Here is a 72,089-nt window from a genome sequence, read left to right as displayed (position 1 = left end):
TTATTATATCCCTTACCAATCAGCCACCCGTCTCCACCAGATCCACGTGCAAGACGTATTCCCACTGTGCTGGCATGCATAAAGGAGTTGTGTGATTCCCCTGGCCAACGGGCCATGGCATTCAGAATGTGGCTGTTTGCATCTGATATTACCTGCACATTAATGGAGTGATATAACTTACGGTTGAGAAATGGATATGGAACTGGAGAGGGTGCTCTGATGCGTATGTGGGTGCAGTCTACTGCACCAATGACAGTTGGGAATCCGGGCGATGTTAAAAAAAAGCTTGGGAAATACCTGACCTGTCACCTATCTCTCTGAAAGGTTCCTGTGGCTAAATCCCAGAGTGTGCTCAGAACTTGTAGGTGTGGAGGATTTGACCGGCGTGGGTTATGTCTGAGTTGAGGCTCCAGTCCAGAGTATTGCATAAATCTAAAAGGACCGCTCTTGGCAATCTGAAACGGCTACGCAGCCACTCATCTGCTCTGCAAATAGATCTAGAGTAGACTATCTCTAAACATGCATTCTATGCGTACGGCATGGGCGGCCAGAGCATCTAACTGTTCTAACAGCAATATATAATCCCTTTCAGAAGCAGAATGCACGCAATAAGTTCCGGGTTTTTAAAGTCGTATTTGGGGGCAATTGACCAATGGTAGGCTTTATTTTCTTTTTCTTATCTGGGTAAGAGTTTCTTATCTGGGTAAGAGGGCTCTCGGCCACTCGAAAAATTTTGTCTTGCCTAAGAGAAAAGCTAAAATAAGAAAACATTGCTGAATCCCAGGTAAGAAAAAAAATGCTAGTTAAGAACAAAATAAGACGAAATCTGTTCTTATATCGCTTCGTGAATGAGGCCCATTGTCTAGTGCAGATTTGTTATTGACACGGAGGCCTTTTTAGTATTGGATCACTTTCATTCCTAAGACATTATAATGTTATAATACTGTAACTGAGTGGATTTGAACCTGAGACCATAGGATTCACAGGCGGCCGAACTACCCAGCTGAGCTGGTCTGACCCGTTAGGACCAACTCATCCATAGTTTACAGTCGTCCCCTCGAGAGGTGCGTCCTCGCACGTTCTTTCGTCCACGTGTGCACTTTCCCAGGGGTTAAGGCACTGAGATCCCACCCCCATTGCTATGTAAACCTGGATACAGATTCACAGGGCAGTGAGATCCCACCGCTGTCACCAATGTAATGAGTGGATTTGAACCTGGGACCACTAACCGTTATAATATGGTACAACTCTGTAGGAAATGAGCTCTATTATAAAAGTCCACTTGAAGGAATGTGTTTGTGCTTGGTTAATTAAGCTGTGCTATTATGTGCAAATGTCTTATCTCGTACATCTCTTCCCTGTTGCCCTTTAAAACAACATGTTTCTTGCAATTATGGAGGCATAAATATTGATAGTTTCTCTTGCGGTACTTCACTGTGTTATGACCATGCAATCACTGGAGAGCAATATGTACACATTAATGAGGTGGGCGGTTAGGCTCTTGCCTAAGTTAGAACATATTTCTGTGACATTTCTTACAACTGATAACTGCAGCACTTCAAGGTACCTTTGATAATGAGACACATGCAATGTGATAATAATCAAGCAATCACGTTTCAATAACTGCTCTGTGGCTTTCACTGTGACTGTTCACTGAACCTGTGGAAACAGCAATGTGGGGAAAAACAGTGGTGGAAAGTATTTTTACTCAAGTACTGTACTTAAGTACAATTTCGAGCTACTTGTACTTTGTGTGAGTATTTTTATTTTAGGGAACTTTATACTTTTACTCCACTACATTTATCTCAACCCATCAGTTACGTGTTACTTTGAAGAAAAATATTAAAATGTATGAAAATTATATACTTTCACAGAGGACATAATCAGAGCAGCATAACGAAAGGTTATCCTATAACCTAGTTATATGAAAGAAATTACCTACCTGGGTTCCATCCTAGAGGCAAATCTTTCCGGTGACAAAATGGCATCCAATGTAATAAAAAAAGTCAACCAACAAACTCGATTCTTGTACCGGATCTCCTCACTGGTAAACAAGAATACCCTGAAGACTCTGGCAGGAGCACTCATTCAAGGGTACTACGACTATGCTTGCACCTCATGGTACCAAAGCACCTCAAAGGCACTAAAAACAAAATTACAAACATCTCAAAACAAACTGGTCAGACTACTGCTTGACCTTACTCCTAGAACCCACCTCACCCCTGCCCACTTTGACAACCTAGGATGGCTTAGAGTAGACGACAGAGTACAGCAACTTGCAATGGGCCTGGTCTACAAGATACACTACACGACCAAGGTACCCATGTACATGTCAAAATGGTCAGTGAATACCACGATCACAACACCAGAGGGAGCTCCACAAATCATGTTAAACCCAGATTCGGCTCAAACAAGGGACTAAACACGTTTCGCAAATATGCCACATCAATGTGGAACACCCTACCCAAAGCTGTAAAGGAATGTGAATCACTACCCACTTCCAAAAACACTCAAAAAACTGTTATGGTTTGACACCGACCCCAAACGCACAACACAAGAGAGTAGGAATTCAGAGTTGCCAAAAACAAGGGCTTGTTTATTGAGACTAATTAATGAGCACAGAATAGGCAAGTCAAACAAGACAGGTACACAAGCTAGGGGGAAAATGTTCTGCTGCTCTGCAGCTTGTCCCGTGGTGGTAGTAGGGGGTAGCAGATGCTGACGTCTGAGCCGCTCTGCAGACTTCTCTCGGCAGAATCTCCGAAGTGTTGCGGGACCGAGAGAGAGAGAGAGGGAGCGAGTCAACAAGGGTGCAGGTGGAACGAGCAGGAGAACAGGAGAGGTGACTTGTACCCAAATACAAAAGTTATCCAAGTGAACTAATCTTCGTGTAAATACACACAGTGAGCAAAGTTCCACAACACAATCCCAAGTGAATATCTTCGTGTAAATACACACAGTGAGCACTGTTCCAAAACACAATCCCAAGAGAAAATCTTCGGTGCAAAAATAGACACTGAGAGTGAAGTCCAAAAAACAATCCAATGTGAATAATATCTTCGGTGTGAACAACACACAGTGGGAGATGTAAAGTCCCAAAAATATTATCCCAGTGAGAACAACAAAAAGGCGATCGCTGGGTGAGTGACTGTCTGATAGAAAAGGTGGTAATCTTCAGTGTTATAGAAACACACGAAAACGGAATTTGATCAAGACAGTCAGTAAAAAACTCACCCAGACGAAGTGCGTAATGAGTGCTGGAACAGCAGCGGAGCGAGTGCGTCGCCACAGGGAAAAGGTGTCCAAGAGGAAGGCTTCTTGGAATATCCTGGAGGTAAAGCACAGAGAGCAAACAGCAGCAGCAGCAGGAACGGAGAATGCAAACAGAGAAATATCAAAACGATCCAACAAACTTGAGTGGGGAAACGGGGTATAAATAATACGGGATTGATTGATTGACAAGCAGTGACAGCTGGGGAATGTGATTGAAAAGCGTGTGGACGGGAGAGAACCAATCAACGACGTCTCTGGGAAGAAGCGTGTGAATAGGGGAATGAAATTAACAGAAAACTTAAAGGGACAGAGCGAGTGGGAGAGCAGCGGACCAATCATCACAGTACTTCAAGAAGCCCGTGGTGGGGAAAGAGCCAAACCTTACAGTACCCCCCCCTCCACGGGAGCCACCCGGCGACCCACACGGCCCCGGCCTGCCCGGACGGGACCCAAGGAAGCCGGCGATCAGGGGCACTGGAGAGGGGGACAAAGACAGAGGCCCGGAGAGGGGGACCGGAGACGTGGACAGAGGACCGGCGAGGGAGGCCGGAGACGGGGACTGGGACCCGACAGTGGAGGCCGGGCACAGGGACAGAGAACCGGCGAGGAGGGCCGGAGACGGGGACTGGGGCCCGACAGCGGAGGCCGGGCACGGGGACAGAGGACCGGCGAGGGAGGCCGGAGACGGGGACTGGGACCCGGTGAGGGGGCTGGACGGCACCTGAAGACACCGGGCACGACAGGAGGAGCTCCACCCCTTGATGGCACCGGAGGACCAGGCGATGTGGGGCTCGTGCAGCGCGAGCCAGGGCCTGCCCAGGACCACAGGGACAAGAGGAGAGCTGGTCATGAAAAACTGGAGCCTCTCAACGTGGTCACAAGCAACGGTGAGAAGGACTGGACAGGTGCGTTGAGTGACGTCAGCCAGGCTGCGATGATCCATTGCGAAGACCTCCAAGGGCCTCTCGAGGTCCTCAAGTGGAATGTTGGCCCGGGTGGCAAACCCAACGTCCATGAAACTCCCCTCAGCACCAGAGTCCATGAGTGCACCCACCGTCGCCCGCTGGTCCGCCCAGGCTAGGGTGACGTCCGCCAGACGGTTGGGTGGTGCACGGGTGGGGGAACAGGAAAGACGGCTCACCAGGATCTCCCGGGGTCTTGGCGAGCCTGGTCCTCTTGGCCGGGCACGGCAATTGGAGACACGGTGTCCACCCCGGCCACAGTAGAGGCAACGGCCGGAGAAGAGCCTGGACTCCCGTTCGGCCGGGCTAAGGCGGTTGCGTCCCAGCTGCATGGGTTCCTCCTCGGTCACGGCTCGGGAGGGAACAAACCCACCAGTCACGGAGGGGGCAGGGCGGTCAGCACTGTAGAGGCGGCCGCCGGGAAAGGGAGCCCCTGAGCGGCGGTCGATGGCACAGTCGTAAGGCCGGCGAGGCAGAAAGACCTGAGCCCTGGACTCCCTGAAAACCCCCTCGGGGTCGTGGTACTCGGGGGGTACGTCTGGGGTACAGAAAACCTCCTCGAGGTCGTGGTCCTCGGGGGGTACGTCTGGGGTACAGAAAACCTCCTCGAGGTCGTGGTCCTCGGGGGGTACGTCTGGGGTACTGAAATCCTCCTCGAGGTCGTGGTCCTCGGGGGGTGCGTCTGGGGGTCCCCGTCGGGTTCTCTCACGTCTTCTCTCCTGGAGGCGTCCGTCGATGCGGATGGCGAGGCTGAACAGGTCCTCGAGGGAATCAGGTTCCTCCCGGGTCGCGAGCTGGTCCCTGACTGCGTCACTGAGCCCACTCATGAAGGTTAGGCGAAGTGCTGGGTCGTTCCATCCACTCTCCACCGCCGCCAGTCGAAACTCCAGGACGTAGTCAGTTACCCTGCCGCTCCCCTGTCGGAAGGTCCCCAACCGGGCTCCAGGGTCCAGACCTCGGGCTGGATGGTGGAACACTCTGCGGAGCTCCGCCACGAAGTCTGGATAGGAAAAAACAAAATCTGCCTCCATTGCCCAGGAGGAAGTGACCCACTGGGCAGCATGGCCTGAAAGCAAGTTCGTCATATAGGCCACTTGGGACCCTCTAGCAGTAAAACGGCTTGGTTGATGACGGAAAACCAACTCACATTGCATGATGAATGTGGCACACTCCTCGGGATTGCCGTCGAACAGCCGTGGGACGGAGAGACGGGGTTCCCGAGGTGCGGGATCTGCTGGGACTGCGGGGAATGCTCCTGAAGGAAGTGAGGGAATAAAAGCGTTAACGGTGTCGCTCAGCGTGTGAAGCTGAACGAGAATACCCGACTGTTGTCCTGCCAGAGCGGCCAGGGACCCTTGAATAAGCAGGACCTGCTCTCAGAGTCCCTGTACAGCAGCTGCAGCCGCATCCAGCTGTAGGCTGTGTTCCTTGGCTGACTCTAACTGGACTGCCGCTGCTGTGCTGACTCTCTTGCGGGCGCAGACCGCGCAGGCCAGTACGAACCCCTTGACGTCGTTCCTCATGGTGGGCCACCAGAATCGACGAGCCAGGAAGGAGAACGTGCGATGAACGCCCGGGTGGCAGGCGAACCGGCTGGTATGGCCCCACTGGAGGACCCGGGACCGGACTGAGTTGGGGACAAAGAGATGATTAACCGGTACATTGCCTGGAGCGCGATGGAAGCGTAGGGCACGCCTTACCACCCCCTCGATGCCCAAGGTGACTACTCTCTCTGTGTCGGCTGGGGTCGTCATATTGGTTGGATCGTAATGTTATGGTTTGACACCGACCCCAAACGCACGACACAAGAGAGTAGGAATTCAGAGTTGCCAAAAACAAGGGCTTGTTTATTGAGACTAATTAATGAGCACAGAATAGGCAAGTCAAACAAGACAGGTACACAAGCTAGGGGGAAAATGTTCTGCTGCTCTGCAGCTTGTCCCATGGTGGTAGTAGGGGGTAGCAGATGCTGACGTCTGAGCCGCTCTGCAGACTTCTCTCGGCAGAATCTCCGAAGTGTTGCGGGACCGAGAGAGAGAGAGAGGGAGCGAGTCAACAAGGGTGCAGGTGGAACGAGCAGGAGAACAGGAGAGGTGACTTGTACCCAAATACAAAAGTTATCCAAGTGAACTAATCTTCGTGTAAATACACACAGTGAGCAAAGTTCCACAACACAATCCCAAGTGAATATCTTCGTGTAAATACACACAGTGAGCACTGTTCCAAAACACAATCCCAAGAGAAAATCTTCGTGCAAAAATAGACACTGAGAGTGAAGTCCAAAAAACAATCCAATGTGAATAATATCTTCGGTGTGAACAACACACAGTGGGAGATGTAAAGTCCCAAAAATATTATCCCAGTGAGAACAACAAAAAGGCGATCGCTGGGTGAGTGACTGTCTGATAAAAAAGGTGGTAATCTTCAGTGTTATAGAAACACACGAAAACGGAATTTGATCAAGACAGTCAGTAAAAAACTCACCCAGACGAAGTGCGTAATGAGTGCTGGAACAGCAGCGGAGCGAGCGCGTCGCCACGGGGAAAAGGTGTCCAAGAGGAAGGCTTCTTGGAATATCCTGGAGGTAAAGCACAGAGAGCAAACAGCAGCAGCAGCAGGAACGGAGAATGCAAACAGAGAAATATCAAAACGATCCAACAAACTTGAGTGGGGAAACGGGGTATAAATAATACGGGATTGATTGATTGACAAGCAGTGACAGCTGGGGAATGTGATTGAAAAGCGTGTGGACGGGAGAGAACCAATCAACGACGTCTCTGGGAAGAAGCGTGTGAATAGGGGAATGAAATGATTAACAGAAAACTTAAAGGGACAGAGCGAGTGGGAGAGCAGCGGACCAATCATCACAGTACTTCAAGAAGCCCGTGGTGGGGAAAGAGCCAAACCTTACAAAAACACCTACGGGAGACTGCAATTCGAAACTGGCCCCTGTAAATGTCCTAACACAACCACCTCCAATGTACAGTAAATTACCAAGTATGGTCTTGTCAATATTCCAATGTACAGTTCTGCTTGTACAGTTGTACAGTGCCCCCCCCCACCCCTCCTCCTTTTAGCTATTTAAAAAAAAAATCTGTAAATGTTTATTATTTATAGTCAATGGGTCCTATTGTTCAGCCTCACATATTGGATAACAATGTGTTTATAGGTCCCACATTCTGGCCTCTGAAGTTGCTAATGTCAATTTAATTTGGGCCTCACGCACTTGCTCGTCACATTGGGTCTGGAAGAAAGCGAGACAGAGGTGGATTTTTATGTACACGTGATCTCTTTTGAATCACTGCCAAACCCAAAAGACATTTACTGATTAAGTACACGTTCCTAATAATAATAATAATAATAATGGATTGGATTTATATAGCGCTCTTCGTGACACCCCAGTGACCCGAGTGCGCTTACAGAGTCCATTATTCGTTCATACACAGTCATACCGGTGGTGGTAAGCTACAATTACAGCCAGAGCTGCCCTGAGGCAGACTCACGGAAGCGTGGCAAATAATCATTGCCTACGGCCCCTCCGACCACCACCAACATTCATTCACATGCATACACATTCATATGAGGCAAGTAGGTTAAGTGTCTTGCCCAAGGACACAACGGCAGTGGGATGGACATGGGCTTGAGCGGGATTCGAACCACCAACCCTTCAATCATTGGATGACCCGCTCTACCCCTGAGCCACGCCGCCCCACAATGTTCCTCTTGTTAACATGGCTCTGATCAGAGATTGAATACCATTATTCATCTAGAGTCTCTAGACAAAGCTACTATAGTTATCCTCGTGTAGCCTTGTGTTTAAGCAATTCTAGCTCTTATGGTAAATTGACTTGGAATGATTCATTTCAATGAGCAATGTGTCTGTGTAAAGCAAGTAGTATTCAATAACATTGTGTGTAGGAAAGCCCTGCTAATAAGACTACTTTGTTCTGTACTGACCCTTTAAGAGCTCCTTCCCTTTAATGTGAGCGAGCTGGTCTCAGTGTTATTGTCTGACGACTACTTCGTTCTGTACCGGTCCTCTAAGAGTTCCTCCCCTTTAACGTGAGCGAGCCGGTCTCAGTGTTATTGTCTGACGACTACTTTGTTCTGTACCGGTCCTCTAGAGTTCTTCCCCTTTAACGTGAGCGAGCTGGTCTCAGTGTTACCGTCTAACGACGTGCTGTAGTAGTTTACCCTGTCCCCTTGGGATAACGTGTGCGTCAATGAACGTGAGTACTTTACCTGCGTTTAGTTCGTTCATTCAGTTTACTCTGTACTTAGTGCGTCCCCGCTGATCCATTCCTGTTGACGTCATTCCCCCCGTTATTGAAACACAGCGCCGTTAGCCTAGCTACACGTTAGCCAACCTACGTTTCCCCTCCTATGATATGCTGCTGCGTTGCGTGGCTAGCTTAGACGCACGTTAGCTAGCCTAAGCTATAACTATAACTCACTCATTACCCCTAGTGAACTGAATGTATCTTACACCTGGTTTACAGTCCACTTACCTATACTGTTTACATGCACTGAAGGAGTAATTCCCTGCATAGGTTATGTAGGTTATGTATATTAACTCTGGTTAAGTGAATGCTCTAGTTACTATTTGCACTATACTACTAATGGATATTCTTGTTTATGTACATCACTACTGTGTTATTAATGTATACTGTATTGTATTCCTCTGTAGACAACCACACCTGGAAATCTATCAAATAACAACCAGTAACTGCAGCACGCCTCTGTGTAATTCTTTAACGGGTGTTACAACCCCATAGTGTCCGCCAGTTCCATCAAACGCACCCTGTGGAGGCCCTAGCCCTCCGTTTCATTGTGTAAGACCTTTTGGAGAAGAGTGTAGTTTCAGCTGCTGATGAGGACTTTTGGGAGACAGTTGGTGATAGATGAGAAAACCAGATAAGACTTTAGATCGCTTTACAGGACGTCGTAAAAAACCCCACCAGGACAACTGTTCTTCTGTGTAAACAGTACCAACATTCCGGGGGTGCAAGCGTCGCATCTGAGTGCGTCTCTATAAGAAAGAATATCCTTGACAACTTAAGAAAGGGTATATTGGAAGGTCATTAGGTTGGGAGGAGCAGATAACCATAGGTGTTTCTCTCTTCAAAATAGATGACATATCTGGTGTAGACAACTGGGCATGGTGTAGAAATGTACAATCAAAGGAGACAACTGAGAAAGATAATCTGTGGTAACCAGGTATGCTTTAAATAGAGAGCTCAGTACTTTACAAAGGCTATTCTTAAGATATAGACTGAAAATAGGTTATCTACATCAATGCTTAGTATCAAACTGTAGTGTTAAATCACAACTATATCACATTAATCTGACTTATTAGATAAAAAGGGATATTTGAATGTCATTAGAATTTCTATGAAGATAATAGAACATGTTCTTCTACTTCTCTGTTAAAATGTTTATATATATATATAGTATGGAAATCTCAGTATGAATAAGGTCCAGTATGGTAAATACAGGAGAATCACAAGAGAATACAAGAGAATACAAGAGAATCATTAAAGACTCCAGTCACCCGAACAACTGCCTCTTTGAACTGCTGCGGTCAGGCAAGCGATACCGGAGTCTCAAGGCGAGCACAGAAAGACTCAGAAGAAGCTTCTATCCCCAGGCCATCAGGCTGCTTAACGAACAATGAACACTACACAACAACAACCATCAAACGCACATAGCACACACATCCACATGCACACACTCACTTTAAACAAACACACTGTAGCACCCACTCCCCACACTTTATAGCACACACTCACTTTAAACAAACACACTGTAGCACCCACTCCCCACACTTTATATTTATTGATGAAGGATTGCACTACAACTCGTACACCTTACTGTAAATTGTACCTAAATTGTACCTCATCCCATTTCTGCTTTGCACTATATAATATTGTACATTAGTACACTGCATAGTATTGTATATTATATGGTAACTCAGTTACGTCTATTATGCATCGAACATTGTACATATGTCTATACTGAACACTGTGACCTAATTTTCTACTTCTAATTTACATGCTATACTATGTTATTTGATACTATCTTGTCTAGCACAGTCTCTGGAGCGTAACAGTAAGAAGAATTTTGTATGAAAGTATTCTGTACTTCTGTATGACAACTATTTGTGAGGTTTCTGTCCTTGCTCTCTCACTCGTTCTGTTCCTTTAACCACCCTCGCTTTGTTTTCATTCATTTTCTGTCAGTTGGTTCTATTCCCTCGTTCACACGTTTCTCCCCGTTGACGTCATCAGAGACGTCGCTGATTGGTTCTCTCACTTCCCCACGCTTTTCAATCACATTCCCCAGCTGTCACTGCTTTTCAATCAATCGATCCCTCATTATTTATACCCCGTTTTTCCCCACCCTAAGTTGTTGGATCGTCTTGATTTGTCTCTGGTTGTTTTTCCCCCGTTGCTGCTGCTGCTGCCTTTTTCTCTGTGCTGTTCTCCAGGAATTCCTAGAAGCCTTCGCTTGGATACCTGCTCCCGTGGCGCGCGCTCGCCTCCACTGTTGTTCCAGTTCCATTTACGCATCTCGTCTGGGTGAGTTATCTATTTGACTGTCTTGACCTATTCCGTTTTTTGTGTGTAACTTTTACACTGAAGACTACCACCTTTTTGTCAAACAGTCACTCACCCAGCCATTATCTATTTTTGCTTATTCCTTTATGGAATAATATTTTTGGGATCTTCCATCTCCCTCTGTGTGTTTGCTCACACCGAAGATATTATTTCACAATTGGACTGTGTTTGGATTTTGCTCACTGTGTGTTTACATGAAGATATTCACTGGGACTGTGTTAGGATTTAGCTCACTGTGTTGTTAACACGAAGAGTTTCACTTGGGCTGTTTTTGGAATTGTGCTCTCTGTGTTGTTAACACGAAGAGATTCACTTGGGCTGTGTTTGGAACTGTGCTCACTGTGTTGTTAACACGAAGAATTGTACACCCTGTTCTCCTGCTCGTTTTAAGACTGCTCTGTCACTGACTCGTTCCCTCTCTCCCTCTCTCGGTCTCGCAACAACATCTGAGAATCCACCGAGAGAATTCTGCAGAGCGGTTCAGAAGTCAACACCTGCTTCCCAAGACTACCCTCACGGGAGAAGCTGCAGAGCAGCAGAACTTTGCCCCTTGATCATTGTACCTGTCTTGTTTGACCTGCTTTCCCTGTTTCTCTTATTCTTAGTACCAAATAAACAAGCCCTCGTATTTGGCAACTCTGAATCCTACTCTCTTGTGTCGTTGCGTTTGGGGTCGGTGTCAAACCATAACATTACGATCCAACCAATATGACGACCCCAGCCGACACAGAGAGGGTCAGAACCGCACTTGCTATTCAAGTCGAGTTGACCAGGGATCACGGTCTCCAATTAGAGCGGGCTGCGGCTGCGGTGCAAGACCTCAGGGACCAGGTCCTGCCTATGCAGGGTTCAATGGCCGCTATGGCGGGACAACAGTCCGAGATTCTCGCTCAGCTTAACTTGCTGGGCGACGCCGTTAATACTTTTCATCTCTCACACCCTTCAGGAACATTCCCCGCAGCCCCAGCAGATCTCGCACCTCGGGAACCCCATCTCTCCGTCCCACGGCTGTTCGACGGTAATCCCGAGGAGTGTGCCACATTCATCATGCAATGTGAGTTGGTTTTCCGTCATCAACCAAGCCGTTTTTCTGCTCATGGGTCCCGAGTGGCTTATATAACCAACCTACTTTCAGGCCATGCTGCCCAGTGGGTCACTTCCTCCTGGGCAATGGAAGCAGATTTTTTGTTCTCCTACCCAGACTTCGTGGCGGAGCTCCGCAGAGTGTTCCACCATCCAGCCCGAGGTCTGGACCCTGGAGCCCGGTTGGGGACCTTCCGACAAGGGAGCAGCAGGGTGACGGACTATGTCATGGAGTTTCGACTGGCGGCGGTGGAGAGTGGATGGAACGAACCTGCTCTTCGCCTAACCTTCATAAGGGGGCTCAGTGACGCAGTCCGGGACCAGCTCGCTACCAGGGAGGTGCCCGACTCCCTCGAGGAGCTGTTTAGCCTTGTCATCCGTATTGACGGACGCCTCCTGGAGAGAAGGCGCGAGAGGACCCGACTGTCACCTCCTGAAGCACCCCGGACTCCTGGACGCCCCGTCCCCAACACTACTGATGGTAACAGGCTTCCCCGTCCGGTGCGCGAGGAGGAACCCATGCAGCTGGGACGCTCTCATCTGAGCCAGGCGGAGCGTCAGGTAAGGCTCAGGTCCGGTCTCTGCCTCTACTGCGGAGGTGCGGGACACCGTATCGCCGACTGCCCTACCCGGCCAAAAGATCGGGCTCACCAAGACCCCGGGAGATCCTGGTGAGCCGTTTTTCCCATTCCCAGCGCCGCGCACCACCTGACCATCTGATGAGCGTCACCCTGGCCTGGGGGGACCAACGTGCCACGGTGGAGGCCCTCATCGACTCTGGGGCAGACGAGAACTTCCTCTTGAGGCCCTTGTGAGGCCCTTGGAGATCTTTTCGTTGGACCAACACCGCCTGGCCGACATCTCTCAACGCACCGGCCCAGTCGTGCTGACCATCGCTGGGAACCACGTCGAGAGAATCCAGTTCCTCATTACCCAATCCCCCCTTGTCCCGGTGGTCCTGGGTAGGCCCTGGCTCGCGCTGCACGAGCCCCACATCGCCTGGTCCTCCGGTACCATCAGGGGCTGGAGCTCCTCCTGTCACGCCCGCTGTCTGCAGGCGGCGTCCTGTCCCCCGCCCCGGAGACCGGCTGGTGAGTTGCCCCCGGATCCCTCGTCCATTCCTCCCGAGTACCACGACCTCATGGAGGTATTCAGTAAGACCAGGGCTCAGGCCCTTCCACCTCACCGCCCCTATGACTGCGCCATCGACCTCCACCAAGGGGCTCCCCTTCCCGGCAGCCGCCTCTACAGTCTGACTGTCCCGGAGAAGAAGGCGATGGATCTCTACATCTCTGAGTCATTGGAAGCAGGACTCATTCGGCCTTCCTCCTCCCCGGTGGCGGCCGGGTTCTTCTTTGTTGGTAAGAAGGATGGGGACCTGCAACCCTGCATCGACTATCGTCAGCTCAACGAGATCACCATCAAGAACAAATACCCCCTACCTCTCATGAGCTCCACCTTCGAGCCACTGACCCAGGCCTCGTTCTTCACCAAACTGGATCTCCGAAGTGCCTACCATCTTGTCCGTATCCGTGAGGGCGATGAATGGAAGACCGCCTTCAAGACCCCCAGGGGCCACTATGAGTACCTTGTGATGCCGTTCGGCCTCACCAACGCCCCGGCGGTATTCCAGGCACTCATGAACGATGTCCTCCGTGACATGCTGGAGGTGTTCGTGGTGGTGTACCTGGACGACATTCTTATCTTTTCCAGGACCCTCGAGGAACACATCCTGCATGTCCGCCGGGTGCTGGAGCGCCTCCTCCACAATCGGCTCTTCGTCAAGGCGGAGAAGTGCCGTTTCCACTCCAACTCCGTCGACTACCTGGGCTTCATCGTTGAGAAGGGCTTGACCCGAGCGGATCCTCGCAAGGTCCAGGCTGTGGAGGATTGGCCGGAACCCACCACTCGGAAGGAGTTACAGAGTTTCCTCGGGTTCGCCAACTTCTACCGAAGGTTCATCCGGAACTACAGTCAAGTGGCGGAGCCTCTTACCAAGCTGACCTCCCCCGCTCTGCCGTTCGACTGGTCCCCAGCAGCATGCGCTGCGTTCCGCTCCCTCAAGAGAAGGTTCACTTCCGCCCCTATCCTGCTCCACCCTGACCCCAAGAGACAGTTCATCGTGGAGGTGGACGCCTCGGATTCTGGCCTGGGCGCTGTCCTATCCCAACGTTCTCCTTCCGACCAGAAGGTACATCCTTGCGCCTTCTACTCGCGTCGCTTCCTCCCCGCCGAGAGGAACTACGACACCGGCAATCGGGAGCTACTGGCGGTCGTGGCTGCGCTGGAGGAGTGGCGTCATTGGCTAGAGGGTGCCGAGGAGCCTTTTACCATCTGGACGGACCACAAGAACCTAACGTTCATCCGCGCTTCCAGGCGCCTCAACGGTCGGCAGGCGAGATGGGCCAGTTTCCTCAGTCGGTTCGACTTCTCGCTGACCTTCCGCCCCGGTTCCCGCAACACGAAGGCCGACTCCCTGTCCCGGATGCACTCCAAGGGGGCTCCACCCTCTGAGGACCCATCTCCCATCGTCCCGGAGGCCCGAGTGGTTGGAGCCATCACCTTGGGCATCGAGGGTGTGGTGAGGCGTGCCCTACGCTTCCAACGTGCTCCAAGCAACGTCCCTAGGAGCCGTCTCTTCGTCCCCGACTCTGTCCGGTCCCAGGTACTGCTTTGGGGCCATACCAGCCGGTTCGCCTGCCACCCAGGCGTCCATCGCACGTTCTCCTTCCTGGCTCGTCGTTTCTGGTGGCCCACCATGCGGAACGACGTCAAGGAGTTCGTATTGGCCTGCGCGGTCTGTGCCCGCAGCAAGGCCTCTCACCAGGCACCCTCCGGGCTCTTGCAGCCACTTCCCGTTCCAAGCCGTCCGTGGTCACATGTGGCGCTCGACTTTGTCACTGGTCTACCCTCCTCCCAGGGGAACACCTGCCTTCTGACCGTGGTGGATCGATTCAGCAAGGGGGTCCACCTCGTGGCCCTCTCCAAGCTTCCCTCAGCAGCCGAGACGGCGGACCTCCTGACGCACCACGTGTTCCGCCTTCACGGCTTTCCCCAGGACATCGTCTCTGACCGGGGGCCCCAGTTCACCTCCCAGGTATGGCGGGCTTTCTGCAAAGGATTGGGGGCAACGGTCAGTCTCTCCTCTGGCTATCATCCCCAGACAAACGGGCAGACGGAGAGGATGAACCAGAGCGTGGAGTCTGCTCTTCGGTGTGTGGCAGCCGAGAGGCCGGCATCCTGGAGCCGTTTCCTTCCCTGGGTTGAATACTCCATCAACTCAATGGTCAGTTCCGCCACCGGCCTCTCCCCTTTTGAGGTCTCCCTGGGCTACCAGCCCCCTCTTTTTCCCGCACAGGAGACGGAAGTGGCAGTTCCCTCCGTGCAGGTCCACCTCGACCGCGCCGACTTACCGCCCTGGGCAGAGGGTGTGGCTCTCCGCGAAGGACCTCCCGCTACGGTCCTCGGCCAAGAAGCTCAACCCCCGCTTCGTCGGGCCTTTCGAGGTCCTGAAGGTACTCAGTCCGGCGGCCCTGCGCCTGAAGCTTCCTGCATCCATGCACATCCACCCCGTGTTCCATGTCTCCCGGGTTAAGCCCGTCTCCCTCAGTCCCCTTATGCCTCCAGCTCCTGATCCGCCGCCTCCTGTGCTAGTGGATGGTCACCCCCAGTGGCAGGTCCGCCGGTTGATGGGCGTTCGTCGGCGAGGCCGGGGGTTCCAATACCTGGTGGACTGGGAGGGTTACGGCCCTGAGGAGCGTAGCTGGGTCTCCCGGCAGCTCATCGTGGATCCCGGCTTGATCACCGACTTCCATCGAGCCCATCCTGACGAGCCGGGTCGGCCTGGTCGCCGGGTGGCTCCCGTGGAGGGGGGGGTACTGTGAGGTTTCTGTCCTTGCTCTCTCACTCGTTCTGTTCCTTTAACCACCCTCGCTTTGTTTTCATTCATTTTCTGTCAGTTGGTTCTATTCCCTCGTTCACACGTTTCTCCCCGTTGACGTCATCAGAGACGTCGCTGATTGGTTCTCTCACTTCCCCACGCTTTTCAATCACATTCCCCAGCTGTCACTGCTTTTCAATCAATCGATCCCTCATTATTTATACCCCGTTTTTCCCCACCCTAAGTTGTTGGATCGTCTTGATTTGTCTCTGGTTGTTTTTCCCCGTTGCTGCTGCTGCTGCCTTTTTCTCTGTGCTGTTCTCCAGGAATTCCTAGAAGCCTTCGCTTGGATACCTGCTCCCGTGGCGCGCGCTCGCCTCCACTGTTGTTCCAGTTCCATTTACGCATCTCGTCTGGGTGAGTTATCTATTTGACTGTCTTGACCTATTCCGTTTTTCGTGTGTAACTTTTACACTGAAGACTACCACCTTTTTGTCAAACAGTCACTCACCCAGCCATTATCTATTTTTGCTTATTCCTTTATGGAATAATATTTTTGGGATCTTCCATCTCCCTCTGTGTGTTTGCTCACACCGAAGATATTATTTCACAATTGGACTGTGTTTGGATTTTGCTCACTGTGTGTTTACATGAAGATATTCACTGGGACTGTGTTAGGATTTAGCTCACTGTGTTGTTAACACGAAGAGTTTCACTTGGGCTGTTTTTGGAATTGTGCTCTCTGTGTTGTTAACACGAAGAGATTCACTTGGGCTGTGTTTGGAACTGTGCTCACTGTGTTGTTAACACGAAGAATTGTACACCCTGTTCTCCTGCTCGTTTTAAGACTGCTCTGTCACTGACTCGTTCCCTCTCTCCCTCTCTCGGTCTCGCAACAACATCTGAGAATCCACCGAGAGAATTCTGCAGAGCGGTTCAGAAGTCAACACCTGCTTCCCAAGACTACCCTCACGGGAGAAGCTGCAGAGCAGCAGAACTTTGCCCCTTGATCATTGTACCTGTCTTGTTTGACCTGCTTTCCCTGTTTCTCTTATTCTTAGTACCAAATAAACAAGCCCTCGTATTTGGCAACTCTGAATCCTACTCTCTTGTGTCGTTGCGTTTGGGGTCGGTGTCAAACCATAACACTATTAAAGAAACTTAAACTTAAACTTAAACTAGAATGAACATGAATGTCTAGTATTGAACTATAGGTAACGAATACATTGTTTTAATTCTGGATATATATAATTCATTACACTAAATATACACCTTAGAAATGTTTATGTTACACAAGAAATGATTCTGAGGAATCATCCTCTTATGGGGGGAAAAGCCAGCAGATGCCACAGTCAGCAGGACGCCAGGTGTGAAATGACATGACCGTATTTGGAAAGACCGGCCCAGGAGGGAGACAATGTTTTGGATGTAACTTTTGATTGGCCAGACAAACCACTATAAAACCCACATTTAAAAAGTATTAGAGGTGAGGTCAGGCACCCAGTCTGTCCTCCTCCATCCCCATTCTTCAGATGACAATATGGCAATATGTGTGAGTACTATTCTGCTTTGAATGTTTAAAGTCTGTGAGGTCATTCTAATAGACCAGCAAATTGGAAACCATGTATTCATATTTGTTAAATGATTAATCCCTGTATGTGTGCAATCCTCTTCTCTGCTTGGGCCTCCGGAAATAAAGCAATGGGTTAATACAATATCTGTTGTGGACTACAAACTCATTTGGGGGGAAAGCCTATTTCACCATTCTTCTCTCCATTCAGCAAACTGTGTATACTGTAACTAACCTAATATGTTTACATAAGTTACGACACTCTCTTTTTCTGGGTGCTCATATAAGGCGTAACATCTGGACATTTATTATTTATTTTTTTTATTGATCTTTTTCCCCCTCCTTTTTCCTCAGATTTTTCTCCCATGCCAATGTTTAGTCGTTATGCCAATTCCCAATCCCCTTCCTGGTCACTGCGCACTTACCCCCCCACAGTCGGTCTGGGAGAGTGGAGGCTATCACGTGCTTCCTCCGACACACGTCTAGCCAATCAACGTCTTCTTTTCACCTGGCAGCGCAGACTCTCACTGAGAGGGTGTAACGTGTGGAAGGATCACACTACCCCCCTTAGATCCTATCCGCGCTGAGCAGGCGCCCTGACCGAACTGTAGGAGTCGCTGTTTACAACGACCCGGACCCACCCCGCCAGCTTTCCCACCCTCTAATACTGCCAATTGTATTAGTGTGAACGGCCAGCCAAGCTGGTGACACGCCGGGAGCTGGATTCGAACAGGCGAATCCAGCGTCTCCTGCATTGGTGACGAACGCAATCTCCGCTACGCCACCTGACCGCCCTAACATCTGGACATTTTGAACGCATTCAAAAGTAGGAATATTCTCTTTACAGGCTTCGTCCAGAACAGATCCGGTAGTCGCTTGAGGCAGTTGTTTAATTGGCACCGCTCCACTCTTCATCAATAACTCAATACTGGTCATGGGTTACATAATAGAAATTCATATTGTATCAGTGCTTAGGAACCAAGTTAAGCACAGCAAAAAGGTGCTTCATGATGGGATTGTTTTCTAGAAACATTACAATACATGTTGTCATTTAGCTGAGGCTTTTATCCAAAGTAACTTACAAGTTTTGTACAAGTCAGCAGGAAGGGTACAACTCTATCAGCTGAGTAACAATGTTCATCAAAGTGTTGAGTGCTACAGTGTACATTTACATTTACATTTAGTCATTTAGCTGACGCTTTTATCCAAAGCGACTTACAAGTTCTGTACGACAAGCCATCAGGAAGGGCACAACTCTATCAGCTGAGTAACAATGTTCATCAAAGTGTTGAGTGCTACAGTGTAGGTTAGTATATTAGGACAAGTGCTTGACAGCAAGGTCAGTTAGGCTTCGATTTATTTAAAAAATTTCAGATATTGATTGAAGAAGTGTGTCTTTAGTTGACGGCGAAAGATTGCACAGGTTTCGGCTGTCCTAACTGGTGTGAAGTTTTTTTTTTTTTTTTTTTTTGGCGTTTTATCGCTTTATTTCTACTGGGCAGTCCAGTAGAGAGAGACAGAGGAAGAATGGGAGACAGAGTGGGGGGAAGACATTCGCCAAATAGCGACGGGAGTCGAACCCGGGTCGGCCGTGTCGCGGCTGAGCGCGCTATGTGGTTCGCCACTGGGGCGCCCCAAGTTCGGCTTCTCTTTGATGACCCTCCCTCTACATAATATGCTAGAACGTATTTCACACACAGAACATTAAGTCATTGATTTTTAAGGAACCTGCTAAAGAAACAACTACACTCGCCACTACAAGACTAGTATATGCTGGAAGGTTAGATGTGCCGTCCTATAAATTCACATGGTGAACTGTGTGCTCACCTGTCTGTACAAGCCACTCCATCACACGGCTGGCATGTAATGGTAATCAATGCATGGGGGGGAGAGGACGTGTCTCGATTGATCAAAGGGTTGTCCGGCTCCTGATCAATACAAAGGCCGATCAGATCATGAACTTTGCGGAGTCGCACAAAATTAGGTCACGCACTGTGTGCACTGGGGTGATTGATAGGTGTCAATGTAACAAATTAATTAACAGAGCAAACATATCACCACGACTCCAATACCAAACACTTGATGTGTGATGCAGTGTGTGGGCACATAGGTGGCCCAAACATATTATGCAATATAATGGCATAACACATAGTGGTGAATAGTTGAAAGACTTGCATAATCCCAGTTATATCATTCAGATTTGTCTGTGTTGCTTTTCCTATGTGAAAATGCACCATTTGAAAGACTGGGCTGCCGTATTCTAAATCAGTGCGTATTGGATAATTTTGTTTGAACTGAATCAATTGTGAAATTGTGAAATGGAATTTTGAGATCAATAAACAAAGCTGTTTTTTCAGTCAGAGCACAACTATTATAATATATTTGTTCACAAAAATCCTTCTCTCTCTATCTCTCTCTCTCTCTCTCTCTCTCTCTCTCTCTCTCTCTCTCTCTCTCTCTCTCTCACACACACACACACACACACATACAAAAACATGTTACTTTGACATAATAGATTTTCTTTCCTCTAAATCTCTCCCTGGGTTTCTTGTTTCAAATTCATATTGTATATTCCCTATCCTTTCATGGTAGGTTGAGCTTTTCTGGCATTGTTTAAATATTTAACAAGACGCAGAAGGAGACAAAGGGACCAAGTCGGGGGTAAGAGTCCTCCCTCTGGTAGCGTAGGTATATTTCTCATGAAATGGTGTGCAGTGAAGTAGAATGACACCAGCCTTTTGTGTCTACTGATGCCGTTCGCCTCTGCAAATGGTGAGAGTTCTCCCCAGTGACACTTTCAACGTTCGCAGCTCTAAGCCCGTCTGCCTAGAATAACTGTACCCAGGTGGTTTAAACCAAGCATGCTCACTCCAGTTGTCTTAAAATATGGTTTTGTATCGGTTGGTCAATCACTGTGGTAAAATATTCATGGTCAATTCTCCGTGGTCATTCAAGGGATGTTTTTTTTTTTACCTTTACCATGGCTATGCAATTAATTTCACTCTGAGAGGTAGTCAACAAAAATCTGAATAAGAATATGCACTAAATACAGGAATGTGCAGGAATTTTGCCTTTGTGACAATGGCGCAAAGGGATATCAACAACTTACAAGGTTTCAAAGTGTCAGATACAGAATTGGTACAATGGCCAGTGTTGGCGAAGCTACTTTAAAAGCATAGTTTTTAAGCTACCAATGACTTCACACTGGAAGAAGTTTAACTACAGCAGAGCTACCCTCGGGAATTCAAACTATGTTTTAGCTGCAACCAGGAGCTCTATCAGTCAGTCGGTTCACAAATAATTCCCCACACTCTAGCGGCCACAGGTTTCCTCCTTGGAGGCTTAATTTGGGCATGGAGGTCATGGTGTCTGTGTGTTCATGCCAATTGGTTTAAAGGGGGCGTGGTAATGGGAGTGGCCTATTGCAAAAAGGTTGCAGCTATTGCGAATTTGCGCTTGTTAAAAAATTATCATATCCCCGTTGTTACGTTCTGGTTACTGACTACGGTCGGGAACCACCCACCATTTCTGTCATCTGTCACCTGACTACTGTCACTTATTTTCCCTGTCATTTAGTGCTGTCACTTAGGGGTTGGCTTCTGATTGGCTGTCACGGGGGTGTGTGTGGAATGTTGGTATTTGGTGTCTATTTAACATTCCTTCCTTCTGCTTGTTATTCGTCAGGTCTTCACTATAAGCGTTCGGAGATAACGCAGGCGGTTCCAGCTCTGGACCACCACTAAGCGCCATTATCTTATTCCCTCTTACCTTTGCCCCTCGGCATAGTATCCTAGTATTACTCTTTGTGTTCTTTACTATTAAAGTCGAACCTGTCACGATGGGGTTAGGTAGAATGCAATAATACAGAAAGGGAAAGCATGGAGGAGGCAGAGGCGAGGAGTGAAGCTTGGAGAAGGGTGTTTACTGTAGAATCCAGTGCAATACAGGGAAAAATACAGAAACTAAATAACAAACTTCACGATACAAAACAACAAACACTAAGACTTACTAGAGGGAGAACGGTGCGACACAACGTGGAGGAACAGGGGGTAACTGGAGGAATGTCGCCACAACGAAGGGGAGACAGACAGACACCTAAATACCCCGACTAATTAGCAATTAAGAACACCTGGCCAACACAGAATCACAAACAACACCTAGACAATAAGCAAAGCACAACTAAACACAACTAAACACAAAAGCAACTCCTAACAACCCAAAACAGTGTATGACATCACACCAGGGAAGGGAAAGACAATGACAGTACACACCATGACACCACATTAATCAAACTATTAATTATAGTTAACACAGTAGTCAGGATGTCCAGTGTACTGGAGCGCACCGATTGTTTGTCACCACTAGAGGGTGGTAGGGCGCCAATGTCAGGCCGAGGGCCAATGTCAGATAGAGGGCATTGCCCAAAGTTAGGTGGATGGTACTGCCCAGTGTTACCATCCTGCCCAGTCCAGCCAGGACCGGGCCTAGGATCCTGACAGTACCCCCCCCTCAACGGGTGGCTTCCAGACACCCGAAAACAACGTCCATAAGCAGGTGAGGGAGGAAGCCGGAACCCCGGAGAGGACCCAGGGAGAGGACCCGAAGACGAGGGACCAGGAGGCTGAACAAAAAACCCAGGAGGGGCATAGCAGCCAGGGGGGTAGAAAACGGGCGCAGATGCCCGGAGAGGGGGGGTGGGGATGGGAACAGAGGCCCGGGGAGGAGGACTGGACCTGGAAACAGAGGTCCGACGAGGGGGGGTGGGGATGGGCACCGAGACCCGGGGAGGGGGGCAGAACCTGAGAACCGAGGCCCGACGAGGAGGGCTGGACCTGGGAAGCGAGGCCCGACGAGGGGGGGTGGGTACAGGTGTAGAAGCCCGGGAAAGGGAGCTGGACCCAGCCGCCGGACTAGGGACCGGTTCAGGAGAGCCGGAATGGAGGTGCAGCGGCGACGACCCCCGGAGCAGGATCCCACGCAGGCCCCGGCGAAGACCACGGCGAAGACCCCGGCGGAGACCACGGCGAGGACCAGGACGCCGATCACGGCGCAGAGCTGGACCAGACGGGGAGCCAGGATCCGTCGAAGGGCCGGGAGCCGGCGCGGCAGCCGGACCAGGTGGAGAGGCCGGGCAGGGCGTGGAGACCGGATCGGTCTCGGCGGCGAGGCGTGGTGTAGGATCCGGGGATGAGGAGCCAGGACCCAGAGCAGAGGCTGGACTGGGCGTGGAAGCTGGACCAGCTGTGGAGGCCTTACTAGCCATACTAGCCTCGGGGGCTAGGCTAACTGTGGGCCCTGGACTCACTGTGGGAACTGTGCTAGCTGAAAATGCCTGGCTAGCTTGGGACATCTGGTCCGTCTCAGGTACTAGGCTCACCCTGAACCTGGAGCCTAGTCTGGCAGTGGAGACTGTGCTAGCTGGAGACATCTGGTCTGTCTCCGCTACCAGGCTCACCCTGAACCTGGAGCCTAGGTTGGCAGTGGGCGTCTGGTTAGCTACTGTAGCGGGACTAACAGGCGGGGCTGTGCTAACTGGGGACGGCCGGTTAGCTATTGGGACGGGGCTAACGGGCGGAGCTATGTTAGCTGGGGATGCCTGGCTATCTTGGGACATCTGGTCCGTCTCCGGTACTAGGCTCACCCTGAACCTGGAGCCTAGTCTGGCAGTGGAGACTGTGCTAGCTGGAGACATCTGGTCTGTCTCAGATACTAGGCTCACCCTGAACCTGGAACCTAGTCTGGCAGTGGAGACTGTGCTAGCTTGAAACGGCCGGTTAGCTATTGAAACGGAGCTAACGGGCGGAGCTAGGTTAGCTGGGAGTGGCTGGTTAGCTCTTGACACTAAGCTAACCGGCGGAGCTATGTTAGCTGTGGACGTCTGGTTAGCTGTATGAGCGGAGCTAACGGGTAGAGTTATACCAACTGGGGACGTCTGGCCATCTATAGTGGCAGAGCTAACAGGAGGAGCTGTGCTAACGGGGAACAGCCGGTCAGCAATTGGCACGAAGCTAACGGGCGGAGCTAGGTTAGCTGGGAGTGGCTGGTTAGCTATTGGCATGAAGCTAACGGGCGGAGCTAGGTTAGCTGGGAGTGGCTGGTTAGCTCTTGACACTAAGCTAACCGGCGGAGCTAGGTTAGCTGGGAGTGGCTGGTTAGCTCTTGACACTAAGCTAACCGGCGGAGCTAGGTTAGCTGGGAGTGGCTGGTTAGCTCTTGACACTAAGCTAACCGGCGGAGCTAGGTTAGCTGTGGACGTCCGACCCGCGATGGACATCCGAGCAACCTCAGCGGCTGTGGGAGGATCTAGGCTGAGCGTAAGCCTGAGAACAGTCGGCAGGCTAGCTACACTAGCCTTCGGCTTATGCTTCTCTATGAGGACAGCAACATGTTCAGCCATCTCCCACATCGCCGTCTGCAGTGTCGGGTTCTCAGTGGCAACCTGATCGATCTTCCGGAGTAGGAACCCCCATTTGGCCAGTGAGTAACTCTTCATGTCACCGGCCATCAGGGCCAGGACAACGGTGATGGTATCGCTTGCCTTTCCTGCTGCATTCGTTAATGTTGGTGGCGACATTCTGTCACGATGGGGTTAGGTAGAATGCAATAATACAGAAAGGGAAAGCATGGAGGAGGCAGAGGCGAGGAGTGAAGCTTGGAGAAGGGTGTTTACTGTAGAATCCAGTGCAATACAGGGAAAAATACAGAAACTAAATAACAAACTTCACGATACAAAACAACAAACACTAAGACTTACTAGAGGGAGAACGGTGCGACACAACGTGGAGGAACAGGGGGTAACTGGAGGAATGTCGCCACAACGAAGGGGAGACAGACAGACACCTAAATACCCCGACTAATTAGCAATTAAGAACACCTGGCCAACACAGAATCACAAACAACACCTAGACAATAAGCAAAGCACAACTAAACACAACTAAACACAAAAGCAACTCCTAACAACCCAAAACAGTGTATGACATCACACCAGGGAAGGGAAAGACAATGACAGTACACACCATGACACCACATTAATCAAACTATTAATTATAGTTAACACAGTAGTCAGGATGTCCAGTGTACTGGAGCGCACCGATTGTTTGTCACCACTAGAGGGTGGTAGGGCGCCAATGTCAGGCCGAGGGCCAATGTCAGATAGAGGGCATTGCCCAAAGTTAGGTGGATGGTACTGCCCAGTGTTACCATCCTGCCCAGTCCAGCCAGGACCGGGCCTAGGATCCTGACAGAACCTGTTGAAGAGTATACCATCTCCGTCTCTGTGATTGCCTACAACAATTGGAACTCACCTACCTCCATCCTGACACCCGTATGTAAAGCAAAGCTAAATTATTACAAAATATAATACAAAAGAAAGTCATATGACTGCATAATATACCACTCAATTGAGTTTATTGCAAAAACGAGTGCACTTTTAAAATATATACTTTGAAATAATTTGAATAGCTTCCTGCCAGTCGGACGTATAATCTGGTTCCTTCACAGAAGGACTGTTTGTTGTACTGCATATGCCTTCTGTAATCATAACAGTTAAATCAGTCAATAAAAAATGTACATGAAGTTGTTTATCTTGGGCCTGTCAGCTTCATTGTAGGAACGGCAAAGACAAAAAAAATAGTGTAGTTTAAGTAGCAGAAATAGAAATAGATCAAATAGAAAGAAAAGTAACTAACAACTACAATCACTTTGCAAATGTGAAATTAGTTGAACCAGTACTACCAGCAAGTTACTGAAAACTCCCCAACACTGACCATGACAACATGACCTCACCTGCAGGGCCCAAGTAGCCTGGACTCACTTTGCATACATACAGTACAGTAGATGCGACATCCACTATGCGGGCGCCCCCCCGTTTCTGATTGTTTTCCATTCTGTCCCACGCTGGGAATCACTTGATTGAAAAGTAATTGAGGGGTAATCGTCACCAATACATATATGGACGTCCCTGAGAAAGCCAGCGCTGTGCTTTGCACCTTCCTTGGGGACTCCATCTGGTGAAGCTAATTGAACCCTGCCAGACATCAGCCAGCGGGGAAGGAGCGACGGCGGAAAGCAGACAGAAAAACACACTCAAAGGCACACATACTGTGTTCTGGGTTGAGGTAGCTTTCGGAGGGGGTTGCACACTAGAGGGGTGTATCCTGCTGTAACGTTATAATTAGGGCTGTCAGTTTATCGCGTTAATTAGATTAATTAATTACACAGCGTTATATCGCGTTATGTTGTGTTTTTCCTCCCATCCCAATTTTTTTAGTCATTATGCCAATTCCCCCCTCCCTACCTGGTCGTTATGCGCATGTGCCCCCTACTGGTCGGTCAAGGGAGCCCTGAGGTCTACCACATGCTTCCTCCGACACATGCGGAGACAGCCAGCGGCTCTCTTTTCACCTGACAGCGTGGACTCTCATTGGTGAAGTGTAACGCGTGGGAGGTCACGCTGCCTTCACCACTTCCTGTCTTTTGCTGTGCAGGCGCCCTGACCTGACCTGTAGGAGTCGCTGTCCACAACGCCAGATAACCACCCCCATCGACTTCCCTCCCGCTAACTCAGCCAAACGAGTTAGTATGACGGCTGGCCCAAGCCGGAGGCAATGCTGACACCTGGATTCGAGACCGGAGTCTCTCTCATTGGTGACGAGCGCAATCTCTGCTGCGCCACCCAGCTGCACCGATTCATAAATATTTTTTAATCTCATTCATTCCATAAGAATGTAGAATACACATTTACAGACTTTTTTTAATATGGTCCATTTGCATGTTCTTGGTATCTGATTCTAGGGACATCTATGGATCTCAGGGAATGTATTCCCAGTGTCAGAAATACTGTCAAAAAGAGGATATGGAGAGGGCTAAAGCGTTCTTGGTTTTGTGTTTCAGTAGGTGCTCTTTGGATTAAATCCGGGGTAGGATCCGTTATAATTATAAAAAAAAGTTGAAGTCCAAGGCAGCGCTACACATTTTAAAAAGCCTTTATTTAATGGCTCACATTATTTAGATCATTTAAAAGAAACCAACATGTTTTGGCCTACATAGGGCCTTCATCAGGGTATAGATAACTAAGACCAAACAAAACTCTGACTAATATAGAGAATCCAGAACTCTGGGGGAGTCTCATTACAATGAGAGACAGCTGGTGCTAAATTAATGGATGCACAGCATACATAACAGAAATACTGTGTCTGTTACTAGGCTTGAGTAAATTGTAATGAACCAAATGAGAATATCAAATAAATTGTTTGTATCTTTGACTGTGAATAACACCATGCTAACATTTACCAGACCTGAAAAATCTAAGCAAATGAATAAATGGAAGATGATTAAACAGAAGGTTTTGTAGATACAGTACTGAATTCTGCCATCCGGACACATGATTATAGAATATAGAATATCAGGTCTAAAATGGTTATGCGATTCAAATGCGATTAATTAGATTAATGAATTACAAATCCTGTAATTAATTAGATTTAAAAAATGTAATCGCCTGACAGCACTATTTATAATCTTTCATATCTGACCTGATGTGACAACGTGATATTTCATTTCTGACCATGCTTCAGAATATCTAGGATTGGAGGGGTGTAAAGATAGTGTAAAGTGCTTTTATTTATTATCCATTTACCTGCCAGTGTGTTACCACACATGGTTACTTGCACTCTTTACCTTTGTAAGATCTGTAAGATTGTGATTTGCAATCAGGTCTACCAGCAATGCTTCATAACAACACTTGATAGTCAGCAGTGCATGGTTCCTGTGAGATGCGTTTAAATGCATGCCAAGGTCATGTTGATAAGTATTGTGTTGACAAAATGGCTTTACCTTCTGGACGAGGCAAAGTGAGGATCAACTACAGGCCTCCTCTGTGTTATATTAGTGGAATGCTAACAAAAAGGTATGCATTAGTAGGATGCTTTTGAAAGGCTGTGCACAAGGACCTCCCCAGCAGCCTCTCCAAGTCAATCTAGTCTTGGAGAACAGCTATTACTCTTTTTTATGATGATGGTAGGAATTTGATGGGTTACTTTCTATGAGACAAGATCAATATTGGTATATATTTATTTACAAAGCGCTCCTAAACAGATGACCAATTTACATGACTTCACTATTAAACCTCAATACAGCTTATCAAACCCGCTCACAGGAGTGGATTACACTACATGTTCCTTGGGTCAATTCAGAACTCGGAAAGACTGCTTTTAGATGTTGTGCTCCGGACTCATGCAAGAACATTCTCCTGTACACCCATACACACACATGGACATGTACACACAGACAGAGGAACAGACACACATAGCTAGAGGAACAGACACACACAGACATGTACACACAGATAGAGGAACAGACACACATAGACATACATACTCCTCACCTTCAAAGCCCTCCATAAACTGCCCCCCCCCCCCCCCCCCCCCCCCCCTGACTGACCTCCTTCTCCCTTACCGCCCCACCTGATCCCTCCGGTCCTCTTCCACTGTTTCCCTCACTGTCCCGTCATCCAAACTCAAACGTTTTGGTGATCGGGCCTTCTCACGTGCTGCACCCCGACTCTGGAACACCGTCCCTCTGACCATCAGAGACTCTCCCTCACTCTCCACCTTCAAATCCCGACTCAAAACCTACCTGTTCTCCCTAGCATTTAACCTTCCCTACCCATAACCACCCTCCTTCCAACCTGTTGCCCCCCTTTTCCGCTCCCCTACTGGCTTCTGTATTTTTGTTATCTGTTACTGTGGCTCTATGTTCCTGTGCATTCATATTTTTCCCTGTTTCCCTGTGGTTCTATGTTTCGTTGTTTCTTTGTTTTTCTTTTTGCCTACTGTCAGCGACTTCAGGTTACTGAGAAGCGCTTTATAAAATAAATGAATTATTATTATTATTATTATTATTATTATTATTATTATTATTATTATTATTATTATTATTATTATAAATACTATTACACAAGACTACAGTACATGCATGCATGCACATGGACACACACACACCTATAAACATATTATGCACATAAACATATATTGCCATGAATTAGGGAACACATGCATACTGTACATGCACACATACGCAACACATGTAAAATTACTGTAATGTGATGTAATTATTGTATGTAAAGAATGTCACTATTAATTAAGTGCTCATAGAATAGAATATAAATACTTTATTCATCCCGAGGGAAATTTGGCACTACAAATTTTAGCTAATGTACTTTTGGTAATGATGATACAGTATGTAATGACCACTTTTAAGTAGAAAAGCCTAACTAGGGACAGGGGTTAATTAGCCTTGGCTAGAAATCATGCATGCAATGCATCTGTGTCTTGTTATTGTAACTTGCTACAATGTTTTGTTTTGCATTGTCCCTGACAAATAAACAAACAAACAAATAAATGAAATACATTTTTTTTAGATATCAACAAACAATGGTGATGAGGCTGGGCTTGAATGCACTACCTTGGGCGTGATGCTTATTGTCTCCTCGTACCATCCAACCACCCTGCAGTTCACTGTTGAATGACTCCAGCTCTTCAATCGTTCAGAGAGAGGCTTACAAAGCCAGGGTGCACTTCATTAGCACATGATTTCCTGTGAGAATTACCACAAGACCAGGCGGTCTTCTTACATATCAGAGAGGCATAATTTGTAAGTGATGTAGACTATAGTATTTGCATTTTCTACTGATAAACCATAATGTGGCCACTGTTTACACTCTATAATCATAGTCAGACAGTAGGTGTACTCCCCCCACTCCATAAATAGCTCTACAACATTTGGCATCATCCAGTACAACAAAGATAATAATCACACTAGTCACAATCAATGGTCTTCTGGTGTAACAACCGGTAACTAGTACCGAGACTATAATCAAAGGTAAGTTTTAGCCTAACACAATTGAACATACTGTAGGTGATCAAAATATCCCTTACAAAGTATCATGGTAGTTTTATGGTCATTTATTTTTTACCATATTGCCATGGTAGAAGTAATGTATTGCCAGGTTATCACTTTTGTATGGTATGGTATAATCCAATTTAAACCATGGTATTGATGGTATTGCCACCATTTGGCGTTAAAGAATGCCATCATAAATAATGATGAAAATGTGTTGATTCCCTTGAAACCCCCCAACATAATGAGGGATTGTGCTTCTCACAATGGGACACAGATATGGGAAACAATGATGAGAAATCATACAAAAAAGGATCATTTGTGGGAAAGATAATATGCTGTAATACACATAATATACTAGGAAAACACTTTGGGGGGAATGAGTGATAGTATGAATACAAATTAAAGGTTCTATTGATCAGGGGTTCCCAAAGTTTTCAGGCCGCAACCCCCGAAATAACGGTGGCAGAGAGCCGCGACCGCCACTATTATAGGGGGGGAATTATCATTTTATTAATAATTTTTTTTTTTATAAATGGAAATGTATGGTTGAAACATGCAAACGTTCAAACGCACACACACTAATAAGTATTGGAGGCTTTTAACCAGGGACGGACTGGGAAAATCATTCAGGCCAGGAAATATAGTGCGAAATATAGCCCCAGTCAGGCCACTTTTTAAGCGGGGGGTCTGGGGGTCCCTCACCAGGAAATGTCTTGTTGTTACAAAGACTTCACTTCCTGCATTCTGGTGTAGGATCTTTTTTATTTGTACCCAAATAAAAAAGTATGGCATCACAAATTATTGTTAAAAAACAGGCTAGCATATGTATGATTAGCAACAACACTGATTTTTATGGATTTTCAGTTTGTTTGTAAAGTCAGATTGATCCTCTTCAAAAACGCCATAAAAATATGACTGTATGTTGAAATACCACTTCAGCCCTGATCATAACACCGTCACCACATATTCATTTTATAATTCTAACCCTTTAAATGCCAGTGTGTGTGATGGCATATATTTGCAATATATCAAATGCAAAGTAGATTTTTCTGGGGGGGATTATTACAGGCTAGCATGTGTCAATGATTAGCAACAACACTGATTTTGATGGATTTTTTGTTTTTGTAAGGGTCCCGCCTCCACCAATCACATGCGGCTCCCTTTGTGTGTGTGTGTGTGTGTGTGTGTGTGTGTGAGCAAGAGAGAGAGAGAGAGATAGTTTTCCAACTTGTGTGAGTTGCAGTTGTTCCCCACCTAGGTTATCTAACTATTGCGCCGCTGCAACAAGAAACACTGGCCTGGCCGCCTGTATCAGTTCCGCAACCGTTTCCATTTCCGGGGTAGGCCTGATTGGCCGCGACAGGCACGTGACCCGCCGCGGCCACGCTCCGCGGGCCCGCGGCAGCCCCAGGACGCGGCAACGCGAGGCTGCTGTGTTTCAGCGCCGCTTTCCGCCTTCAGCGCCGCAGCAGCAAATTGTCATCACTTTCCCCACTGAGTTACCATACGCTATAAGATAAGATAAGATAAGATATTCCTTTATTGATAGTATGCAATGTACTAATATACAATACGGCTCACTTTTCCCACTTCAATGACAGAGCCGCTGTTTAATAATATTGTCGCGGCAGAGCTCCGTCGTGGCAGCATTATGTAGCAGTAATCCCCCCTTGTTTACTATTGACAACTAGCTCAACTGGCAGCGCTGCCTTGCTGTGGATCCTGCGGTCTGTTGGTGACAAGTTCGATTCCCTTACATTTTTTTTTTTTTTTTTTAACATGCATTCTTTCGCCGGTTAAGTTTAGGCATGTTAACTTTAAGCATAGTATATTGTATGGTACAGTAACAGTCTCTGGAGCGCAACAGTAAGAAGCATTTGCACTGCAACGCATACACCTTACTGTAAATTGTACCTCATCCCATTTCTGCTTTGCACTATAGCGTATTGTATATTGGTACATTGCATTGTATATTGTATAATACAGTAACAGTCTCTGGAGCGCAACAGTAAGAAGCATTTGCACTGCAACGCATACACCTTACTGTAAATTGTACCTCATCCCATTTCTGCTTTGCACTATAGCGTATTGTATATTGGTACATTGCATTGTATATTGTATGGTACAGTAACAGTCTCTGGAGCGCAACAGTAAGAAGCATTTGCACTGCAACGCATACACCTTACTGTAAATTGTACCTCATCCCATTTCTGCTTTGCACTATAGCGTATTGTATATTGGTACATTGCATTGTATATTGTATGGTACAGTAACAGTCTCAGGAGCGCAACAGTAAGAAGCATTTGCACTGCAACGCATACACCTTACTGTAAATTGTACCTCATCCCATTTCTGCTTTGCACTATAGCGTATTGTATATTGGTACATTGCATTGTATATTGTATGGTACAGTAACAGTCTCTGGAGCGCAACAGTAAGAAGCATTTGCACTGCAACTCCGAAACAATGCTTAAAGTTAACATGCCTAAACTTAACCGGCGAAAGAATGCATGTTAAAAAAAAAAAAAAAAAAAAAAATTTAAGGGAATCGAACTTGTCACCAACAGACCGCAGGATCGACAGCAAGGCAGCGCTGCCAGTTGAGCTACTTGTCAATGGTAAAAAAGGGGGGATTACTGCTACATAATGCTGCCGCGACGGAGCTCCGCCACGACTATTATTAAACAGCGGCCCTGTCATTGAAGTGGGAAAAGTGAGCCGTATTGTATATTAGTACATTGCATAGTATATTGTATAACGTATGGTAACTCAGTGGGGAAAGTGATGACAATTTGCTGCTGCGGCGTTGAAGGCGGAAAGCGGCAGTGAAACACAGCAGCCTCGCGTTGCCGGGTCCTGGGGCTGCCGCGGGGCGTGGCCGCGGCGGGTCACGTGCCTCTCGCGGCCAATCTGGCCTACCCCGGAAATGGAAACGGTTGCGGAACTGATACAGGCGGCCTGGCCTGCTTCTAAGTTCAGTGGCCTGACTGCATACATTTTTTTTCTTTTTTTCTTTTTTTGGAAATCTTTTTATTATTATTATTTTTTTAATCATCTGGTGATCCCCCACGGTGGCTCGGTCGCAACCCCCACTTTGGGAACCACTGCGTATAGATAACATTCAGCCAATAGATGTCACACTAGATCAGCAGCATGACATTTATCCAATCAGGTGCATTCTACATGTGAAAATGGGAAGTAGGGAGGGGATACATGCACGCAACATGTAAACAACAACATTAATTTTGGACCCACCAAAATGTCTTAGCCTCTTAAGCATTGCCATGCGCACGTCGTGGCACTTTGCCTTCGTCTGTCGGCTCCGGGCTGCGTTTTCGCTGATCAACCATCAGCCAAAACGATCCCATCCGATTTCTATAAACTTTGTACCTGTACTACATAAGTACAGGTATCTTCTGGCCGTCTCAGACCCACTCCTATCCAAGCTCCGGGAGGGTCATCAAGGAGAAGCCGCCTATTCTCAGTCCTTGCCCCACAATGGTGGAACGAACTGCCCACCACAGTTAGGACAGCCGAAACCCGTCCAATCTTTCACTGTTGACTAAAGATGCACTTCTTTTTTTTATCCACTTTTTCTCCTTATTTTCAATTTTTCTCCCATCCCAATTTTCGTGTATCCAATTCTCCCCTCCCCTGTTTTGAACGTTGCTCGACTATGCCCCCCACTGGTCGGTTGTAGAGAGGATAGAAGCCTTGCATCACGTGTTCCCTCCGGTACACGAGGAGGCAGCCTGTCACATCTTTTGGACTCTCATTGGCGAGGTGTAACGCATGGGAGGCTCACACTACCCTCGCCACTTCCTGTCTCTGCTGTGCAGGCGTCTCCCAACCGACCTGTAGGGGTTGCTGTCCACAACGTTCAATCCCCACCCATCGACTTCCACCCACTGACTCTGCCAAATGAGCCAGTACGTCAGCCGGCCCAAGCCGAAGGCAATGCTGAGACTGGGATTCGATACCGGAGTCTCTTGCATTAGTGACGAGCGTAGTCTCCGCTACGCCACCCAGCCGCCCTAAAGAAGCACTTCTTCAACCATTATATGAAATGAAAACAAATACAAATCTAACCCTAACTAACCTTATTGTCATGCACTTGTTCTAATATACTAACCTACACTGTAGCACCACTCAACACTTTGATGAACATTGTTACTCAGCCGATAGATTTGTGCCCTTCCTGATGACTTGTCATACAGAACTTGTAAGTCGCTTTGGATAAAAGCATCAGCTAAATGACTAAATGTAAATGTAAATGTGAGTACACAAAAAAAACTCAAACTTCAATGTGTTCAAACCTCTGTTACTCTATTTTATTAGCACTCGAGGTGATTTTTTATTTGTATTGTGTAAGAAACGTCAAAATGTTACCTTTCAAAAGAGACCAGAGGCATGCATGTGCTATAAGTATAAACAGCGACTCCTACAGGTCGGTTGGGGATGCCTGCACAGCAGAGACAGGAAATGGCGGGGGTAGTGTGAGCCTCCCACACGTTACACCTCGCCAATGAAAGTCCGCGCTGGCAGGTGAAAAGATGTGACAGGCTGCCTCCTCGTGTATCGGAGGGGACACGTGATGCAAGGCTTCTATCCTCCCTACAACCGGCCAGTGGGGGGCATATGCGAGCAACGTTCAAGACAGGGGAGGGGAGAATTGGATACACGAAAATTGGGATGGGAGAAAAATAGAAAATAAGGAGAAAAAGTAGATACAAAAAAAGTGCGTCTTTAGTCGACGGCGAAAGATTGGACGGGTTTGGGCTGTCCTAACTGTGGTGGGCAGTTTGTTCCACCATTGTGGGGCAAGGACTGAGAATAGGCGGCTTCTCCTTGATGACCCTCCCGGAGCTCGGATAGGAGTGGGTCTGAGACGGCCAGAAGATACCTGTACTTATGTAGTACAGGTACAAAGTTTATAGACTTTCAAGACAGGGGAGGGGAGAATTGGCACAATGGAATTGGGATGGGAGAAAAATAGAAAAAGAGGAGAAAAAGTGGATACAAAAAAAATCGCTAATTGCTTTGGGTACGCAAAAAAAAATAGCCCCATCTTTTCAAGTGGTTCAAAATATTTGGGGGGGGGGGGTAAGCAATACTTTTATTCTGCACCTTTCTAAAAGCTCTGTGTGGATGTATTATTACTCAACATAGAAATGTCATCTATACCTTTAATAAATAAATCCGTGCTGCTTGTAAGAGTGGAAAAGAGGAGGAGCGTAACGCCGTTACAAACACACTTTGAGGCCACTGTCCACATGTGCAGCACGGCATGAAATGGTCATGCTGACTGGTAATCATGTTCTGTCTATTACAGTGTGCTGTTGGGAAATAACGCGAGGAATAGAGAGAGGGCTCTGCAATCCATGGAATTACAAGCGCTCGCTCGTCACAATCCAATTACTTTGCCAGTGTTTGCCCCGTCCCTCCTCGCTCCCTGCCATTTCCCGAGGTTAACCCCCGTATTATTTTCATCCGAAACATTACTAATGTCATCTAAACCCAATTGGAACCCATTTACACCTACCTAGAAATTAAAATGCAATGAAAGAAAGAATTAAATTACAACATTAAACACGTCCACACATTCCTAGGACGGTGTATGCATTACAGTTCCTCGTAGAATCGGAAATACTTTACTCACCTAATCCAATGGCTGTGCTGGGATTTTCCTGCGGACGATGCTGTGACTGTGCAACACTAACCCATCTGTCTACATTCATTGCACACACATCCACATGCTTTAAACACTACACCATATTTACTGTATGAAGCACAATCTCAGGAGGCTCCTACATAACCAAGCATTTCACTGTAATGTACCTTATATGTGACAAATAAAACAAAACTTGAACTTGAACTTGATGCATCAACAACGTCCAGAGGTCCTTTCCTCATGTTGCTGCACAGGGACAGTAAAACAAACAACAGACCATAGGTACTATGCATCACAGTATATTTAATGTAGTACATTACGAATATGACCCAGCGAAACATAGCATCGAGTCGTTTTCTCCCATGAGGCTTCGGCGCGTTCTGCCTGATTGCCAGTAAGACAGCAGCATTTAAAGGTCCACCACTCTGTGTGATGCAGAGAAAACAAGGACTGATCCTCATTGCGCTCCTTAAGCTGGTCCCTCTCCTTCAAATGAATTGCTCTAACAAGCACTTGGCCCGTGTGCCAAGATGTGCTAAATTACACTTGTTACAAGAAAATGTCTCTGCCACAGTCCACATTAAGCTAAATAGCTGGAGAGGAAAAGTGGAATAAGTTGGTTTAGGCCTCGGGAGTGCCGACGACTACAGAGAGGCTTGGGTATAATTCAGGAATAATGCAGGTACTTCCAATCAATGTGAGTTTACTTTGTTTATTCAGTGGTAGTTTGTTGTATTTATTATTTGTCCTTTGAATGAAGTGCTCCGAAAGGCTAAAGTGCTTAGAGGTAGGGAGAGTAGAGGCTGTTAAGATGAGATAAGATAGTTCCTTTATTAATCCCCTTCAGGGGACATCCAGGGGTCATCACAGCACAGGGGATGGGGAGGGGAGGGTACAGGCAGGGTAATATAAATGACATAAAAAATATATGACAATACAAATATGAGAATAAAAGGTAAGAACAATATATGAATAAAAGATAAAGGTGAGTGATTGACTTGCCAAACAGGTGAGAAATACCGCATTCAGACTACACAATACCGTGACTTTTTTTTCTAAGACACTTTTTTGGAGACCAAATCTATCTTTTTTATGAAGAAAGTAATTTTATTTGAATACAATGATAATAAAACACATTGTTCTATTCAATTTAGGCTGTTATTTTTGGAAAAATACCCCAATATATAAAATATACTGTATATAAAAAATGTTGGCTGTTTTTGAAGTATCGAGGATCAATGTGTCAATGCACACTAGTTATCTCAGCTATAGCTGTGTTCTTCATCACAAGCAGAGTGATCCACCACTAAGAGTTGTACTCTTTTTGGTTTTTGGGTTTGCCGGTTTCACGAACACAGAATGGAAAACGAGGTTGTAACTGCCGGCACACGCACAAGGGGAGACTGTCAACCCCCTCCCTGACCTCTCTTTGGAGGGGAGAGGCGAGTTGGGAACCCATTGATGCACAGGGGCCAGGGTGAGACCTCTGCACTGGTTTGGTTTCTGACCACACCAAGGCTGCTGCTGTCTGGGTTGAGGAAGGTGCTTGGGGGTGGAGAGTGGATATTACTGCTTTTGTGAACATGCTATGCAGTAGGGCTGGAAGGCATACCGACTATGAAGGTATACTGTCATGGATCCATGCAAAGGCATGTATTTTTTTTTAAAATAGAAAATTTTAAATGAAATAGCACAATGACAACTGTATTACAGGATAATGATATAAACATTTAAATCACATTGTATGTATTGGAAAATAACTAAAACTGTTATACTGACACAACTAAGAGAAAATATCCCTTGACCATATCCCCCTGCCCTACTATGTAGACTACTGTTTGTTCTCTGAAGATATTTTCATGAAATTGGCACTAGAATAAAACTGGCAAGACTTACCAAAGGGGTCCTGCCTCCCCGCCAGCTGCCTATTCAAGAGAAAGATTAATGCTCCCCCCCACACTTGAACCTGCTTGGCTATCAATGTCAGCCGGTGTCGGGCAGCAAACGCGATGGTTGTTCACCTTGAAGGGGCCTGGGACATTGACTTCTCTGGAGCTAACTGATATGGACTGGGGCCAAATTTCAGTTTGCCTAATTAGCTTGGACACCATATCAATACCAAGCCTTATCAGTCCTAGAGTCTTGTGTTTTCACCCTTCCTTCTGTACACTGGGGCCACAGCGAGATGGCTCGCCCCAAATCTACAGACGGACAGGTCTCTCTTTGTATTCACTTGATAGTACAGGTATATGCTACACAGCAGGCACGTGCATACATAGGGGTGAAGGGGTGCCCGGGCACCTGCCTTTTTCATTTCTCATTAGAAAGTGCCCTTTTTATGCCACCCTCTTTTTTTTTTTTTTTTTTTTTTTTTTTTTTTTACTGTTGCACATATATATATACTGCCCTGCCCTTCCAAATGAAAGATGTCACGATAGAATCTAAATATTAGGTAAAGAAAGAGAGAGAAATGCCACCCCTCTCGTAAATAATAGGTCCTTCCAGCCTGGAAGGACCTATTACTGTTATGGTTTGTAACCGACCCCAATCGCACAACACAAGACAGGTATGAGAGTAAGCCAAGAAACTGGCATTTATTGAACAGAAGGAAAAACCGGCACTGTCCCTTTAAGGGAGAAACACAAAATACTGGATAACATGAATGGGAGAAGGCACAGTGCCTTTAAGAGGCGAGCTGGCTAAGGGGAAAGCTAAGGGAAGGCTAACGGAACAGGGCCGGGACCAGGGAAGGACTAGGAGGACTAGAGAGGGGAGAAGGGACAGAGGCCCGCGTAGGCGGACTGGGGACAGGGAGGACTGGGAAAGCAGGTGGGAACATCAGAGCCGCTCTGCAGACTTCTCTCGGCAGATCTCCGAGGTGGGTAAACGGGGCCGAGAGGGAGAGAGGAGAGGGTTAGAGTACAATGGGGAAAACAGAGCAGGTGCAGGAGAGGTGACTAGTCCAAATACAAAAGTTATCCAAGTGAACTAATCTTCGTGTAAAATACACACAGTGAGCAAAGTTCCAAAACACAATCCCAAGTGAAATATCTTCGGTGCAAAAAATAGAGAGTGAGAGTGAAGTCCAAAAAACAATCCAATGTGAATAATATCTTCGGTGTGAACAAACACACAGTGGGAGATGTAAAGTCCAAAAATATTATCCCAGTGAGAACAACAAAAAGGCGATCGCTGGGTGAGTGACTGTCTGATAAAAAAGGTGGTAATCTTCAGTGTTATAGAAAACACACGAAAACGGAATTTGATCAAAGACAGTCATTAAAAACTCACCCAGGCGTTTGTGCGTAAAGAGCGCTGGAACAGCAGCGGGGCGAGAGCGTCGCCACCGGGGAGCCGGCTGTCCGAGCGGAGGTCAGAGTGGTGCGCCACTGCTTGGAGTGCGCGCCGGTACAGAGGACGCAATTGCTGCGCGGAGGTCTGGAGTGGAGAGCGCGTCTGCGCGGAATGCGCGCCGGTACGGAGAGACGCATCTGGAGTGCGTCTGCGTGGAAGAGCGCGCCAGGCTCGGAGGTCTGGATGATGCGCGTCTGCTGGGAGTGCGCGCTGGTACGGAGGACGCATCTGGAGTGCGTCTGCGTGGAAGAGCGCGCCAGGCTCGGAGGTCTGGATGGTGTCTGGGCGTCTGCAGCGCGGAGGTCTGGATGTGCGTCAGGACGACTGCTGCGCGGAGGTCTGAAGTGGATCACTGGGATACCTCCTGTGGAAGTCTAGGGAGCGCAGTCCAGTCTCTCCCTCAGGCAACGGCGACAGGAGGCGAAGGCTGGAGGTAATTGATAATCGAACTAAAAGTGTGAGTTCGGCACCAGACCAATCAAACACATAATGACAGGTAGTACAAGGGTGTGGCCGCTGAGAGCAAACGAGAGTAACAAACAAGAGGGTGGGGGCTAGTGAGAGAGAGTGAGAAGGGAATTCCCTAACAGTAGGCTTAAAGGAACAGAGAGAGTAGGTGAGCAGCGGACAAAACCTCACAGTACCCCCCCCTCAACGGGAGCCACCCGGCGACCCAAAAAAATACAGACAGAGTGGCAGGTGACAAACAAGGCAAAAAACAAAAGGTACTGGGCCAAGCCAGCAGGGGAAGCCACAACAAAAGTGGGGCTAGCAAAAGAACAGGGTAGCCGAGGGGTAACTAGGGTAGCAGAGGGGCAAATAGAGGAGCTGAGTGGTAACTAAGAGGAGCACCGGGAAAAGGGCTAGCAGAGGGAAGGTTAGCTGCCAGGGCACTGATAGCTACAGGGCCCATGCTAGCTGTACTGCTACATCAACATAGAGGCTGCGCAAGCTGCCGGAGCTAGGCTAGCAGAGGGAAAGGGTAGCTGCCAGGGCACTGATAGCTACAGGGCCTATGCTAGCTGTACTGCTACATCAACATAGAGGCTGCGCTAGCTGCCGAGCTAGGCTAGCAGGGGGAAAGGGTAGCTGCCAGGGCACTGATAGCTACAGGGCCTATGCTAGCTGTACTGCTACATTAACATAGAGGCTGCGCTAGCTGCCGGAGCTAGGCTGGCAGACAGGGCTGGACCAGCATGAGAGAACAAGCTAGCTGGAAGGACAGTCCTAGCTGTGGGGAACCGACCTTGCTAGCTGAAGGGGCAGTCCTAGCAGTGGGGAAACTGACCTTGCTAGCTGAAGCGGCAGTCCTAGCAGTGTGAGATAAACTGACCTTGCTAGCTGAAAGGGCAGTCCTAGCAGTGGGGAAAACTGACCTTGCTAGCTGAAAAGGCAGTCCTAGCAGTGGGATAAACTGACCTTGCTAGCTGAAAAGGCAGTCCTAGCAGGGGGAAAAACTGACCTTGCTAGCTGAAAAGGCAGTCCTAGCAGGGGGAAAAACTGACCTTGCTAGCTGAAAGGGCAGTCCTAGCAGTGGGAAAACTGACCTTGCTAGCTGAAAGGGCAGTCCTAGCAGTGGGAAAGCTACACAAAAAGTGGAGGCCATGCAGAGGGACCGGGTTAGCTGCCTGGGCATGGCTAGCTACAGGGCCTATGCTAGCTGCAAGGGCTGCATCAACATAGAGGCTGTGCTAACAGCCGGGGCCAAGCAAGCAGACTAGGGCCATGCAGAGGGACTGGATTAGCTGCCAGGGCATGGCTAGCTACAGGGCCTATGCCAGTAGAAGAGGCCTAACAAGCTGCAGGGAAGCCAACAGGCTAACAGGGGAGCTAACGAGGCTAACAGGGAAGCTAAACAGGGCTAACAAGGAAGCTAGAGGGGAACTAGAGGGAACAAGAAAGAAAAAAAAAGGCAAACTCAACATACACCGTCTGTGCTGGCTGGGGTCGTCGATTTGGTGGGGTCGTACTGTTATGTTTTGTAACCGACCCCAATCGCACAACACAAGACAGGTATGAGAGTAAGCCAAGAAACGGGCATTTATTGAACAGAAGGAAAAACCGGCACTGTCCCTTTAAGGGAGAAACACAAAATACTGGATAACATGAATGGGAGAAGGCACAGTGCCTTTAAGAGGCGAGCTGGCTAAGGGGAAAGCTAAGGGAAGGCTAACGGAACAGGGCCGGGACCAGGGAAGGACTAGGAGGACTAGAGAGGGGAGAAGGGACAGAGGCCCGCGGAGACGGACTGGGGACAGGGAGGACTGGGAAAGCAGGTGGGAACATCAGAGCCGCTCTGCAGACTTCTCTCGGCAGATCTCCGAGGTGGGTAAACGGGGCCGAGAGGGAGAGAGGAGAGGGTTAGAGTACAATGGGGAAAACAGAGCAGGTGCAGGAGAGGTGACTAGTCCAAATACAAAAGTTATCCAAGTGAACTAATCTTCGTGTAAAATATACACAGTGAGCAAAGTTCCAAAACACAATCCCAAGTGAAATATCTTCGGTGCAAAAAATAGACACTGAGAGTGAAGTCCAAAAAACAATCCAATGTGAATAATATCTTCGGTGTGAACAAACACACAGTGGGAGATGTAAAGTCCAAAAATATTATCCCAGTGAGAACAACAAAAAGGCGATCGCTGGGTGAGTGACTGTCTGATAAAAAAGGTGGTAATCTTCAGTGTTATAGAAAACACACGAAAACGGAATTTGATCAAAGACAGTCATTAAAAACTCACCCAGGCGTTTGTGCGTAAAGAGCGCTGGAACAGCAGCGGGGCGAGAGCGTCGCCACCGGGGAGCCGGCTGTCCGAGCGGAGGTCAGAGTGGTGCGCCACTGCTTGGAGTGCGCGCCGGTACAGAGGACGCAATTGCTGCGCGGAGGTCTGGAGTGGAGAGCGCGTCTGCGCGGAATGCGCGCCGGTACGGAGAGACGCATCTGGAGTGCGTCTGCGTGGAAGAGCGCGCCAGGCTCGGAGGTCTGGATGATGCGCGTCTGCTGGGAGTGCGCGCTGGTACGGAGGACGCATCTGGAGTGCGTCTGCGTGGAAGAGCGCGCCAGGCTCGGAGGTCTGGATGGTGTCTGGGCGTCTGCAGCGCGGAGGTCTGGATGTGCGTCAGGACGACTGCTGCGCGGAGGTCTGAAGTGGATCACTGGGATACCTCCTGTGGAAGTCTAGGGAGCGCAGTCCAGTCTCTCCCTCAGGCAACCGCGACAGGAGGCGAAGGCTGGAGGTAATTGATAATCGAACTAAAAGTGTGAGTTCGGCACCAGACCAATCAAACACATAATGACAGGTAGTACAAGGGTGTGGCCGCTGAGAGCAAACGAGAGTAACGAACAAGAGGGTGGGGGCTAGTGAGAGAGAGTGAGAAGGGAATTCCCTAACAGTAGGCTTAAAGGAACAGAGAGAGTAGGTGAGCAGCGGACAAAACCTCACAGTACCCCCCCCTCAACGGGAGCCACCCGGCGACCCAAAAAAATACAGACAGAGTGGCAGGTGACAAACAAGGCAAAAAACAAAAGGTACTGGGCCAAGCCAGCAGGGGAAGCCACAACAAAAGTGGGGCTAGCAAAAGAACAGGGTAGCCGAGGGGTAACTAGGGTAGCAGAGGGGCAAATAGAGGAGCTGAGTGGTAACTAAGAGGAGCACCGGGAAAAGGGCTAGCAGAGGGAAGGTTAGCTGCCAGGGCACTGATAGCTACAGGGCCCATGCTAGCTGTACTGCTACATCAACATAGAGGCTGCGCAAGCTGCCGGAGCTAGGCTAGCAGAGGGAAAGGGTAGCTGCCAGGGCACTGATAGCTACAGGGCCTATGCTAGCTGTACTGCTACATTAACATAGAGGCTGCGCTAGCTGCCGGAGCTAGGCTGGCAGACAGGGCTGGACCAGCATGAGAGAACAAGCTAGCTGGAAGGACAGTCCTAGCTGTGGGGAACCGACCTTGCTAGCTGAAGGGGCAGTCCTAGCAGTGGGGAAACTGACCTTGCTAGCTGAAGCGGCAGTCCTAGCAGTGTGAGATAAACTGACCTTGCTAGCTGAAAGGGCAGTCCTAGCAGTGGGGAAAACTGACCTTGCTAGCTGAAAAGGCAGTCCTAGCAGTGGGATAAACTGACCTTGCTAGCTGAAAAGGCAGTCCTAGCAGGGGGAAAAACTGACCTTGCTAGCTGAAAAGGCAGTCCTAGCAGGGGGAAAAACTGACCTTGCTAGCTGAAAGGGCAGTCCTAGCAGTGGGAAAACTGACCTTGCTAGCTGAAAGGGCAGTCCTAGCAGTGGGGAAGCTACACAAAAAGTGGAGGCCATGCAGAGGGACCGGGTTAGCTGCCTGGGCATGGCTAGCTACAGGGCCTATGCTAGCTGCAAGGGCTGCATCAACATAGAGGCTGTGCTAACAGCCGGGGCCAAGCAAGCAGACTAGGGCCATGCAGAGGGACTGGATTAGCTGCCAGGGCATGGCTAGCTACAGGGCCTATGCCAGTAGAAGAGGCCTAACAAGCTGCAGGGAAGCCAACAGGCTAACAGGGGAGCTAACGAGGCTAACAGGGAAGCTAAACAGGGCTAACAAGGAAGCTAGAGGGGAACTAGAGGGAACAAGAAAGAAAAAAAAAAGGCAAACTCAACATACACCGTCTGTGCTGGCTGGGGTCGTCGATTTGGTGGGGTCGTACTGTTATGTTTTGTAACCGACCCCAATCGCACAACACAAGACAGGTATGAGAGTAAGCCAAGAAACGGGCATTTATTGAACAGAAGGAAAAACCGGCACTGTCCCTTTAAGGGAGAAACACAAAATACTGGATAACATGAATGGGAGAAGGCACAGTGCCTTTAAGAGGCGAGCTGGCTAAGGGGAAAGCTAAGGGAAGGCTAACGGAACAGGGCCGGGACCAGGGAAGGACTAGGAGGACTAGAGAGGGGAGAAGGGACAGAGGCCCGCGGAGGCGGACTGGGGACAGGGAGGACTGGGAAAGCAGGTGGGAACATCAGAGCCGCTTTGCAGACTTCTCTCGGCAGATCTCCGAGGTGGGTAAACGGGGCCGAGAGGGAGAGAGGAGAGGGTTAGAGTACAATGGGGAAAACAGAGCAGGTGCAGGAGAGGTGACTAGTCCAAATACAAAAGTTATCCAAGTGAACTAATCTTCGTGTAAAATATACACAGTGAGCAAAGTTCCAAAACACAATCCCAAGTGAAATATCTTCGGTGCAAAAAATAGACACTGAGAGTGAAGTCCAAAAAACAATCCAATGTGAATAATATCTTCGGTGTGAACAAACACACAGTGGGAGATGTAAAGTCCAAAAATATTATCCCAGTGAGAACAACAAAAAGGCGATCGCTGGGTGAGTGACTGTCTGATAAAAAAGGTGGTAATCTTCAGTGTTATAGAAAACACACGAAAACGGAATTTGATCAAAGACAGTCATTAAAAACTCACCCAGGCGTTTGTGCGTAAAGAGCGCTGGAACAGCAGCGGGGCGAGAGCGTCGCCACCGGGGAGCCGGCTGTCCGAGCGGAGGTCAGAGTGGTGCGCCACTGCTTGGAGTGCGCGCCGGTACAGAGGACGCAATTGCTGCGCGGAGGTCTGGAGTGGAGAGCGCGTCTGCGCGGAATGCGCGCCGGTACGGAGAGACGCATCTGGAGTGCGTCTGCGTGGAAGAGCGCGCCAGGCTCGGAGGTCTGGATGATGCGCGTCTGCTGGGAGTGCGCGCTGGTACGGAGGACGCATCTGGAGTGCGTCTGCGTGGAAGAGCGCGCCAGGCTCGGAGGTCTGGATGGTGTCTGGGTGTCTGCAGCGCGGAGGTCTGGATGTGCGTCAGGACGACTGCTGCGCGGAGGTCTGAAGTGGATCACTGGGATACCTCCCGTGGAAGTCTAGGGAGCGCAGTCCAGTCTCTCCCTCAGGCAACGGCGACAGGAGGCGAAGGCTGGAGCACATCTTTACGCCGGAGATAAAAACAGCATAGACAGAACAGAGGACCTCCCGAGGGAGTCTTGATGAAAGAGAATATGATACCGAATGTTACGGCATGTCTACGGCAAGTTACAACACGACCCCACGAGGAACAGAGGGGAAGAGCCAGGTACTTAAAGGCCACAGGGGAACTAATTAAAATGCACCACAGGTGCGAGAGGTAATTGATAATCGAACTAAAAGTGTGAGTTCGGCACCAGACCAATCAAACACATAATGACAGGTAGTACAAGGGTGTGGCCGCTGAGAGCAAACGAGAGTAACGAACAAGAGGGTGGGGGCTAGTGAGAGAGAGTGAGAAGGGAATTCCCTAACAGTAGGCTTAAAGGAACAGAGAGAGTAGGTGAGCAGCGGACAAAACCTCACAATTACGCATAGGCATAGCACGTGGGTGGGTGATGATCAATGAGACATGTAAACCGCGCAGGGCCAGCAGTGCACTGAACAGGAAATTGATATCCAGCTGTTGTTGAGCTCACAGTGCCCTCACACTCGAGTCGAGACCTCTTTTTTTACAGTTACTATTTCAACTAAAACAAAGCAAGAGTACACATCAGGTAAGGTATTTGCCCAACAAAATAAAATGTCGGGTTTGCAGTGCACTGTATATTTTCGTGAAACACGTCGCCAGATCAGCCCTCCCCAGTCCCCAGCCCCTCCCTCCCTGCTGCTAGTGCAGGAAAATCACGCAGCATACTCTCTCTCTCTCTTTCTCTCTCTCTCTCTCTCTCTCTCTCTCTCTCTCTCTCTCTCTCTCTCTCTCTCTCTCTCTCTCTCTCTCTCTCTCTCTCTCTCTCTCTCTCTCTCTCTCTCTCTCTCTCTCTCTCTCCCGCAGCTGTTGGTCTGGAGCGCATATTATTGTGTTATTAAAGGGACACTATGTAGTTTTGGTGACATCTATCGGTGAAACTGAATGTACCATGATAGACTTGTATTAACCCCAAAAATCGCGCTTGCGCGCTTCGCGCACTCGCATTACATTTAATAATTAATGCCCTTTTATGATTTCGGGCACCTGCCTTTCTAACGTCCTGTGCACGTCCCTGCTACACAGTGTACACTATCGCGATCTCCGAAGCATTAGGTATAGCTATCAGCACACATAGGTGGGGTAAGACCTTCATCATTCATCTGCACCCCTTGGAAATGGGGAGTCATTCAACAGGGTGATTTTTATTAATTTGTATGACTGAAACACATTTGAATAATTATTCATTCAATGCTGCTCTGATTCTTATAACACACGACTACAAGTGGTGTAATGTCTTTTATACAATTGCCGAATTCATCCAACCGTATTGCTATACAATAAACACACATTCATTGAAGCATAATGGAGATTTATTCACAAAACCATCCGCAGAAGAAGTTGGAAAAAAAGAAAAAAAATAAGTTGCCTCCGTGTCTAGAAGCAGCTGGGAGGTGCGGTGTTTCAAAGCATGCCATCTAACAGTGAAGTTAGCGTTTTTTATTGGATTGATTGATTGATTGATTGATTGATTGATTGATTGAAAATTTTATTACAGATAGACAGTGCTACATCTATACATAGGTTGCTTCAAAGCATGCCATCTAACAGTGAAGTTAGCGGTTGTTATTGGAATGATTGATTGAACATTTTATTACAGATAGACAGTGCTACATCTATACATAGGTTGCTTCAAAGCATGCCATCTAACAGTGAAGTTAGCGGTTGTTATTGGAATGATTAATTGATTGATTGAAAATTGTATTACAGATAGACTGTGCTACATCTATACATAGGTTGCTTCAAAGCATGCCATCTAACAGTGAAGTTAGCGGTTGTTATTGGAATGATTGAGTGATTGATTGAAAATGTTATTACCAGATTGCAGAATGGGTACAATACAGTACAGCTCAATACACACAATTGTTAAGGGGATGTAGACCAGAGAAAGACTTTCGTCTTGTTTACATCAGGGTCCCCCATTTCCAATGCATCATAACATATATGACATACATGACATACAGATAGACAATACTGCTACATCTATACATTTATGACATACCACATTTACAAATACAGTACTGTTTTTGTAAGGTGATTATGGTTTATTTACATTGAGGTTCTGGGGTCACGTGGAGTGTATTATATACGAAATAACAACTGTCGGCTTTCCTTTTCTAAGCATTTTCGGTGATAGAAGTGATTGGGGAATAGTTGCGGGACGCCAAGATGTACCCACAGTAGAAAGCTTGCGTGGATCCTTATATTGGTTATTTTAATACAGCGTTTTTTAAATCACGCGAAACAAATAACCTCTGTTCTCCTTGCAATGCGTTTTTAATAATTTCTTATACAGTAGGAAGGGGGAAGAACACTATATCGTGGGTGTTCCTATGACTTGTATTCTGCTTACAGCTTCGAAACTCCACTTATTTCGTTTTACAATGGCAAAGCCTTTTAAATATAATCAAAACTTTCCCATATTTCTGCAATCTGTGCGCCAATAATAACAAGTTGAGTTTTATTACATGCTGGGTAGGCTGATAGAGTGTCTGCGCGTTCACCCGAGAGGAGTCGGATTCTGCAACTGCCAGTGGCCACTCCCCCCCGCAATTTATATTTTGTTTTACAATGACAAACCAATTACATAATCCAACATTGTGTAAACAACTAACATATTCCAGGTAAATTTATCTATTTTGAATGAGTCGTTATGACTGAATCAATACATCGATTCATAAAGAGTATTGTCCGCCATCTTGGTTTCATTCAGTAAAAGAATGAATGGCGGAGTGATTCGGAAACAAAGTAATTCGGTTGTGGGCGGGTTCTGGGATCACGTGGAGTGTGTTATGAGAAATAACAATGTCAGAATCAAGAAATGTGCATGCCATTGTATAAGGGTCGACTGATGTTGAGTTAATATGTTTGAAGTTATTTTCCTGGCACCGACCCGGCCCCGGGTCGTTTTAAGGATGATTTGATCACCGGCGCGACACGCCATTTTGGCGACATCTAGCGGCTCGGTGTGCATATTTCTTTATACAATATATAGATCGAATTAAAGCGCCAGGCGACGAAATCCTTTCAGCGGTTCTCGAGTTACATGCCGATATGTGAGGCGTGTGCCGAAGTACACGGCAGACTTTTTATTTTTTGAAATACCACTTCCGACTCCCGAGCCTCTACCTTCGTCAATCATTTGGCGATCTCGAAGATTATTGGACAGGGTTGTAACTAATGAGTCTGGCTTTCCAATGATACCGCAAGTGGGAATGAGTGAATCAGGGATCTACTGTAGGTGAAAAGTCACAAGCGCAAACAGGAAGATACATTTCTGCGGAATGCATTGGAGTCAATGAGGAAATCGTTTTCTGCAGCCTATTTCCCCCCCACTTTTTACCAAAATTGCTCCTAATCACAAATTTCTGAACGGATCTTTATGAAAGTTGGACATGTACTACACAAGGCTATGGACCCAGGGTGTTTTTTCAGCCATACCAATTTCTTTGGAAATACTACTTCTGGACTACTAACTACTACAGAAAAACGTGAGTAACACGTTTTTCTACAACTCAAGTTCAGACCTATGTTACTCTATTTCATTAGCACTCAAAGTGAATTTTCTTTATTGTATCAGAAACTTCAGAATGTCATCTTTCAAACGAGACCAGGCTCATGCATGTGCTATAAGTATAAAGTATAGTATTTTGGGTTGCAAAACAAGTATGCAGTCCTCAAGTTCAAGTAAAAAAATTCACTTTTGGGGGCGCCAGTTAAGAGGTTCAAATCAAAAACAAGCTTGTATTATAATTTATAGTTTCCTTCCTGAAATCAATATCCTTTATTAGAAATGATTGTGCATTTACTGAATGTCTGCTTTCTCTCAGATGTCTCGGTCACATCAAGATATATTGTGATGAGCTTTTCCTTGAATGTCATGTCTGCCCCATGTCTGTGCTGAACTGCTCTCATGACCCAATTATGCCACCAGGGGGTCCTTTGGGTAAAAACAAGTGCTAAGGGCCCATAACTAGGGGTGTTCAGGGACGCTCCCTCTAGTAGAAGATTCTTCAAAAACAGCTCTGTAATACTCATTGCTAGGTCCTTTTGGTAAAGGATATGACAAAATTGGGGCCTCTGTAACAATATGCTGGGGTCCCTTTAAATTAAAAACATGCTTGCATGGGCACATGTTGCTATTGAAGTTGGTGAAATGATGCAATTAATATTCACAAGAATCCTTTCAGGGCCTTTGGTGGATCAGGGGCCCCCGGGGCATTGGCCTAATATGCTCGCTAAGCCAGGTGTGATGTGGGGTCAAGCTAATTAGACCTGGGAGCAGGGGTGGCTGCGCACCTGTTGTGCACTGAGGTAATCAACGGACACAGATTAAATCTGGCATCCACACAAGAGTAAACCGCAAGAGAAGAGCTCAGTTTAGATACTAATAATAATAATAATTAATTGCATTTATATAGCCCTTTTCTAGACACTCAAAGCGCTTTACAATGTAGGGTGTAAATTGCCTCCTTCACCACCACTGGTAGCACCCAACCTTGGGCTAAGCAGCCTCAATGGCTACCATACAATGGCACCCAGCACACATCACACTACACAATGGCTGAACGGGACGGGGATTGATATCAGTCAATTAAGGGGAAGGGATGATTAGGTGGCCTTGATCTCTGAGACCTGATTGGGAATTTGGCCAGGAACGTGCAACAACTCACTTCAATAAAGGTCTGCGTTTGCACCACCATCTCCTATGCCTCTGTGTCAGAAAGCCCTGTTAAAAGGCACTCAGGTGGTGTGTGGCAGATTCGACCGCTACACTGGTGCCCAATGTGGGGCTTTCTGTCACGGGGGAAGAGATACAGCAGGGCAGCCAGAATGCACACTGGTGAAAGGCAGTGGGCGCCGACAGTAGCAGCAGCTGACGCCGGGCCTACAGCAACCACAGCAGCCCCACCGCCCAGCCACTCCTCCATGCAGCAAGCGCAACAGTCCCAACCACCTCTGCAATCAGTCACAGCAGCCCCAGGGTGTCATGGGGATTGGATGTGGGCCGCCGCGCGTGCAGACGGTAGCCTCTCGTGGTCCACAAGGAGGGTCACCAGTGGTCGAACCAGCCGCACGCTACCTAAGTGGCTTTTAAAAGGTATTTCTGACACAGGGGCACAGGAGATGGTGGTGCAAACACAGACCTTCATTGAAGAGTTGTGGCAAGATAGTCAAGTCATAGTCGAGTTTATAATCCTCTTGGGGGAATTCAGGTGTCAAGATGTTACAAGCCAGAGCAGATGGTTTGTGCTGTCTAGACAGAGCTCCATTCAGTGTGTGTGTGTGTGTGTGTGTGTGTTGGGGGTGGGGGGTGGCAGATTCAACCTGCATCCATTGGTTAACTTGAATTAGCCTGATTCAGGGCAGGTGTGGCTGCTTGAATCAACCATCCTCACATCACACCAGGCATGACTGCAATGGAACAAAAAACGGTTTACTCACTTCTCATGATATGAACCTTATTCTGAGGCATGTAATTCACCAACATGGTACAGTTGTTCAGAATATGTCAGCTCTCTGACCAGTGAGCACACAGAGATTAATACGGGCCTCCTGGTAATTTCACTTTGTTCACACTCTGCGGCAATAACCTTTCTAGTTCTCACCATTAGGCAGTATAGGAAGAGTGAGAATCCACAGTGCACCTGCACCTTTCATGGCAGCGAGGGGAGAAAATTAACAAAAGGGTTATAAGGAAAAGTACCTGACAAATCAAATTGCACGTGACAGGGGTGGGGAGGATGTCAGAGTGATACATGTACACAGGATTCTAAAAGAAGACCATATAATGGCTTCCGTGACCATTACACTTTAATAGGACACATACATAATGCAGTCAAAGCCTTTTGAGGTCCCACCTTCTTAGCAGATTAGACCTCTTAACGCAGGTTCATTTACACAGACATCACCAGTGGCGTTTAATGTGATCATACATCATAGACTGGTCTGGCATAATTGCAGGGGGGAGGTGTGTGTGTGCGTGCCGGGAGGGGTGACTGCTCTGCTTGTTTCAGTACATGACTGGTGTGCTCTAATCTGACCAAACAGCACTGCAAAGCAAAAGATGTCAAGGAAACCCAATGCTGTGTCTCTGGAAGCCGTCTCAATTAGGATGGCAGTTGGACAGGTGACTGAAAGCTGGCTGATTCCTCCTCTCTGCCTGTCAGAGTGCTGATTCCAGCCAATTTGTCCCAATTTCCTGATGTTTTTAGGGTATTTTCACAGATGGGCTCTTTTTTATTTTCAGGGTAGAGGGTTATATAGACCTTTACTTGTTTAGATAACACTCTCTGTGGCTGGTGTGTGATCTCCGTTTTGGTCCACTATGCCTCCACTATTATCTCGTACAGTGAGCTCTTAGACTCAACTGTTTGCATTATGTGCAACACAAGACAAAAAAAAACACTAGGTTTGTTCCTCCAAGGCCAAACTGAGAACAAGATATCTTGGAAATTAATGGCATAACATTTGCTGTGCACATTCAGGAGGAAGAAATATATTGATTGTTGTGACCCCATGACCTTTCCTCTAGCACAGGGGTTCTCAACGTGTTGATGACTGGATGCCAATTTAGGGACCCAATATTGGATTGGCTACAAAATTAAATAAAAACTAAAACACAAAATAATATTTTCTTTAATAGCCTATACTTAGTCTATACTTTTCAATATTGAAGAGGTGTATTCATCACAAATATATAGTGATAGTGACCTTAATAACAAAGGTGAATGTCTACAATGTATGCTTTGGAAATGGTTTGCAGCCAGTAAGGTAAAATAAGCACAATTATTAATTAATTAGGCTAAAACCTCCAAAACCACCAGTATGAGAAACCTTGTGTACACAGACTCTCTGGTCTTATCTGCCCTCTACAGTCACCAGTGGGGAATGACACAATCCTGTGTGCAGTGATTTCAGTATATCATACATGTACAGTATATGACTCGTGTCGTGAGATGCCAAGTGCCATGCAAGCTTTCAACAAGCCATTCTTAACTAGACAGCTTAGCCCAGGGCACAGCGTTTTACCCTTCTTAAAAACAAAGTACTGCATTATGTAGGTTGGTTTAAAACTGTATTGGAACCGGACAAAATTTAACACATGCATTAACACTCATAGTGGGCCTCCAGAAACATTTACCTCCTCTGTGGGCCTCCTCTGGCGCCACCATCAGGCCAAACAATGAATTTTCAAATGAGCACGTCTCCTGGCGTCTATGCTTTTACCAAACGGTTCGTGTTTCCGCGTTCCCGTTTTGCGCTCTGATTGGCCACGCATGTTTCTGGTCATGTGACATGTGCGCCCAATCGCTCGACGAGCAGTGTTTTAGCCCATTTCCGCGTCGAACAGCCTGCAAACGACCTAACGCCTAGTTTATCACTGGTTAAGCTTAGGCGACTCTTTCGCAGTTGGTTAAGGTTAGAGTTTGGAATCAGGGCTGGCGTTCTATCGCCATGCTCTAAGACAAACTCTAACCGTAACCAACTTCGAAAGAGCGCCGTCACACAATTCGGCGCACATGTCACATGACCAGAAACGTGCGTGGCCAATCAGAGCGCAAAACGGGAACACGGAAACACGAACCGTTTGGTAAAAGCAATCACGCCTCCTGGCGTGCAGTCACTACATTTGCTGTGAACATGAATGACACCGTGAGGAACAAATCTATTGATTTTGGACACCCCATGACCTTTACTCTAACGCCACCATCAGGCCAAACTGAGAACAAGATATCTTAAAAATCAATGGCAGGATTGGGATAAAATTAGCTGTGTACAGTCATGACCCCACGAGGAAGAAATATCCTCTAGCACCCCCATAAAGGATGAATGAGCATATCATCATACAGCCATGAGCGTTCATGACGCCTAGTGAGAGAAACATATTGCTTTTGGTAACCCTGGGATCTTTCCTCTAGTGCCAATGTGTCCAAGTATATACTTGAGGGGCATATTTGGGAATTTAATATGTCTGTGGCCTTGGAGGACCATTGGAGGACCATTGGAGGACCATTGGAGGACCACCGAGGAGGACTGAAGGATTACCTGGGAGGGGGAGTCCACCTAAATGCCCAGCCTAATTCAGGCCACATTCAATCCATTAACATTGAAATAGGTGCTGCTACTGTAGGTCAGTTTTGGCTGAAATGCAGTGAATTTCATCACAGTAGTATCATAGATTCTGTATAACAGTGGAAGAAAAACGTGGGTTTAGGCAAAATATATATATTAATATTTTTGCCCCCCCGAAACCCTCGAAAACGAGACGGTTCATCTCAAGGGGTTTATCCTTTCAATAAATACATTTCTATTTCAATATAAGACATTATGACAATACTGTGATAGCATTATGTTTTACTTTCATAGCTATAGCTATTTACAAATAGAATAGAACTTTTATTTTATTTATTTATTTATTTATTTATTTATTTATTTATTTATTTATTTATTTATTTATTTATTTATTTATTTATTTATTTATTTATTTATTTATTTATTTATTTATTTATTTATTTATTTATTTATTTATTTATTTATTTATTTATTTATTTTACTTTTATTTGAACTGAAATGTTTGGAACGGTGTGAGTCTGGAGAGAGAATAGAGAAAAAGCAACACAATTCTGCCTTTTTCCTCAATATCTGCACCACCTACGAGTTACGAAACACCACTGGTTCTCTATAAATGGACAGGTTTCTCCTACATTTTGACACTGTGTGGGTGTTCTGCGACCCTGGCCGTGGAGAAAACGAACCCAGAATGAGGAGCGGTACTGCCGGGTTGAGCAGTTTTGCTGTATCTGATTGTTAAACTGACATAACCGCTGTGCAAAATGGAGGGATAGGGCCAAGTGGGGGTATTGGGATCGGGCCTGGTATGCTCTTTTTTGGGGACTCCTTTGACCACAATCATTTCAGCCTTGTAGCCCTGACTCATATACAGATAATGTGTTTGTTGATACACTGCACAGTTTAGACAAGTTGACTTATTGGTGAAGGGATTGAGCTTTCACGAGGGATACCGGGGTTTGACTCCCAGGTGGTACAGACTTGTATTGTTAATTGAGGTTTAATTATAATAACATTATTCACATTAAAGGGGAAATAAATATCATTAGAAAACCATATAATTAGAACTATCAATTGTGTGCATTTTCCACATCAGAAGGAGTTTATGTCAAGGTTCTAACTGTGAGATATAGATGTTATGAGAATGGGCAAGCGATATGAATCACCATAGAGGGACCTAGATCTGTCAAGCATAATCAAATACATCTAATTAAATTCTAGTCTATTCCATTGAATAAATGAAGTTTGGCTGTCTAGAATTGACTATCAGCTCATTAAACCATATTTCTTGCTTTGGCACAGGCCAATATTCTGATGAATGAACCAACAGATGTTTCATAGGTTTGGATATTTGAAAATAACATCCCATTTACTCTGGTGCCACAAATATTGTAGCCACACACAAATAGTCAAGTTGTTTGACTCCAAATAATAATGCTAATGTATAATAATGTACAGTTTCCTACCATGTATAAAAAATAATGATGTCTTTAGGAATAGAGCTCTGGTCTTCCACACAGTAAACACATAACATTAGCCCTTAGCTATTATCCCAGTATAAATATGGAGAACGTAAAAGAGCTATTTCCAGGCCTCTTGTTTACCTTAACTCATGTCGTCACCACAGCCTGACCAATGAAGGTTTACGACTACCAGATTAACCACCAGAGAAGATGAACTTCATTTGTAGTTCTAAAACCACAGCATAAAACAAGTATAATTTGAAACGTTATTCCATAAAAATGTAGCACTCGAATCAACAAATAATCTTACTATGATAAGCAGAATCGATAATGGTAATGGTATCAATAAAATCTTCCATCCCTAGCTATATATGGACATATTGGTAAAATCCCATCAAACAGCTTGTACAAATTTGGCACATAGTACAGTTTCTTTGTACTATAAAAAGCACTTTGTACATTCTAACACCAGATACTTACATATTTGATCATATTATTACTATAGGGCTGGGACTTTATCGCATTAATTTCGATTAATTAACTACAGAAAGATTTAAAAGTACAAAAAAATTGATGCATTTAATCGCATGATGATTTTTCTTTATTGTGTAAGAATGTTACCTTTCAAAGGAGACCAGACTCATGCATGTGCTATAAGTATAATGTATAATAAATAGCAAATGACTTTCGAGGCAGTCTGATGTTATCATTGGGAATGGGTCTGAGATTGCAAACGTCCAATACCGCCACCTAACCCCTAAACTGTCTAAAAAATCCTGGTCCGGGTTTTCCTTTTCGGGCATGAGTAACGTTTATAACACATGGATTGGGGAGACTCGAGCACCGCCGGTTCATGTGCTTTGGTGGATTATCTTGGCAACACGATCGACATCAATACATTTTTCAGATTGATTGTTGATCCAAGCGAGGAATGGCACGGTTCCTAGTGAAATGCACTAAAACGCTGTTTAGCTGCGTTTCCTGGGATTATCTAAAACTATACTCATATTCACCACGGTATAAAACGAGAATGTATGGATGAAAAAATTATCTGTTTTTTGCATCTTGACCGGAAGAAACTCAATGACAATCGACTATATTATTAGATCCATAGCTATAATATTTAATATAGTTTTAGCACTGCAAACACCGGCATGTATCCCCATTCATTACAGCGCTGGCACACACGGCCATACGCCCACAGCGACCTCTGGCGCTGAACTAGTTAACAGATTGCAGAATGGGTACAATACAGTATGGCTCAATACACACAATTGGATCTAGCCTTAACTGTTTCCATCCTCATTGCTCTGCCAAAACAATTCAACCAAGGCAGTTCAAAGTGTATCAAGATTGGATTACCAGAATGGCAATGACCATTATCACAGATAGCCTTTATCTATAATGTATAGACATAGCAAAAGATGATGTGAATATCCAAACCAGTTGGATATGCAGAAGTTTGAATGATTATGTCCAGCATTGCTTAACTACCGAACATGGCACTGAGGCCTAAATCCACATGAAACAGAACACATGAATAAACTTGAAACGTGAAAATAATTATAAACTGTTTGTGTAGTGTTTCATTCCTATTCACAGGTCTAAGCAAAAATTAATAGTAGTACACAATGGTAAATGGTGCATTTATTTAGCGCTTTTGAATCGCTTTATAATTTGTGTTCCTCACATTTCACTCACACATTCACACACCGACGGCGGAGGCAACCATGCAAGGTGCCAACCTGCTCATCGGGATCAATTAGGGGTTAAGTGTCTTGCTCAAGGACACTTTGACATGCTGCCCGGGAGGACTGGGAATCGAACCAGGAACCTTTTGTTTACCAGACGACCGCTCTACCTCTTGAGCCCACAATGACTTTGGTAACCAAAGATTCACAAATTACATTTGCGCTCTAGTTGGATGCCAAACTTGTTTTCGTTGTACTATACTTGTGCTGTACAATGACAATACATTTGAATCTAATCTAATAATGATTCGACCAAGATGGCGGCGTGTGCGCAACGCAAGGCCCAGCGTCTCCCCCCCCCCCCCCCACTATGATCCAGAAGCGAGGGCTAGGCTAAAGTTAACTCTCCACTGCCTATCACTACTCAGCATCTTTCTTGCCAATGTGTGGTCTCTGGTGATCAAAATGGATGAACTGCGGCTGCGGATCATCAATCATAAAAGGATTATGGATCGCAATGTCATGATTTTCACAGAATCCTGGCTTAATAGCGGGGTTCCTGACAGTGCTATTGAGCTACCACAACATACTCTTCTGAAGTCAGAGAGATCAGCTGATTGCTCTGGTAAAACCAAAGGTGGAGCTTTGTGCATTTATATAAACAAAGCTTGGTGGACAGACAATTGGAATAAAAGTTAAAAAGGGCTTGCTATATCACTGAGAGTAATTGCTCTGCTAACCTTGAAGACCATATTCATGATTCAAGATTTCAATTAATTATGAATTGAAAATGGGGGACCCTGATGTAAACAAGACGATAGTCTTTCTCTGGTCTGCATCCCCTTAACAATTGTGTGTATCGAGCCGTACTGTATTGTACCCATTCTGCAATCTGTTAATAAAGTTTTCAATCAATCAATCAATCAATCAATCATATAGTTACATGTTGAGCTTTCTATCAGTCAAGGCATTTACAACTACTGTCTGCAGTATACAACCCACTGGATGTTAATGTTAAGCAATTAAGGAATTGCATGCTGCCATTAGTAAACAACATAACCCAGGTGGCCAAAAAGTTCCGGCCCATTAATGGCCTGTATCCGGCAGGCCGGAAGAAATTAATCGGCCCAAGTCCGGTTGCCAGAGTCGGCCAAGTAGGCGGCAATGACTGACTGGCCGATTCCAGCCCGAGTACACTGGGCCAGGTCCGGGGTTGCCGGAAGCGGTGAACGTCCGGAATTGGCGGAATCGGCCCAGTAGGCGGCAATGACTGACTGGCCGATTGCGGCCCGAGTACACTGGGCCAGGTCCGGGGTTGCCGGAAGCGGTGAACGTCCGGAATTGGCGGAATCGGCCCAATAGGCGGCAATGACTGACTGGCCGATTGCGGCCCGAGTACACTGGGCCAGGTCCGGGGTTGCCGGAAGCGGTGAACGTCCGGTTGCCTAAAGCAGCCCAGATGCGGCCCAAACACACTGGGCCAGGTCTGGTTGCCCGAAGCCTAGCCGACACTGCCAATGCAATACTGGTACTACACAGTAAATTCCGCAGAGTACATTTGACTCAAACTGAGTAAAGAAATTTTACTCAGTTTGAGTGAAATGTACTCAGTTTGAGTCAGCGGAATTTACTGTGTACCCAGTATTCTGCCAGAGCTACTCCACTATCTGCCTATGACCGTACATTACCGGAAATACAGTAGGAAATGGTTGATTAGTAATACAATGCCACATATTTAAGGACCCTTCCCTTTACCAATTCAGTATTGGCATGTCCCTCATTGAAAAATTCAGAAGTTTACATGCTGTCTCCTACCTCACTGAAATATATTCTCAGTGTAAGTGCACATTGTACACAATATACATCATTCTGCAGTGAAGCTCAAATATCAAGTAAAGTAACAATGCTACTTTTTCCAGTTAAAAATGACAACTTGAATAGATATTTAAACATTTATTAACAAAGAAATATCACATTAATCACATTAATGACTTTACTGGGCCATTACACCCAAAATGAGGTTTAATCAAATCAACATCACAATAAATCATAGTACAGATAGATTACTCAAATGCACATAAGGAGAATGGTATATATCTCCTCCTCTCTCTCTGGAGATGACCGTAAGCATGAATGATCAGTTTCAAATTTTTTCTACCTATGGTGGTAATTACATTACCTTCAAAAAAATAAAACATTTGAATATCCATTATTGCTCATTATGTAAATATACCTACACCAACATACATAGAAAAAAACGACTATACTGTATCTCCATCTATTTTTCATGTTCAACAAATGATTTGTTAAGACATTCATAAAACATCTATAAATCATTTGCAGATGCTATCATGGGGGCCAATCTAAAGTGAAGCCTATTCATCATTAACAAGTGTCTTGGGCGTTTTCACACCTAGCTCGTTTGGAGCTGTTGTTCCGAAACCTGGAGCGTTTACCCCCTATTTCGGTTCAGTTGGGCATATATGAACACAGCAATCACATTGCGGAACAAAACAAGCGGGCCGAGACCACCTAGAGAGGGTGGTCTCGGCGCACTTACAAACGAACAAGACGCGACTCGTACTCTGTGAGAATGCAATCGATTTAACAAACCGACACAACTCACTTGCCGTACTGTATACGCGCTGCATGATGACGCAACGCACACGCACCCTGGACTGTTCCATCAGAGGGGGGAGCTTCGGTGGCCAGTGTGAGTGGCTACAGACCACTGCACTGAAATATAAACATTAGTCTACCTGGAGACTCAATGAGGTAATTGTAGATGTCGCCATAAGACGTGTCTGGTCATTTAGTGGGATCATTGTTTCATTATCCTGTTCGGCTGAAAGGACACTGGCCACCGAAGCTCCCCCCCTCTGATGGAACAGTCCAGGGCGGGTGTGCGTTCATCACAATCCATGGGCAATCTGCGCATGTGCATGGGGGATGCTCTGCTTAAAAACTGGCTTTTTCGCTGCCGAATTAGTTCTGATCAATATTGTCGTTCTTATGGAAGTTCCCCTCCTTGATTGAATATAGAATCATATTAAGTAATAGGGGTCCAATTACATCCCAGCATGAGAGGTACATTTCTGGTGGGATACCGTCCCTTCCAGGAGCCCTACCACTTTGCATTTCAGATATGGCCTCCCTAAGTTCATCTAGTGTGATGGGTGTTTCTAACTGTTTAGCGTCATCCTCTGATAGTTTAGGAAGGTTAATTTGATTAAGATATATGTTCATTTTGTTTTGATCGAAGGCCATTTCTGATTTGTACAAGTTGGAGTAGAACTCTTTGAATGTCTCGTTGATTTTTTTAGGGTCTGTAACAAGTCCTTGCTGTGCCTTAATAGTAGTTATATCTGCAAATTTTGCATTGGCTCTTAACTGCATAGCTAGTAGGTGACTTGGTTTAGAACCATGAAAGTAATGCTGTTGTCTTGTGCTACGTATTTGAATTTTAGATTGTTGTTTATAAATGGCATTGATCTCTTTTTTTAACACATTAATTTGAGTTTCCAATCGAGTAGTTGTATTGTAAAGAGGAAAATAACGTAGAGTAAAGCGTTTCCAGCTCTGCCAGTTTTGAACAACGATTCTTGCGTATTTTAGAGGAAAAGTTCCCGGTAAAATCCTTGATAAATCCCTTTACCGACATCCATAATATTCTGGGGTCCTGTACCGATTTCGCATTCTCCAGCAGGAATACAGCAAGAGCTTCTTTGAATTGTGTAATGAATTCCTTGTTTTTCAGCAATATCGAGTTAAATCGCCATCTTGGGGCTCGGGATGACAGTATACCAAATGATCCTTTTAGGAGTAAATAACAGTGATATGATAGTGCATTGGGTACCATTTCCACATCATAGTTATCAAATAGTCTAGGGGATGCAAAAACATAATCTATTCTGGAAAGTGTGTTATGTCTTGCAGATCGACAGGAGTACTTCCGGGTCGTAGGGTTGAGTGATCGCCATAGGTCATTTACACCTGTATTCTTAGACCAATCCTTTAACGCGTTAGATGAATTTTTCTGGTCGTTGGAAAAGGTGGGATAAGATTTATCCATCCCGGGATCCCAAATGGCATTAAAATCCGCGCCAATTATAAATGAGTATTCAGGAAAGTTTAACATTGTTCTGGTAAGTGTAGCGTAGAAGTTAGCCTCGTACATATTTGGGGCATATGCCGCTACCAACGCTATTTTCCTATTCCTGTATACAATTTTAGCTATGGTTATCCGACCATCTGTATCAGACCATACTTCCTGCAATTCAATATTCAACTTCCGTTTCACGACTATAGCAACTCCACGGGATCTCGTTCCAAAGGAAGAGTGACTAATGTTATGATATATGTTGTCCGCTAGCATTGCTTTGTCTTCCACTAAAATGTGCGTTTCGCTTAGAAGAGCCACATCAACCTGTTTGTTTTTCATCAGTGTGAGCACGCTTTTGCGTTTATGTTGATTATTTATTCCCCCAGTATTCCAGATCATTATATTCAAACTAGCCATAATCTATACATGTTGTTGTGTAATTGTTGGTAATGCGTCTGGAGTACGAATTCACAATGGATATACATCCAACTATTGAGGTCCCGTTGAGAGCCGAGCTTAAAAACATACATATATACAAATACACCCCTAAACCCCTCTCCCACAGAGAGCCGTACAAGGCTGTGTTCCTTAGACACAACCTTTGTGTATAACTCCCTCCCTTACACCACCGGTTAGCCCAGAGTGAGCCTTTTAACCTTAACTTTCCTATGCTAATTGCCATAGGATCTAAAACTTTAATTCTAATTTAATAGAATTTCACTCGTGGTCTAGCCACCCTCCCTTTAATGTAATAAAAATAAATGAAAAATGTAAAAATATGCCTCAATTAGCATATTCATTTGAACCGTCTACTAACATGTATATGTTGGAACCTTACAGAAAAACAGAGAAAAAAAAGCGATTTTTAGAACTAAATTATAGAAATCCCCAAAGTTAGGGAGCAATTGCTTAAATTATTAAAATAACTTTGCCAAGCTTACACCTTTAGATGAAAATTAGGTTTTTAAATCCTTGTATGCAGATCGTCCCCCGACAAGTGTGGGCATTAAACCGTTATGAGGGTTTATTGATCTTCCATATCTGGTTCATGTGCATGTACATACCGAATGTTATTGTTCCCAGGCCTTCATTGTAAGAGTACAGTGTATTCTAGAAAGTTAGCCAACGATCATGACTTGTATAACCTCAAGTTTCAAGTTTCTTTCAAGTTTCTTTAATAGTTGTCATACAGAAGTACAGAATACTTTTATGCAAAATGCTTCTTACTGTTACGCTCCAGAGACTGTGCTAGACAAGATAAGTATGAAATAACATAGTATAGCATGTAAATTAGAAGTAAAAAATTAGGTCACAGTGTTCAGTATAGACATATGTACAATGTTCGACGCAGAATAGATGTAACTGAGTTACCATATAATATACAATATACTATGCAGTGTACTAATATACAATACTATATAGTGCAAATCAGAAATGGGATGAGGTACAATTTAGGTACAATTTACAGTAAGGTGTACGAGTTGTAGTGCAGATCCTTTATCAATAAATATAAAGTGTGTTTAGGTGATCTAAAGTGTGGAGAGTGGGTGCTGCAGTGTGTTTGTTTGTTTAAAGTGAGTGTGTGCGTGTGGATGTGTGTGCTGTGTGCATTTGATGGTTGTTGTATAGTTTTTATGGTTCGTTGAACAGCCTGATGGCCTGGGGATAGAAGCTTCTTCTGAGTCTTTCTGTGCTCGCCTTGAGACTCCGGTATCGCTTGCCTGACCGCAGCAGTTCAAAGAGGCAGTTGTTCAGGTGGCTAGAGTCCTTGATGATTCTCTTAGCCTTACCCCTGCATCGCTTGTTGTAAATGTTCTGGAGGGTGGGGAGCCCCCCTCCAATTGTGCGTTCGGCTGAACGTGTCACTCTTTGTAGTCTGCTTCGGTCTTGTGCAGTGCTATTCCCAAACCAGGAGGTGATGTTGCCAGTCAGTATGCTCTCTATTGTACATGAGTAGAAGTTCTTAAGGATCTTCTGACTGACTTGGAACTTCCTTAGGCGCCTGAGGAAGTAGAGGCGTTGTCGTGCCTTCTTCACGCCAGACCCGAGTATAGTCGGGTTAACTCGCCCAACGCTTGAGCGCCAATCACGAGTATAGTCAGGTTTTAATCGTTATTTATTTTATTAGTGATATCCATACATTTTCATCCATCCAACCTGATGTTATCGTTAATGGGTCTGAGCTTGCAAAAGGGCAAATACCGCCACCTATCGTCTCCCGGATGGTATTGCACATCATTGGATTGGATTGGCTGGGACTGTGCATAAAAAAAAAAGTCTGGTCCAGGTTTTCCTTCTCGGGCATGCAGTATCGTATACCACATTGACTGGGGACACTCTGAGCAGCGTGGATTATGTGTTTTGGATATATAACGTTGGATCAATAAACGCGATCAATATTTGGAATGGCGATCAGGAATTGGATTAATCTTTTTGCAGGACATCAGATGTGAGGTAAGGACTCTATGTTACCAATCTTGGGTTAATCAGATGTTTCTTTCACAGCGATCACAACGTGTCTGTGTGTGTGTGTGTGTTTGTGGCGTTGGCGCTGACCCAAGGCACGGATTTTTCAGCCCGCTACTGTATCGTGCATGAGGACACATATACTATCGATAATCTAGCGTTTATTCGAAAACGATTCATAAATCAGCCGAAAAATGACAACGTGTTTTGTGTATTCCACTAAAGGGCTATTATCGCGTCTTTCTCTGGAATTACTAGAAATCACCAAAACTATACTCTCCGTTTCGTACATGTTGACTGCAAGCAACTCATTGATAAGCGACGTGTGTATTAGACCCATAGCCATAATTTAAGATATATTTTAAGCACTCGCAAATCTCCCCGTCCTCCCATTGATTAAAGCGGCGACCATCTAGACCTATATTCGCTATATAGCGCTGGCGCTGAATGTGTTAAGTATTAACTAAATAATACCTCTTCTTGAATGCATGCATGCATGCATTCATATATTTATTTTGAGTTTATTATAATTTTTTGGACCTTATATTCTTGTTTTTTCTTGACTTATTGTGTTGTTTCTTCTTGACTTGTTTAAAGAAGACGTGTCTCTGTTAAGCACTTTGAGTTGCACTCCGTGTATGAAAGGTGCTATATAAATGAAGATTATTATTATTATTATTATTATTATTATTATTATTATTATTATTATTATTATTATTATTATTATTATTATTATTATTATTATTCTGTATTAGAAAATCCAGCTTTAAAAAATATATCTTGGTATCTTTTCAATGTAAATTATAAAACAGTAACCTCACAAAGATACTAATTTAAAAGTGCGGTTTCGGATTTGTTTACATTTGCATAACTTGCAATTAGTGTACACAACAAATGTATTACACACTTAATCCTTAGAATGATTGTATCATAAGCAGGGCCGACTGGGAGAAATGCGAGGCCCTGTGCGAGATTTAAACGTGAGCCCCCCCCTCCCCAAAAGGTAAAAAAAAACAAAAAATACAGTCAACATATTCTTAAATAATAGCGCTGCCCGAGGCTGGGCATGATACAGTCAACATATAGCAAGAGAGAGAGCGAGAGAGAGCTACCGTTCTACAGTCAATATACAGTGTACAGAGAGAGAGAGAGACACAGACACATTGGAAAGAAATTGAAATGCTATTTGGCCCTAAACAGAGAGTACACAGTGGCAGAATACCTGAGCACTGTGACTGAAGATCCTTGACTAGGTACAGACTCAGCGAGCACAGCCTAGCCATCGAGAAAGGCCGCCATAGGCAGACTGTGTGTGTTAGAAAGAGAGAGAGAGAGAGAGAGAGCATGTGTGTTTGTCGTGTGTGTGTGTGTTAGAGAGAGAGCATGTATTAGAGATCCAAAAGGACAAAGATCAACACTTAAATCCAAAGAGAAGAGGGTCTATACCAGAGAAAACAAAGCAGCAAGGAGCCAATGGCCGACATCAGCTAAATAGGCTAGCCAGGTAATGACACCAGGCCACACACAGCTTTGGCCAACGGCCCAACGCTACCCAAGCTACCCAAAATGCACACACAGCACATGTCGTATCTCCAAATGTTGTGAAGTAACATATGTTTTGCCTGGAAAAAAACATCGTTATTAACAAAACATTCGGGAGGGGAAGGAAGGAAGAGTGGGGTAATGTCATTACATTTTCATTCATCTTACCTGCACCAAGGAACGCAGAGCGAAAGGCCGCAACACAGGTCTCCACGTTGACGAAAGGCCTCTCGCTGGCGGGACAAAAATAAGCTATGGCCGGAGCCTTGTCATGGTGCAGGCCCGACTACATCTTCTGTCAAAGATGATGTCGTAGTCAGTGCCAGAACCCCCTGCTATTCTCACGGCTAATGTCAATGGTCGTAGCACAAGCTAACAGCTAACTCTAGGCTAACTGATAGCATCAAGCTAACGTTCCCAGCCGAGCGCAGCCGGCAGCTAACGTCGTAGCTAAACAGCTAACTGGCTAACATGTTTGTGGGGCGGCGTGGCTCAGGGGTAGAGCGGGTCGTCCAATGATCGAAGGGTTGGTGGTTCGAATCCTGCTCAAGCCCATGTCCATCCCACTGCCGTTGTGTCCTTGGGCAAGACACTTAACCTACTTGCCTCGTATGAATGTGTATGCATGTGAATGAATGTTGGTGGTGGTCGGAGGGGCCGTAGGCGATGATTATTCGCCACGCTTCCGTGAGTCTGCCTCAGGGCAGCTCTGGCTGCAATTGTAGCTTACCACCACCGGTATGACTGTGTATGAACGAATAATGGACTCTGTAAGCGCTCTGGGGTCTCTGGGGTGTCACGAAGAGCGCTATATAAATCCAATCCATTATTATTATTATTTATTATTATTAACAGTTAGCTCAACCCGGCTATCGCTAACCATTAGCTAACGCAGAAGCAAGCTATGCGGCTACCACTGAAAAACTGTAACGTGAGAAAAGCAATACAGGTGCTGACACCAGGCCACACACCGTTAGCTACTACACTACTACAACAGCTAGTCGGCCAGTTTGGCTCCAGAGAGAGAGAGAGAGAGAGAGATCCACGGCGGGAATAGAATAGAGGGCATTAAAAACTCACCAAACGTCCAAGAGGATGGAGACAACCGCGTGGAGTTGACGAAGTTCATCTGCCGAACGACCATCATCTTCATCTTGGCTGCACGCGCTGTCTCTAGGTTAGCTAACGCTAGTTAGCATTTAGCTAAGCTAGCTACTAGCCGACATCATCATGGCTATATCCCGACTGAACCACACTTAATATTATAACGTAGCTAAAGCTAACTAGCTGTCCCTGTCTTTAACCGGGATGGCTAGCCTGACTGAACTGTCTAACATGCAACAACTTTCATCTTCAGTCCATCTGCGGACGATGTCCTCTTCATCTTGGCTGGCATCCAATGCTGCACACGCGAAATAGTCAGACGCTAGTGATGGGTCGGTCATGAGCGACTCGTTCATAAGAGCCGATTCATTGCCGTGAGCGTGAGTCGAATCGATCACGTCTGGCAATGAGTCGGTTCACGACCCCCCCCCCCGGCACGCACACAGACGCACACAATGAACTCAACAGATGCTACCTGGCTGTAACCCCTCCCCTCATTGAAACCAATTCTGCTGCCTGCAGAGTCTCAGAGCCAGGAACGTGTCTAATGTGAAATATATAAGCATATAAGCAAAACTAGATTTTAGGTCTGTGATGAAAAAGGGCCTCGCGGGAAGGGGGACCTCGCAAAAAAATAAAAAAAAAATAAATAAAAAATAAAAAAAAAATATATATATTTTTTTTATTTTTTTTTATTTTTTTTTGTGCAAGGCCCCCCTTCCCGCGAGGCCCTGTGCGACCGCACTGCTCGCACAACCCCTGAGGCGGCCCTCATAAGCATCTTCTATCATAAATATCATAAATATTGATAAAAATCAATTCTGTCAACTTTGCCATTAAACTCTCGCTTCGCCACAGCTTAATTTTTAATTAATTTAATGTTTTTCTGTGTCCATGTGAGCTTTGAGATCTCCAGCACCATTATTAGACACAGAAACATATGGTCAAGCTTTGCACGCGTTGCACTCCGCCTCCCATTTGTCTCGACTGGGATGGTAAATTGGGAATTTTCCCTGCAGTTAATCTATAATGTACATTTTCACTTTGGCTTTGTGAGCAGAATCAATGCTGGTCCGATCTGTCCGCTCCCTCCTCTGCTTCTGTGTGAGCGTAGTAGACCCGTCCCCACAAAGCAGTCTTCTCTGGTAATACATCACATGCAACAGAGTACCGTAGTATTCGGTGCAACGCGCCAGTCAATTTAAGTACATCATATTGGTCCCGCGAATTAAATGAAACCCGGACATTTTCATGAATTTATAAAAAATAAACTGACAGGGCGTGAAAAGAGGACATGTCCGGGTAAAAGAGGACGTTTGGTCACCCTATATTAGACCATGTTTACACCAACATAGCAGATGTTCCCCTCCCCCACACGGCCAATCTGACCACCTCTCTTTTTTCCTTCTACCCAAGTACACCCCAGTCATCAAACATGCAAAGCCCTCGGTTAGAACAGTTCAAATATGTGACCCAGCACATACCTTGGGACCTTTTGAGGGATCTTCAATAAAAACAATTTTTTTACATGATATGAAAGTACAGGTTCATTATAAGCCATCACCTGATAACACAATACTTATTCAGAGCTACAGGCCTCAAGAGAAAATGGAGCCACTATTCTACCCAGAAATCAATGTAACCCCTCGTCCTCACTTAACACCTTCCAGTGATGACTTGTGACCCCGCTTCTATCCCCAGGCCATCAGAATGCTGTAACATCAACCCATCCATCTACACCAGGGGTTCTCTTTATTTAGGATTCTTTTTTGGCGACCCCACACTTAATGTATTGCATAATTTCAACGTGGAAATCAGGAATATCAAAATAAAAGCACACGTTGTTGAAGGGGACAAGCTTTCTCAGGGCAGCATTACACAGCACTGGGTACTCGTTCCGGACTGATATCCAGAACATTGCGAGGGCCTGTCCAGTTAACTTGACTTTCAGTAGCTCGTCACACGAAAGACCGTTGAGCGCATCCTGCTCAGACAGTGGGAGGCCTGCTGCCTCATGCGTAATGAACGGGTCTTTGATCCAAATTGTCCGCGCTCTCTCTCCGAAATTGTTCAATGAGCCCTTCTAGTGGCTACAGATGATGGGCTTCAAAGAAAATATAGAAAAATACTGTGTCGGCCTCCGTTGATGAAGGGGCGAGACATGGCAAATATACACAGCTGCTGGGGGGAAAACTCGATCTGAGTTAGTTTTTTTTGCCAATGCGCGATCCCACTGTCACCTACCTGTGACCCCACTTTGGGTCACGACCCGTAGTTTGAGAACCGCTGATCTACACTCATTGCACACACTCACTTTAAACAAACACTCACCTTTTTGCTGACAGAAGTGAGAGAACTGTACTTTATACGTGACAAATAAAAGCAAACTTGAAACTTGTGAGATCTTATAAGAGGATAAAGGAAAATAGTCAAGATAGTAATCAAGATTCAAGATTTTATTATCATTTAAAATAAAGTACAAAATAGAGCTGGCTCATGTTATAACATATAAAACAAATCTGACCTGTATTAAGATTAATCATACCAAGTCGGTTTGGATAAAAGCGTCAGCTAAATGACAAAATGTAAATGTAAATATATTATAATTTTTTAAGTTTAACTCATTCACTGCCAACAACGATTAAACTCGTTATTGGCTGCCAATCGTTGAACGCCAACAACGAGTATACTCGTTATTTGCTTGTTATTTCTTTTATTCGATATTTCCATTCATTATCCATCCAGGGAGCCTGGTGTTATCATGGGGCTGAGTCTGAGATAGTTAAAGTGCAATACCGGCCGCATCCTACCAGGTGGCGGTATCGAGCACCATTTGAAACCTTGTGTATTGGGCTGTGCCACACGCTAAACACTCCGGGCACTCTTTTCTACTAACCTGAACCTAGGGCTTCACCCCATTGCATTGAATCGTTTTCGGGACCCCCGATTCATTATGCTGTGGTGGGTTATGTCGTGGGCCAAATGGACACACAATCTACCAGATGGCAATCAAATAATTGGAATATTCTGTTTGGAATCCCACCGGCCACAGGTAAGAGCAATTTAACGTCAATTTCAGCTTGATTGTGCCTTGTTTTCATAGCCATCAGTGTATGTTGTTGTTATTGACAATCAATTAATCAGAAACTACCCCCCCCCCCCCCTTTCATGCATTCATGATGGAACATAATACGGATCATATGCATTTGAATTTTTTATTATAGCGTGTGTAGGGACGAATTGCCAATGGATTTAGTATAATAAACGTATCGGGCTATTACTAGCCTCCCAGGAATTACCCTAGACCGATCTAAAACCATACTTATATTCACCACGGTATAAAACGGTGTATGGATGGAAATTTTATTTCTTTTTCACATATTGAACGATAGATACTCTACGTCAAATGGGCCATAGTATTGCATCCTAATATAGAATATACACAGTACATTTCGCTGAGTAAATTTTACTCAAACTGAGTAAATTTTACTCAAACTGAGTACAATTTTACTCACTTGGGCTCAAATGGACTCAGTTTGAGTAAAATGTACTCTGCGAAATGTACTGTGTAGTTATAGCCCTGCAAACAAGGTGACGGACTCCATTGGTTTAATGCATGGCCATATCCCGCAAACAGCGTGGCAGCCAATGAGTTATCAACAATATTATTTGACCATCCTCAGTAAATACTATCAAACACACAGACTGGAGCTTGTTTGCCACCCAGTCCACCCTGAGCTCCCACACAGTCATTGACTCCTACAGTACATCTCTTCCATCTTAAACTAGATCAACTCCAACATAGACAGTGTGACCACCCTCAAACGGATTACTACATTCCCCAATCAGAATAGAGGTATGTCTGGTGATGCAGAGGCCTACTGCACAACCATAACTAGCTTGAAAAGGAGCATCAAGCAGGCCAAGCACAGCCACAAGCTCAAACTAAGGAGTGAACTTCATCAACTCTGACTCTTGACACATGTGACAAGCCATCCAGGCCCTTATGGATTACAAGCCCACCAACAACTCTCCCCCAACCACTGACCCCTCCCTCCCTGATGAGCTCAATAACTTTTATGTCCGCTTTGACAGGGACAACCAGGAGGTGCCCACCAAGGCTGCTCTCCCTACTGACCTCCAACCCCTCACTCTCCCCCACCGACATGTGTGCCGCACTGAGCAAGACTAATGCACGTAAGGCAGCTGGCCCTGATGACATCCCCGGTTGTGTGATCAGGAACTGTGCTGAGCAGGTGACTGAGCAGCTGAGATCTTCAATCTGTCACTAGCACAGGCAGTTGTTCCCACAATCTTCAAAACCACCTCCATCGTGCCGGTGCCGAAACGCTCCTCTGCAGCGAGCCTTAATGACTTCCACCCTCCATCATTATGAAGTGCTTTGAGAGCTGGTCCTGGTTCATTTAAAATCTGGCCTTTTAAAAACGGTGGTGGGCCTTATCAAGAACAACAATGAGTCAGCCTACAGGTACGAGGTCCTGCATCTGGTAGTGTGGTGCGCCGACAACAACCTGGCCCTCAACACTAAGAAAACCAAGGAGCTCATCGTGCACTGGCACCCATCAATATCCATATCCTGGGTGTCCACATCTCAGAGGACCCTCAAACACTAGTATCTTTTTGTTTGTATTTATTTATTAACACAATCTGCGCCGGAAACAAGTTAACTCGTTATTGCCCGCCATACGTTCAGCGGCAGAAAGGAGTTAATTCGTTTTTGGGATCGTTATTTCGGTTATTCGCTATATCTATTCATAATTCATAGCTGCAGCCTCTGGTATACCCTTCAGACCCTGTCTGAGCTGGCAGACGGTCAACACTGCCCTCTACTGCCATGCGGAGCTATTGCATCTCATTGAAAATGGGCTGGTGTGTTTTAGGAGCCGATCTGAGCTGGGCAGGCGGGGTTTAAATACTCAGGCGAGCCAGTTCTATACAACGATGGCATCGAACAGTAACCCCGCCCGTCATTGTGAAGCGGTCGGTAGTGTGGTATGGACCTCCACGAGCAGTATTTGGAATTGCGATCAGATATTTGGATTATCTGTGCTTATTACCGTTGACTGCGGTGGGGGGGGGGGGGGTGTTAGCAGCAGACTAGGCAGAGCCCATGGCTCCGAGGTCGTTCGGCAGCTTGTTAACATAAACACTGATAAGCACTGAGAGCAGGCATGTTTGGTCAGAGAGCTATGGGGAGAGTTTGACATCGATAGAACCATGCTAAAGGTGAAGAGCAGTTGCCATGGCAGCGCGTCACGTAGTAACGAGAAAAGGGGGTTAGATTAAGACACGAAGCAGACGTGAGCAGACGCGTTGACAGAGACTTTGAAACGATCTTTTGTTACATACATATCAGGGCATACAGTGAAATGCGGGTGGCCATGCCCGCTTCGATTGTGCAAGAATACAATAGTAAGTAAAATAAGTAGAAGATAATAAAAAGACATGTTAAAAGTCCTGAGATAAATGCAATACAATGTTGAGCTACAAATTAAAGGCACTGGGTCCTATGTACACTACTATACAATATACAGTTTTACTCTATGTCCCTATGCTATACTTGCTATTACTAACTATACTATACAAGAACCACAACAAGTTCTTTCCTTAACTCATTGGATGTCGACAACGTTTATATACGTGTTTGTCCGCCAACCACTGAACGCCGACCACGTATATATATATGTTATTTGATCGTTATTTCTTTTATTCGATATTTCTATTCATTACAGGCCCACTGACTCTGTGTTAACATTGGGAATCGCATTGAGAATGCCTAGGTGCAATACCGGCCGCATCACTCTAGACGGCGGTATCGAGCACCCTTTCTACCCTTGTATCTTTCTATGTGGGATGGGCCCAGGTCTCGGGTTACATTTTTCCTTGTCGGGCAATAGGAACGGTTCTGCCGGTTACATTGAAGCGCATCATATATCTCCGATCCATATGTTGTGGTGAATTATGCCGTCAAGAAAATGGACATTGGATATACCGGATGGCGATCAAACAATTGGAATATTCTTTTTGGATTACTCCCGGCCACAGGTAAGGGTGATTTGACGTCAATTTGAGCTTGATCCTGCAATGTTTTCATACTGATCGGGCTGATAACCGCTTTTAGTGTTCAATGCGAATGCCGTTACTGACAATCAAATAATCAGAAACTACCCCCCCCCCCTTTCATGCATTCATGATGGAACATAATACCTATAATGTGGATTTGATTCCGGAACAATAGCGGGTTCAGGAAGGAAACAGCAACGTCTAGTCAAGTCAAGTCAAGAGTTTTATTTGTCACGGCATACAAGTATACAATGAAATGCGGGTGGTCTTGCCCGCAACGATGTGCAAATAACATAATAGAATCAACATTGTGCAATAAACAAGTAACATTGTGCAATAAACAAGTAACATGTTAGGGCATATTGGTATATGTACATAAGTTATTTACAGAGCATGGAGGACATGCTAGGTCCTTTGGTAGTGTCTTTCTGTACATGCTAATTTATACAATCTCCGGTTATACTATACTATTTTTAAAGTGACCTTTCTTTAGTGACCATAAGTGTGGGTGTGTGCAGCATGAGTGTGTGCTTGCTCATGTTAAAGTGGCTGCTAGTCTACAATGTAATCGACGTATAGGGCTATAACTCAGCATTTCATGAATTACCCTAGACCGCTCTAAAACCATACTTATATTCACCACGGTATAACACGGGAACATATGGATGGAATAATTATCTCTTTTTTGCATCTTGACCGGAAGAAACTCAATGTCAAATGACTATAGTATTGCATCCATGGCTATAATATAGAATATAGATTTTGCTCTACAAACTAACTCCCATCGTTTACAGCTTGGCAGTAGCTACCACAGGATAAGGATAATAGCTGGCAGCCAATGAGTTAAAGTGACTTTTTAATAAAAAAAAAAAATTGTATTGTGTGTTTAAAGTGACCTATGGTGCGTTTGTGTGTGAGCGAGTGCAGAACGTGTGTTGTGTGTGTGTTCATGTGTGCTTGTGTGTGGAGAGATCAGTGTTAAATGTTCTGATGGCCTGGGGGAAGAAGCTGAGCCTGAGTCTCTCTGTTCTCTCTTGTTATGCGGAGGCGCTTGCCTGACCGCAGCAGCTTGAACATGCTGTTACTGGGCTGGTGAGGGTCTTTCATTATTCTGCAGGCTCTGGATTTGGACCTCCTGTTGTGTAAGTCCTGCAGGGGTGGTATTGCACTGATCTGGTCTCTGTCAGTGACTTGTCTCTGTGGGAGAGCCAATGAAACTGTAAGGTGGGGGGGATTGGAAGGGAGACAGTGAAA

The sequence above is a fragment of the Notolepis coatsorum genome, assembly GCF_963971535.1.
Source record: "Notolepis coatsorum genome assembly, chromosome: 16".
Lineage (NCBI taxonomy): Eukaryota > Metazoa > Chordata > Actinopteri > Aulopiformes > Paralepididae > Notolepis > Notolepis coatsorum.
This window is presented reverse-complemented; position numbering follows the sequence as displayed.